Source organism: Oryzias latipes, chromosome 16, assembly GCF_053564925.1.
Source record: "Oryzias latipes strain Hd-rR chromosome 16, Olatipes_Hd-rR_3.1".
In the NCBI taxonomy this organism is placed as follows: Eukaryota; Metazoa; Chordata; class Actinopteri; order Beloniformes; family Adrianichthyidae; genus Oryzias; species Oryzias latipes.
The window spans coordinates 3007874-3079962 of record NC_136252.1 but is presented as its reverse complement, the minus strand read 5'-3'; the positions used below and the strand labels follow the sequence as shown (position 1 = coordinate 3079962).

General features: G+C 44.1%; 2 protein-coding genes across 4 annotated transcripts; one reads left to right on the top strand and one right to left on the bottom strand.

Moving 5' to 3' along the window:
* Positions 1–32429: 32429 nt before the first annotated feature.
* Positions 32430–65968, bottom strand: LOC101159732 (teashirt homolog 1). 3 transcript variants are annotated; one of them, XM_023964707.2, is made up of 3 exons: positions 65562–65968; positions 63268–63841; positions 32430–37264 (listed from the first exon to the last, which is right to left on the bottom strand). In XM_023964707.2, exons 2-3 carry the CDS (start codon positions 63305–63307, stop codon positions 33738–33740), a joined length of 3567 nt encoding a protein of 1188 aa, XP_023820475.1. In that variant the 5' UTR covers positions 63308–63841; positions 65562–65968; the 3' UTR covers positions 32430–33737. The 3 variants fall into 3 exon arrangements, with proteins under 3 accessions (XP_023820475.1, XP_078789518.1, XP_023820474.1); XM_078933392.1 differs by lacking the exon at positions 65562–65968 and adding an exon at positions 64491–64885; XM_023964706.2 differs by lacking the exon at positions 65562–65968 and adding an exon at positions 64057–64881.
* Positions 65169–68555, top strand: LOC101159978 (prostaglandin reductase 3). Its single transcript, XM_023964708.2, has 2 exons — positions 65169–65452; positions 67432–68555. The coding sequence occupies exons 1-2, from the start codon at positions 65169–65171 to the stop codon at positions 68357–68359; spliced, it is 1212 nt and encodes a 403-aa protein (XP_023820476.1). The 3' UTR covers positions 68360–68555.
* Positions 68556–72089: the final 3534 nt, after the last annotated feature.

Genomic DNA, 72089 nt, shown 5'->3' with positions numbered 1-72089 from the left:
GCTCTCGAGCCTCCCCCCCACACGACATCTATACATCCAATGAAATTAAACTACAAATCAACAAACACAACTGATAACAAATGTCTCTAAAAAATGATGTGTATATTTGCAGAACCTTAAAAACACCAAACAAATAACAAATGCTTCCCAAATAAAGCACAAAAAATGGAACACAAAATGTAAAACCCAAGTTAGAAATTGCAATTTGAAAAAGATACTTTTTCAGCAGCTTTTCAAAATCAATCACCAATTCTACTCTTCTGTGGATGAAACAAAGAACTCCAGAACAATGAAGCCATTTCTCTAAGTCTCTCTCACCTTCAGTTTTAAACAAGGTCTGTGAAAATCCACCATACATTGGTCACATGAACTCAGAGACCTGCTAAAAGTGCACAATTGTAAAAGCTCTTTTATATAGACAACTGTTTGTTTGCTTAGAGCTCTAAATATAAAAAAAATGCTTTTCTATCACCTAGACACAGATGGAGAACCATATCAACTGGATTAATAACAGGGTGGCATGTTTAGACAACATGAAGCTGTCCATCACATTTTTGACCTAAACATGTAAACACATCCTTGGCTCTGCGGTTAGGAAATGGTATTTGGGAATCTCTTTATACCAGGAGCCAGCCTGGCCATTGGAACATCGCCACAGTGCCCATCCAGACTGGGACAGCAACGGGGTCCACTTCAGAGCCGTGAGCTGCTGTGTTTAACTCCAGCTGTCCCAGCAAGGGAGACAACTGCAGCAACATCCACTGACCAAGCTGACAAGCCCTGGCAGAAAAGATCCCCACAAGAAAAACACTGGCTCAGGCAGGCTGGTCAAAAAAAAATAGTTTTGCCATTGTCTTGCAGCTCGCAGATCAAGTGGTTTAGTTTTCCAGTAATGTCAGTCAAGAATGCAAGTTCAGATTCACAATGTTCATATTCACCATATTCAACAGACATCTCCTCCAATAGCACCTTAAAAATCCTGTGCTGTTTTGCTTTGCAGCTGAGGTTGTTTACGATTTTCAGAATAAGAGTCATTATATGTCCAGAGCCAATCACTTCTGCACATAAGGCCTGCTGGTGAATGACGCAGCAGTAATGCAGACATTTTGGAAAGTCTGGGTCAGCTTTACAGTGAGTGATGAAACCTGTTTGTCTATTGATCATAGCAGGAGTCCCATCTGCAGTCACTGCTACCAGCTTTTCTAATTGTACCTTTTTCTGCACAAAAACTCCTTCACCGTGTTATACATTTCAACTCCTCTTGTAGTTGTCTGTTAGGGCAGATGTGTCAGGAGTTCTTCTCTTGTGGAAACCAAAAGCTATGCTGTACTGTTGCCGTCCACAGACTCATCACACTGGACGTTAACCACCTGCACTTTGCAAGATCCCGGTCCAGCTAATTGGCCAAGTTATCAGACATAGCTGACACTCATCTAGACATTGTAGTGGAAATTGAATGAGTTCTATTGTTCTCATCCTTAGGGACAGTGATAGCAATTATCATCATTGCTTGAATTTTTTTCATGCTATATGCAAAAGTCTTTGTCCCTTAAGGCAACAGATTACAGCCCCCCCCCCCCAGGCTGCTGTCGTATTAACAATAGCTTGGAGCTCCAGAATGGACAAGAAAAAACGACGAGAATGGCTCGAGCAGGGCGTTGCTCACGGGGCGGTCGCTCGTGCCATGCGGTCGCACGTGCTCGGGCCCGCTAAATGCTACTTGTAGCTTTAATTAATATTTGTGTCTTGATGATGTTTAGATATTATGCACACCTCTGATGAATGATATTGTCAGCCACAGTGTAAAAAAAGTTGAGAAAAGGAAGAAAATGTTTAAGAGTGTTCTTGTTGACCTTTGAGTTGTTAGGCTATGTGGATATTTTCACTCTCACACTTATTTAAAAAACAAAACAAAAATATATATATATATAGTTTTACTTTAAAGGTAGCATTAGTCCATGTTTTTGTCTTCTTTACAATGCAGCTAAACCGTAGCAGATTCTCGACTGGACTGAATGCATTCATAATAGTTATTGTCAAGGCTTTTTCAGGGAGGTGACGGTTTTTGGTTGCCTAAAGTTCACACACCATAAAAAGTGCATGACTAAAAGAACAGAAAAGTCACCACACTCGAAAAGAATGGGGACGTGAGGTGATGTAGAGCAGTTTAAAGCAGATATTGGCTAAACTCTCTTCTTACTAGAATGTCTGGTTTCACATAGAAGTGTCAAACAAGGCTAGAAAAGTTTTAAAACATTCTACAGCAATTACCAGACATGTTTGTCCAATATGAACTTCTGGAGGCAATGTGTGGGTAAATGTCTTGTTCAAAGACACAAAGACCAACCAGTCTGAGATTTGATCTCCTGACCAATCAGTTGGCAGCAATGCTTCCCAGCTCAGTGAGCTACAGCCATGCCACAAATGCACAGCAGATGGTGATGCTAAAGAATCAGATGACGAGCTATTAGTCACATCACACACTGTGTCATAAAGCCTCGCTCTGTTTTGAGGTGATAAAGACGGATAAGTCAACCAAGAAAGGACAAACTGAAAGCACTCTTGGACAGGGCTGATTGGTCAGCACCAGTTTGTTTAGTAATAGTACATTTTCAGTTGGCAGGAATAATTTCTCATTTGTCTAAGCAAATAAAAACAAAAAAATTATTATCAATGGTACATGTCTTACATAATCCTCTTGTCTGAAATGAGGCACACGCATATTTGTAATTTTGCTGAAGGACGTCTCTACATCTGCCCTTAAACACGTGATTCCAGCCCTCAAAAATGACCAAAAAACCTTGCAACATGGGAAATCTTTCCCCTCACTCATTCTGTACATAAGACAGTGAACAAAATATAAACCCAACACTTTTGTTTTTGCTCCCATTTGTCATGAATGGAACACAAAGAACTGAAACATTTTCTACAAACACAAAAAAACAATGTCTCCAAAATATTGTTCACAAATCTGTCTAAGTCCATGATGGTGAGCACTTCTTTACTGAGATAATCCATCCCACCTCACAGGTGTATCATAGCAAGATACTGATTAGACAGCATGAGTATTGCACAGGTGTGCCTTAGACTGGCCAGAATAAAAGGCCACTTTAAAATGCAGCGTTTTGTTTTATTTGGGGGTTCTGGGGACTCAGAAAACCGGTCAGTATCTGGTGTGACCCCCCATTTGCCTCATGCAGTGCAACACATCTCCCTCACATAGGGGTGATCAGGTTGTCGAGTGGCACATGGTGGCAGTGGGATAAGGGTATATAATAGACCTAGAACACATTTTATTAATGGCATTTTGAATGCACAGAGATCTGGTGACAAGATCACGAGGCTCATTGTTGTGCTATAAATCCAAGAAAAAAAATCACCTTAGGTTTTACCATGATAATGCACGGCCCCATGTCATTTTAACAACAATTCCATTCATATCTTAGTTTGTGGTTGACGATACGATACATAGTCGATATTGGTTCATTTTAAATGATTCGAGTCAGATTCTCTGAGCTTAAGTGGATCCAGATCATCTTCATCCAAACTTCCAGCAGTGAGACTCAGACAGAAATTCCTGCTACTGAACAGTTTTCCAGATCCTTGGATTTCTTCCAGATCATCAAGTGGAAATGAAATCTGTGTCCAAACAAACAAGTAAACTAGAATGAATGTCAAATCCATTCACATGTTAGTTTCCTAAAGTTCACCACTGTTGTTTTTCCACATCCAAATAATCTAAAGGGAACATTCTTAGAACATTCTAGACACTGGATGGTCACATGACTTTATTCAAAGTCTGTCCACACATTGATGGACTGATCCGTGTTTGATGACATCACATGTGTGTTGTCCGCTGATGCACTTGGTCGTTTTTACGTTTTTTCCATCCTTTTTCAGGCCATGGATCAGTTTAACCCTTGTGCTATCCTAGCCACTTTAACATTGGGAGTTGGGTCATCTAGACCCACTAGACAGCGCTCTGAACCCTTTTTCTTCAATGATTTGTGATCTTCACTGGTGTCCATGGATTACATGAAATCTTTCCACCTTTATCCACCTTTGTCATGGTAGGGAGAACACGTCAATTTAAGGGGGGGGGGTCATTTAAGATAGCACAAGGGTTAAAGTCAGGCAATACTTTCACAGACTGGTCTTAATGCCGCCAAAGGTTATGTTTAATATTTTTAAGCTTCCTGTTAGTGAAAAACCTATTCTTCAATTTGAAATGCTATTACAATAAATTAAATTTAAAAAAAACAAACTAATATATTAGCAGATTTATTTTACAGATGACAAAGATTTAATGAAATAAAGTTGCTGATTTGTAAAAAAAAAAAAAATCAATAAAATCATAAGAGAAATAATTAAACTTTTATGAAAACATTATTTATTTATTTTTTACACAGAGGAACATTTACTGTCCAAAGGTTTTTTTAACAGATACCTGCCTCATCCACCCTTTCTATAGAAAGTTCTTAAATGTCCCTTACAAGTTTACACAAATCACAAACTTTATTCTATTGAATTTTCATTCTCTGTAAAGTGTTTGCAGCTGGTTTATACTTAAACTTTGTGATGAAGATTTCCCCTTTAACGTCAAAGTGGATGCTAACAACCAGACGCTAACTTCTACTCAAATACTGAACAGAAGTCTCTACCATCGGAAAACTGGTATTTTCTATATATAATAATAAACCTGAATCCACCGTGTCTGCATCTTTATTATCTGCGTTTGTGAAACATTTGAGAATCATTCACCGCGTATCAGGCAGAGCGGCTCCTGGTACTTCAGATTAACCATCTCAATAAATCCCTATGTCGAGGAAAACTCCTGGTTTTGTCTGGAAACAGCAGCTTTAATTGTCTTTGAAGTCGAAGGTTTTTCTCCGGCTTCCTCACAGGCAAAGAAACTTACCAAATACGTTTAATTGTTTGTTTGTTTCTTTGCTTTTTAGCTACTAAGTTGCCCCCCCCCCCCCCCCCCCCCCCCCCCAGCAGCTGGGTAAAGTCACGTGATGCATGGTGAACAGAATCCTGTAGTTTTCCAAAATAAAACTACTGTGACTTTCAGAAAATAAATTACTCACCGGACATACCCCCCCCCCCCCCCCCCCCCCATTAAGCATGTTTGATGTTTCTGGGTCAATGTATTTGACACCCTGTTCCAGTTCCTACCAATGTCCAGCGACGTCTCACAGCCATTGAAGAGAAGTGGACCAACGTTTCACAGGCCATGATTGACAACCTGATCAGCTTCAAGTGAACATTTATTTTCATTGGTTACAAGGTGCGTGCAAATGGTTTTGAGAATGTGGCAAGGGTCACATTTTTACTCAAAGGTGCAGTAAAAAGGAAGACTTGTAAAAACAATCTGGTCCTTGCAGCCCAGGACTGCTGCAGGACAAAATCATTTACACCAAACCTAAACTGTAATATTGGAATATGTGTAAAAAGATCAGTTAATACCACATTAATATGTGATGCATTTGGCAAAAACTACTTCACCAGAAACATATCATAATACATGACAGTATTCACTCTAAAATCTCTAATGAGTATACATACACACGTGTAAATAAGTTTATTATTTGTCAGGGTTGATTTATGTATAGAAATTATTTTATTAACAAACCACATAGAATAATAAAATTAATATACATGAAAAAAGTGATGTATTGTCATGGTTACGGCTGGTACGGCATGGTTACCTGGCCCCCTCAGCTGTTTTCAGTTTCTCATTAGTGTGGTTAGGTGTTAAGTTTCTGTCTTTGTGTTTTTTGTTGTTGCAGTGTCCTGTTTTGTCCTGTCGGTTACCCCACGTTACGTCCCACATACAGTATGTGGTGGATTTTGATTTATTAAATCCTTCGGCTCCGAATCCTTCCTGCTCCTGGGTTCTTTCTGGTTATGAGCCGTAACATGTATACACATTTTATTAACAAACCACATATTCTCATGCAGACTGTAAAACTATGTGCCTACATAGATACACATACCAGGACAGATCTATATGATGAAGGTGACATGATCATTTTCTGAATAGCACAGGCTGGAACATTTTTAAAACATAAACAGGCTGCACAAAACAAGATTATGTATATATTTTTAAAGAAATTTATTTTGGTTGAAATATGCAATGAAGGCCTACAAAAATCATGCACATATAAAATCTAAATGGTATATTTAAAAAAACAAAAACAAGCTTTGACTTGAGCGAGACTACTGGCATGAGACAGAGGCTATAGTGTTCGCTTCACTGACATACAGTAAATTTGAGACCTTTAACTTCTAACACTGCAGCAATTTATGTCCGTTCAAGTGCACTCACCCATCCCTGTTGCTGTTGTCAGTGCATTGTTGTTTACTTGTGTAAAAAGCAGATGGCCTTAACATGGTTGAAATTGAGCGGTGGGTGGGTGGATGGGTGGGGGTTCATGCTAGTTTAGGTCCGTGTGTGTCTCTTGTGCAGGCGTCTGATATGTTATTCGCCCTCGTCCTTTTCTGCCTGTCTCCTCTCCCTTCCTGCTCTCCTCAGCCTCCACCCAGCGCCGCCACAGACAGGAGGTCAGGCCACGCCACTCCGCTCTGCCTGCTGTGAGCGCTGGGTCACCCAGCCACACAACACCACCAACTGTTCCTTATTTCAACAAATCAAGCATTCTGTTTGTTTGAAATCTCACTATTTCTTCACATTTCTTTCCCCTCCCATGATGCATTTTGCACTTTATGCAAAACATCGACCGTCTCAAGGTTAAGGAAAAAAATACTATTGAGTCTTTGTTACTGTTGGTTTGCTCTTTGGTAAACTTTACTTACGTTTTTCAAACCTTTTCTTCTAAATTTAAAACATTCCAAACGGTAGAATTTTATAACATTTAGAGCTGTTTGCTTTATTCTTATATATTTAGTGAAGCAAATGATGGATATGAATATTCCAAACTGTGGTTTGTTCCCTGCACTTCTTCAGCAGATCAGAACTCTGGAGGTGGAAGACGTAAACAGACTCACGTTAACGGTGAGATTTCCGTTTTTAATGCTCGTTGGAAATGCTTCTCCTACACTTAAAAGGTTTTGTTGTCCTCTTGAGGACAACAAGACACTGAGTTAAATGTCATTTGATCATAGCTAATTTTTGTGCACAACAGAAGAAGCAGTCATGCTGAATTAAAAAAATCACAAGATTATTTGTCTGATGAGGCACAGAAATTATAAACATACAAACAAATCTTACAAAATTAACTTTGGTAACTGAGGATTTGTCTTTGATTTCTCTTTAAAACCTATATATTGTACTGAGAAGTGATTTTAATGTATTTGACATGTCAATATTTTCAATAGTTCATTCACAGCCATTTATTTCTGATGGCAGTATATTGCTTAATGCTGATGCACATACAATAAAAATGTAGCACAAATGTTCACATCAACAGTTTGTTCATGATTTATTGATGAAAAGAGGAAAACGCTACACAAAAAGTTTCATCCCCCACTGCCCCCCCCCCAAAAAAAGGTCCTCAAAACGTTCTAAAGTTGTATTTAAGTCTTTATGGTTTCTAAATTGAATCACTTTAATATTTTATTCATTTGTTGTATTTTGACCTTTGAAATGTTATTTGTTGAAATTGTTTTTAGGCAGTTGACGGGAAACTAACACTAAGAGATTACATTTAAATTTATGAAGAAGAACGATCTTTACCTCATCAGGTGTGAGGAGCTGATGTCATGCAGAAATAAAAACACACAAGATGTTCTACAAGCTGCTGAGGTGCAGGAAAAAGCTTTCACTTTGTCTGCTAACCAAAATGTCCCATTGTTTTATGCTTTTAATTCTAAAAATGCACTACAAATGAAAAAAATGCACTTTTTATGTTGATTAAAGCAAAATGAGGAAATATTAAAATCTTTAGATTTCCTTTCCCATCCTTTGTCCTTGAACTGGTTTGTCACATATTTAACATACGTGGTTCACAATTTTCTGATTGTTGACATTTTTGGTTTTAAACAAATTTGTGATGCGCCATGGAATAAATGCCTGGACCTTTGTTCAGTGGCGCTTCGCATGTATTTTTTAGCCTTTTTACATTGTTTTGACCTCACCTTTGCTTAGTTTGTGGATTTAAACATCTATTTTGTTTCCTCTTTTGCAATAAAACATACAAATCTCAGTTTTTGCAGCAAAAAAGGACTAAATGTGACAATTGGAATTGAGGCTTTTAGACCGCTTCAGGTTCATTGTTAAATAATTCTCTATCATAATAAAACACACATCTGTAAAAACAAAACAAAAAAGAAGCTGAAGTTGTATTAAAAAGATGGATATCAAGCATTGCCACAAAAACAGTTTGAAAGATAAATGAACTGGGGTGTAACGATGAATCGATGAATCATCCAACCAGATTGATCTGTCTGAGGCTCGTTGTTAATTTATTGAATCAAATGGTCTTATACCGTTAGAAAAATCACTTTAAAATGAAATAAATCGATATTGAAACATTTGAGGCACAGAAAGTTTATTTTACAGCACAAACGTGATGCAGCTGAAACCTGCTCTGTGAGTCTCACTGGTGGAAGTTTTGGATAAAGATGTCCTGGATCCATTTAGGTCAGTAAATCGGATCAAAATAAACCAATATCGACATTAAATTGGATCGTCAACCACAAATTATGATGTGAATTGAATCATTGTTAACATCAATTCTTAAACCCAGTTAATAAATAACATTGATAAAAAAAGAAATCTCATAAATGTATTAGAATACTAACTAATAATATAGATTATATTTAACATTTCTGCAATGGAAATACACATATATGCTGCCAGATCTTGAGGAGAGGGCTTCAGACAGTTTCTCCTGATTTGTTGGTCAGGAAAGAAGTATTTTTCCCAGAATGCTTAGATGATGGCTTCATAATAAACAAGCAGCCATTCTGTGCTCCATACCCAACATCATGATACTCAGCATGGCGGTGTTTGGTTGTCAGAGCTAAAAACAAACATTCAGTCCATGCAGGACCCAGCATACATTTCTCTGAGCTGTTAACATGCATTTCTATAGGGACGACATTTTTGAGTCATATTCCAAGACAAAATGCAAAGCGGAGTCCCAGCATGTTATTTGACGTGATCAGTCAGAAGGTTTTCCGTTTATGAGTGGGGCCTCCTCCTCACTGTCAGATGATTTCACATCATCCTCCTCTTCGTGTGGCAGCTTTTGTCTCTGCAGGTTAGCTGTGGCCGTCTCACCGACCGACTCTCTTCCCATAATGTCCTCTCCAGACACCAGTACACTTGAAGGGTTTAAGGTAATTGCACTCAGGGCTTCATCTCAGTGCTGCTCTCTCACATGTGGAATCATTATCCCGGCTAACAATTACAGCCTGCTCTAGTAATTGATCAGAAAACTGTCTCAGGGAGGTTAAAAGGTATTAAATATCACCACTTTCTTAATTTACTGTGCCTGTCAAATAAAAAAGAAGGAGAAAGAGGAGTGAAAATGAGAGTCCTCAGCCTTTTCCCTCCCTCAGCTTAAATAATGACCCCCAATTAGAGTTCTTCTCTGTAACTGTGCTCTGCTCTAATGCAGGTCTGTAGGCCCTGTGGCTAATTTTGTGTACACAGGGTCATGAAGATTTTCATTTATTGACTTTGTAGCTTTGTGCGTGTGTGTTTGAGTGGTGGTGGTGGGGGGGGGGCTATTAAGTCTGTATTGTTTGTGGTGCTCAGATTTTCTCATGTGTTTGTGTTTTTATTTTCTCTTCTTTTTTTAAACCTAAAATTCCACCCAAATCACCAATTCTGATGAGTTGCCACCAGCGTTTTAATGCCCACTTCAGAGATGACCCTGCGAGACGGGGGGGTCAGAGCACGCTGCATTTCGCCTTTTGTGTGTCAAAGTAAGGGAGGGTAAATTATGAAAATGTGCAAAAACAAACATGAGACACTGAGTGTGGGGTAAAAAAAAGCCATCATTTGTACAAATGCTTTGTAGAGATAGCAGCCCTTTCTGGAATTTTTGCCCCATATTGTATACAAAAATGATTCTTTTTTACTCTGCATTTAGGTTTTAGTATATACCATTTTTTGCAATAGTACTAAAAAATGCCCATTCCTACTCCAATCATTTTTTCAGCATTTTAAAAGCGTTCCCAGTGGTCTTCTAATCATGGAGATGTCATTTTTAGCCAAAATCAGAACACCTGTGTTGTTTTTTTGGACATAGTTTCTGCAGAGCTGCAGGAGTTCATTAGGAATTTGCCTCTGAGTTGTTGGGTTGGCGCAGTGTAAGCCTGCCCCTTTAAGCCTAAGCTCATCCCTTTGTGGCAGCAATATTGTAGCTATCCAGGTGTACAGTTCTGAGCCAAATGCCAGTTCAGAAGAGGAAAACAAAGACGTATATGGATATATTTTTCTACATGGATCAGAATTAAGTGGAGCAGGGAGCTTGTGGCCCGCCGATTGTGCGATTCTTACGTCACATCTACAGGTTATTTAACAGCATTTTTTTCACCAGCTCCTATGATTCACCGCGATTTGAATTAATAAATATTCAGAAATACAATTTTAGTCCCCTATCATCAGAAGAATTCAAGAATAAAATGCCAGAAACTCCAAACACACAGTTGTAATTGCAGTGGGGCCTTGATTAAGGCCTCTTTCAAGAGTATAAAAAAAACGCTCCCATTAAAGGGTTTTTGTACAATGATGATATTCCATCAGGAACTTTGAATTCAAACCCTCGTAGATTAACAACATTGACTCTTTGAAGTGACCACGTTCATAAGACTGCTAATTCTACTTTAACCTCTATTAAACAAGCAGCCCATCCCCTGCATCTCCCTCTGTGTCCCTCCCTCCCTCTGTAAGGACAGCTGACAATGATGGGCAGACAGGGTGAGGTGAAGGAGGTGATGGGTGGAGGGAGAGGGAGGAATGAAGGGATAGAGGGTAACAGCAGGGGACAGCAGGGCTAGGAGGGTGAGCAACGCTCGGTGCCTCTCAAATCAGGTCCATTTTTTCATTAGCTCATATCCTTGCCAGGCTTTACAGCTGGCTGATCAGCAATCAGCGGCCGTTTGTTTCAATCAGCCAGCGACTCCACTGTTACAGACAGGACCAGATTACTGAGAGGGGAGGGATGCAGTGGGAGGAGGATGTCTTTACTTCACCATCCGCGTGATGAAAGGGGTGAAGCAGGGGACATTCTGATACAAAATGAGCCAAAATGGAGAGCAAGGCACTTTCAGGGTTGAAAACAATGGGAGTGAAGTGTGGAGGGAAATGAGAAATGCTGCCTGTCACTGCATAAACAAAGAAGAGAGGCTAATTTCGTTTTGCCGTCTGTGTGTTGGAAAAGTTCGTAGAGAAGCTGAGTGATCTGTAAACTGTGGAAGGCATCTCTTTCAGCAAGTCCTCTAAGTAATGGTTCTTTTTTTCTAAAACAAGCAAAAAAGAAAAAAAGAGAGTCTGTCATAGATCAAGACAAAGATGAGGATTTCACCTTCTTTTTTTTAATCAAGTACCAAGTAATCTGCATATTTTTCACCTTATTCCAAGAAAATGTGGCATATTTATAGCAAAAATCCGGTGACAGGTGAGACTCCCAGAGTAAGAAAAGGAATTGACTCATTCTTGCTATCCCAATTACCTCCTCATTTGAAGACAAATAGGACTTTGAGATCAGATGTGAGATTAAAAGCTTTACTGAGAGAGACTCTCTTTATTGCAGTGAGGGGAAGTGTGAGGAAATAAAGAGAAATGAGAATAATATCTCTCTCATCCCTCTTCCAGTCAGCCAGCCATCCTCTCAGCCGCACAGTGTCAAAAGGGAGGTGTGAAAAAAGATGAGAATGAGGAATGATTAAGGCGGGGGAGGAGGCAGTATCGTGCCCAGGGAGGCCTTGTGCCTACTGAGCGTGCCCAATGAGTGGCGGAGACTGAGGCGTGTTGGATCTATAAGCAAAGTATTTATCCTGCCAGAGACCCTGAGAGATTAGCCTCCGCAATGGTGATTTATACCAACACCCAGCCATCCTTTACCTTACACCACAGACACCCCCCTCCCTGCCTTCAGTCCCTGTGGATTGTGTCTGTCAATGGGCCCTGATGCCCAGTTAGCCTCCAGCTATGATATTTGATCATAGTAACTACTGACTCTGTCACCTCCATTTCTTTTCTGTTTGGATACATTATATATAAGGCGGCAGAGACATGGACGTATGGAGGAGAGGGCAGGAATCATATGGAGATGGATTAAAACAGCTCTGATAAATACAGCATCGGCGGCGCCTGACAATTCGACAGCTAGTTCGTTTTGCCTCCGGACAAGCCGCTTCTTCTTCCTCTGTGTGCCAGACAGTGTGCTGTTCATGAGAGCAACCAAATAAATTGGAAGCCATTAAAGTCCTGTTAAATAAAGCTAAGAAGGCTGTCTTTGGTGTTGGGCCTGGAGTTTGCCTTTTCTGTTGACATGCCGTTTTAATGTCTGATCTTTGACGTCAAGATTTCTCAATTTTGGACTTTATGAGATTCCTAGAACCACCAACAGATACAGGAAACTCGTTTTTAGACAAAGAGAGCATAAAGTGCCCCTAAAGTTCAAATCCCACCAAAGAATCACTCAATACGAAAACATATTAAAGATCACAACGACAATTAAAAAAGCAAAACTAATTTAGAATTTCCAAATTCCAGAAACTAAAACACAATTCCAAAAACTTGAAAATGAAAAATGAAACAAAAGCAATTTCCAGAAATCAAAATGAGATGTTTATAAATCAAGCACGATAAGAAACAGGAAAAGGTAGTTGGTTTATTTCAATGCATCTTCAATGCCCGCATACTTAGAAAGTTTTATCATTAGTACCAAGCATATCCAGTGTCGCTTCACTCCAAATAACTTTGTTTGTAAAGATGGACAAACGTCATCATCCAATCAGCGATGGCTTATAGTTCTTATGTTTTCTGGTTTCTTCTTTCATTCTATTTTCAAAGCTCATTTCAAAATTTGGCAATTACTTTTTTTTCTAAAAAGTTTTTTTCGTTTTTACAGAAAATATTTTTTTGTTAAACTGCATATACCAAGTTAGATCAAAGCCAGAGGTCCAAATAGCAAACCTAGTCTCCATGACGGCGTTCATAAATGCACACAGTGGACACACAGGGAGGGGCTTCTTTTTCTACTGCTTGCTAGCGCATGTCCACTACCTACGGTTGGAAAATTCTTGGTGCGACATGTCAAGGCGGTGGAAATCTTTTGAATCTTGCTCCAGGCTTTTTTTTTTTCACAGCTCTATTCTGATACAGTATATGAACGACTCTGTTTAATGTAATTCCGTCCGGGGCATAAATTGCTTTTAATAATTTCTCCTCTATTATCAATTTCCAAATGGTTGGCACTTCCATGAACTGAAAAGGACCCCATCCATACTTCACTACCAAATCCAAGTCCCTGATTGGTCAATTCAACCTGGTTTATTTTCAATGTGTGTTCAATGATCGCGCATTTTGTATGTAGAGCCCCAAAATAGTCTTATAAATTAGAATGAATCCTCCTGGATTCATTCTAATAAACACAAAGAAATGTGCACATGACAGCTGACATAATAACACCTTCAAAAACATCCAAATGTATTTAACTATGACGAAACGTTCTGGATGAAAACAGAGGAATGAAAAGTCAAATCTGAGAGGATTGACAGGTGAAACTATGTGAAGATCTAAACTCTCCCCAATTCAGAAGTGGAAGCTGGACTACTACTTATGTTTCATTTTATACTTTGTTAGCTCGGTGATCCACTGTCTTGGTTAATGCTGCACTTCTAATTTTCATAGTATGTGATTGTGGGGCCATAAACAAAGGCCAAGCAGGCAATAAAGAAATAATCAAACTGGATCCAGCTGAGAGAGCTGTTGCTGCAGCTAATGCCGTAGTCACAACTGCCCTTATGCGTGGAAACAGGCTGTCTGTGGGGAGACATGGGCAAATCTGCAGAAAATATCAAGGTCATAGACCGCTGGGTGAGACTGTGGTTCATGCACATATTTTCTATGGCCATGCTGTGGGAAATCAGGAAATTAGACAGTCAGAAGGTAGATTTTGTGGGCATCCTGCAGGCATCTTATGGGCCCTACTGTACTTGTCACCTGCTGACCTGCTTTTACCCAGTCTCAGTAAGGAGCCAGTATGCACACCTTGATAAGGATTAGAGTGCGGCATAAGCATTACCTATACACCATAAGTGTGTGTAACTTCCTTTATCTGTTCAAATACTTCAAGATACACTTACGACACGCATGACAATGGCTAGTTCCATTTTCATGACACCTCTTAAGGTGGCCACACGAGCCAACGACTCTCTACTGGCCCAGACAACCCAAAAACCCACTGCAGCCAAACGGCTGATAAGACGTTGGTGTTGTAGGTGACTTTTGGTTCTCAGCCTGCAAGCTTCAACAACCACATCAGAGAAGGTCATCACTGGACTTTACTTAAGAAAAAAAAAATATTTGCACAAATCCAAATGTCAGAAAAAGATCCATCATGTGCTTACATTTACTTTATATTGACTGAAAATAAATCAATTCCGTGGCACAGAAACAACGTGATATCAGATGTTCAATACAAAACTAATTTCACTAATGGAACTTGAAGTTGACTTCATTTTGAGTGACTACCCGCATCAGTGAATCCTCCCCTGCAGCAGCTTTAGAGAGGTTGGATATTATTAACAGTGAATTACACTCAAATTTAGCCTAACAGTCAGGGAGTGGGTTGCGGCTCATCACGTGAGCCTCTATTTGCCCCATTTGAAGACCCTCACCCACTCATTGTGGCTGTAATTGGCTGAGCTGAAGACAAATACAGTGTGACAGCTAAAAGCAGCAGACAAGTTGGCACATTATGCTAATTATGAGATGTCATTACATCTTTAGGGGAGATGGCTGGTGGGCTCAGTGGAGGATGTCATCAGAAGCCACATCCAGACAAGCTTCATCCATTAGATGTCCAGCTTCTTACCCCCACTGTCTCCCCCTCCCTCTGTGGAATCACACATCAGCATCCTCAAGCAAGCTGTTGTCAGGTTTGACCCACTCATGCAAACAGAAACCAACTGTGACACATTAACCAAAGTAAATCATCACATGGTCATTTATGAATACACAAGCATAATGATTATTCATTTTACCTCAAAGTCCATCTCCCATCATCTTTTCATCTACTTTCAGAGCGTTCCCAGTCGTCTTTTAATGATCATGATCCCGTTTTTAGCCGAAATGAACATAGTTTCTGCAGAGCAGAGCCCTAGAAATCCCCCTCTGAGTTGTGGGCGGGACTGTTTGTGTGTGCAGAGTAAACCTGACACCATTTCCCATCATCCTTTTGTTTACACTCCTGCTAGCTTACAGCCCCTCACACCCCCAACCTAACATTACAGGTGCAACAACAATGGCGAGCAATATTGGAGCCATTCAGCCATCCAGTTCTAATCCAGATTCCAGCTCAGACGAGGAACAAAGACGTTCATGGAGCTGTGTGTCTGACAGTGGATGATCAGAATAGAGCAGAGCAGAGAGACTGTGGCTCACCCAGCGTATTTTCAATGTCACATACCATCTTTCAATCCAAAAACACCATTTTTTTCAGAGAGGGTCTTTATGCGACTAACATTGTTTCACAAATTTCATTTCTCTTGAAGATGATTTATAGTTAAATGATTATGTTATGTATTTAACAATTCGTGCAGTGTCAAAAGCAAACGTGCTTTTGATGAACTGGGATAAATAAAATCTGCTCAGCTTAAAACTATACAATATTCAGGTTTTTAAACCTAAGATTTGAGTGTTGTCTGTGAAGTAAAAGTTGTGTCTGAAATGCACAACGCACTAGATTAAAACACTTTATGCTTTAAACAACTCTCTAACTTTATCCTCTCTTTCATTAAAATAATTTGACACATATTTAAAAAATCTAGTTTGTTTATGTTAGAATTTTTCTTACTGTTTCTACTAAATGTACTCCATTTCCGTTCAATACAACACTCAGCCTAAAAGGTACAATTCAGACAGTTTTCTTCCACTATATTTCAACACATCAAAAGTTAACATCTTTAGCTTTAAAAAGCCATCTTTAGTCGATTCCTGTTACTGAGTTCATGTAAAATGTTGGTTATCAGAATCTACTAAATTTGGATGAGATTTATTTTAATTCAGCTTCATATAAGACCAAGAGGCGTCTGTCCCAGCTGGAGTAGTAAGTATGCAGCTGTTATGGTTATTTTACCCATAGTGCTTTGTGATGACCCCTGCTCCTGCTAGGGGTTGACTTTAAGTTTTGTTTTTGTTTGTTTCCATCTTTGATCGATTGTACTCCAAAGAAAGCAGACTTTTTGGAAATGAACTCCTGTTTGATGGAAACAAGTCGCACAGTGTCAGCATGAATGCATCCGGAATCTTAAAACATATTCAGAAGAAACTCACAGAGAGCTCCTCTGAAGCCTTGAAAACACAATAATTTAGCTTTGTTTGCCAATCCTTAGTTTTTTTATTGCAAAATGTGAAAATTTATGAATACAGAACATAAAGTGAATTGAATTTGAAATCTACATATTTCTATCTTTTATTTTATTACCAGCATATTGAGAAATGTAAAAGTTTCTTTGACCCAACAGAACCTGTTGGGTCAGCTGTGAATGAACGGAGTGTTGATGATGATCCTTGTTGTCTCTCTCTTCACCTGATTGATTAAAACATGTTATTGATAGTTCTGGTGTGGTTTTTGGCTGCACACGGTCCTGACAGTGCTCTATTTGACAGATTTCCTGCCCCTAGTCACATGCACCCGTACAGAGTTGACCTGTATGCGGGTTTTTGACTTGGACCTGTGATGGGTCATGGGCAGGAGCGACTGGATCTTAAGGGGAGGGCAGGTTTGATTTGTTTATCCACCTTAAGGGACGTCATGAAAATGGAATGTATGATTGTCATGCATGTGGTAAGTGTATCATGAAGTATTTGTGGGGAAAATACCCATATACAAAACAATACAATACCGTACTCTCCAAGAAGGGTCTCCAAGGTCCCCAAAATCATCTGATGATGAGCCAATTTCAGACTGCACACCTTCAGCCACCCCCCCCCCCCCCCCCCCCCATGCCCCTATGTTGCCACTGTTTGATTGTTAGCAGCGTGGGCACTCCACGATGGCTGACATGGGCCGGGGGCCTGGGGATGGCGGCCACCGTGGCACATAAATGGTGCATTGATGTTTTGATGCTTTTCATCAGATGAAAACTCCTGCTGTGGTTGGACCGCTTGGATCTGTGCTTTCTTGAGTGCTGAGGCTTATCCCTTGCTGGGTTTCTTGGGAGCCATGTTGTCTAAAAAGTTTGTAAACGTGTAAATGGACACATTATGATTGATGTTATAGAATGTGTGCTCAAAATCTGAGTTGCGACTGACCAGTGGTGCAGAACGGCCCACTTTTTACATACTCCCAGGCAACAGGGCAGCTAGCGGTCAGTGCCATTTGGTAGGGACAACCGCCGTCCGGAGACATTTACACATGGTCCAATCAGAGCTGCTGCTGGCTGGTGATCCGGCTGCCACCGCCCTGTGGCCGCCCAGCTGTCAAAACTTCATAATGGCGTCATCACCCCCTGACTGACTGATGGCTGATGGCCATCATCTACATTCATGACCATGTCATCGATGTTACAAAAAAAAAGATAAATTGGCTTCTAGTTTTGCAATACTGATGGTGTTTCTTGATTAATTTAGTGTGACATGACTGACACTGTTTCTAATAGTAAAACTTTAAATTATTCGTCACATCCAAGCACACATGTCTAATTTAAGTGTAGTCCTGTGTGATTTAGTTCGATTTTTGTGTGCGCGTGGATGATGACACCATACTGTGACTCAAGCTGTATTTGCATGTCCAAATTAGAGGGAAAACCGCAGTGGGTGGTGACTGCATTATTCCAGAGTCTGTGAGGCAAATGAGGCAATATCGGAGACTTTCTTCCACAGTGACAACAGGTGGAGTGGCTAATCAGTAACAGCAAAAGTGAATAGACAGACTCACATGTTCACACACAGGCACGGAGTATTCATCTTTCACTAATCTAACCATGGGGATCTTTCACAGTCATGGCCCCAAGTAGCAGGAGCTGTCAATATGGACAAGGTTAGTGAACTCAGGGTCATAACAAGGCAGACCCCTGCCTCCCACCACAAGCACACTCTACATCCACACAACACAAACACTGCTCTGGCTCCCACCGCATGCCATGAATGCCAATTCTGAATGGGACAACATGTGAACTGAACATGCTAGTGTTATGTTTACACGATGAATGTTTTTAGACTAAAAAAAATGATTCCTTTTTTTGTCAAAGTCCGTTTCTAAGAGGAGTCTAATCAATGAACCCAGTCAGCTCATCTGCAGTAAAAATCAGAATATGCTCTAAAAATACTTGTCTGTCAGCGTTTCCTCTGTCTGTAATTGAGATTAAATTAAAATACAAAAAAAAAGTCATAAGACGAAGAAGAATCATCAAGCTGATAATAAGATTATTGTTGTTTGTTGTGTGTTTGTTATGGATGACGGATTAAAATGAAAACGAGGGTTAAACGCGGGGAAGATTAGCACAGCCAGCGTAGTTATCGCCCTGCCGTTTCATAAAATTAGCAAATGCAACAGACTGAGAGCTCATTTGCATGAGGAGATAACGCTGGCATTGTTGTACGAGTGTTGCTGCTAATTAGAGGTTGTGCGAATACTGTTATGATGAATTAAACCCTTCATCATTAACACTGAAAAAACTCACAAACGATGGGACAGAAGGGGGAATAGCTGCAACGTGAGCTGGAAAGAGTATTTACAGGGTGTCAACTTGACTGACACTCCCCCCCACACTCACACACAAAATGGGAAGGAAAGCATTTAGGGAGGGGGCCGCTTTTCCATTCAGTATGATCAAAGCCCGGACTGCAATATTATGAGGTGTAATAGGACGTGGGGCACGTGACCTTCTGCAGTGTCTGCCTTCTGGATTGGGTTCGTTTGCGTGTGCTCACTTGTGAGCGATGTGTGCGTTTCCACGTCCTGGATGTGTGTTTCCTCTTTTCTAAAGTGGGTAATTAAACAGCAGAGATGAATTGTCATTTAGCTTTAATTATGTGCCATAAATGAGGAGAGCAACCAACTTGCTTCTCTTCTCTGGATGAACTGATCCTTCAAACACATCAGAGAATAAAACCTAATGTACAGTTGGAAGTTATGCAATCTGACGAGAGCTCGTGGAGGTGGGGGGAGTGGAGAGCAGCGGCAGTGGGCGATGGGTGGAGGGGTAAAAAGGGAGATGGTGCTAATTAAAGTCAGCTCTCTGTCAGTTCTGCTGGATAAACACTTCAAGAAGCTTTGCAGATAGACGAGAGATGCCTTTGTGTCAGGGAAATCTCTTACGTGGAGACGTATCCCACAAAGGGTGACAATCCCCAGGGAGGAAAAACATCTCAGAAGAACCTTGTCTTGATTTTTAAAAACCAGAATGGGCCTCATTAAGGACCAAAGTCATACAGATATCCCCTTTGCCCAGTATTGTAGCCAGAAAAAAAAGCAACACAAAACTAGACAATGAAAACACTTCAGCTGTGAATGTTACTGTTTGAAACCAGTTGCTGGATCAAATGTAAAAACTAAAACCTGTTTGCGTAAATCTACTCAGCATGTAAGGAGAAAAAATTAGGAAAAAGCTTTCAGAATAGATTAAACCGAAAATTTATATTATTGGTGGGGCAACTAACTGAATATAATCCAGTCAGATTGATTTGACAAGTCAACCAAGTCCTTCTGCTGACTTTTGTTTTGAAGAACCAGCAGATTTTCTTTAGGTTTCTGTTAAAGAAGTACAGCAGTGAACAATGCTCCTCTAGATCTTTCTGCTTCTCGTCTGATGTGATGCCACTCATGGGCTAGAGCTGAGCAAATGTCACAGCGCTTATAAGTTTGTGCTTACATTTGTTAGTTTCTGAGGTAATACTGTAAATGAGACCTGGACTGGGTGAGTGTCACCCATGGAACACGAAGCTCCAAGAACTTCCAGCTCCAACAAAATGAAGTGCATTCAGTAGCCAGTTTTTTTCCGATATGGACATTGCCATGTTGGAGCCAGATGATGTCAGTAAGAAGAAATTGGTCCCAGTCAGTCTGATTCATTGTTTCCATTCATTATTTCCACCACTCGCACCAATCAGGAGTGAGCTTGTTGGAAGACCACACCCCCTACCACTTGAAAGATGGCTCAGGAGAATCTGTCAGTCCAATGCTTTCAATGTGAGACCACTAACAGTTTTGAGGCATTTGATTGGTCAGTTCATAACTTGAATAACTTCCAATTAAGAAAAAATATTGTGAAAAATATTAGGATTATCAAGAAGGTCTCTAAAAGGTATCACAGCAAAAATGTTCATTCTGACCAATAGAATGACTGAGTATCAGCCTTTTATTTCTCTATAGAAGTCAATGGGATTTTGGCTTCTCGGAGCCAGCAAGTACTTCCTGTTTGAAACGTGAGGGGAATCACTCAGTCCAGTTCTTATATACAGTCGATTGGAAATCCCCATTTTGGCTGATAATGAAGTCACTTAATCTCCAGACTCGTGGAAATACTCTAGGAAAGACTCTCAGTATGGCATTTTTGAAGCATTCTCAACCTCACTTGACATTTGAAAGACAGTCACCTTTTTTTGTGAAGTTTCAAATTCAAATGTAAAATAAAACCCACCACTGAAGAAGGTTTTTGCTGAAAACCACTTAGTGGTTACCTGGCGTGTTTGTTTTGTTCAAGTCTTCTGGACTGTACCAGGGGGCCTTTACCTGATGCCTATTTTCATTAGGCTATAGGCATGGCTGCAAATTGCTCTGACTTTTAAAATCACCATATTGGACTGTTTTTATCACAATAATAGAAAAATAATGAAAAACACTTTTATAAAGATCATTTTTTACATGGTGCTTACAATCGATTCTTAGTAACCCGCCGAAAGTCCCACTCTGAGCATCTTTGGTCGTAATGTGAAACCGTTCCAAAGAGTCTTTTAATTATGATTATGTCAACCCCCCCCCAAAAAATAAAACAAACATAAAAAACAAACAAATTAATTAATTAAAAGGGTTTTCTTTTTGGGGCAGTGATACATTACTAGTTTGCCTCTGAGTTGTGGGTGGGACTATTTTCTAAAAAGTATACTCTTTTGAAACAGCATATTCTCATCTGCTCCTGATTCACAATGATTTGAATAAAGAAATTCAAATACTGAGTTTCTGAGTAAAGATACTCAGAGATGCAATTTGAAGCTTAACTTGCTCTATCTCTGTTCTCCATCATGAGAAAAAGGCCACAAGAACCTGTTAAAAACACCAAAAACACAGTTTTCATCAGAGTGGGTCTTTAATCCCATTTGGGGTCACTGGCCTGCTGGAGCCCTTTAACAGCTACTGTCAGGCGAAGGCAGGGAGCCCCCTGGACTGGTTGCTAGTCTCCTGTAGGGCCTCACGCTCCCATGCACACCTAGGGAAGACAGTTACCTTTAGAGCTAATGTGGATTTGTTCAACCCCCTCACCCCCTCCTCATGTTCCTCATGTTCCGTTAAGATCTTAGGTCTGATTGGTTCTGATCAAAGCCATTCCCCAGCTGTAAAGACTGCATCACAAGCAAATTGCAGCTTTTGTCCACTTTTGCACCCCCCCTCCCCACTCCCAAGACTGAGTGCAGAACACTGGAGTTTACCCAGTGGGTCAGGGGTTTGATTTTAGGGACAGTGACAGTTCTGTTGTGTCAGGAAAGGCCCCCGGTGTGAAGAACTTCCCCCCAGTTTACCGAGCAGATCATGCTGTTGTGATGACCTGTATATTCAAAAAAAGCCGAGTCGGTGCTGCCAACTGATCAAGACAACATCTGGATCCAACACAACTGCTGATGGGAGCCAATGAATGTCTGCACATCCTAAGGATTCATTCACTTTCCACATTTAAGACAACATAGACATGCTGGTCGGCTGTTGAACGTGCTGGAGCACCACCCGCCCACGAAGCTGTGGGGAATGGATCACAAAGAGGCTTTTTTCAATATCTCAATGTCATTTGATCAGACTGGTTTTAGGAATTACAAGGTGAGATGCTCGTGACAAATCTAAAACTTCTCTCGTGAGCACAGTGTCCTGACAGCAGAAGGAAATGGCAACGATCAAAGCTGGTGGAGGTTCTTGGGAAATGGCACAAATGCTCATTACAGTACAAATGCACTGTAACACATTTTTATTACGCATGATCACTGGCAGCATTGTGCAGCAGTTGGTGCACGGCTCCATGCTGAGAAGTGCTTCAACTCAAAGCGCTCAAATGAGCACCACCTCAAGTGTTACCAAATATTTGAGGGGGAATGTTGTCGAAATCGATGCACATGGACTCCAATGCTAATGCCAAAGTAACCTCTTTGGTGGTGCCAGACGCTGACTCCGTCCTCATTTGTTTTCTTTGCTTTATTGATCTTATTGTGTTATTTCCTGGTCAGCAGATGCAGCCAGCTCTCCCTTTTGTCGCGAGTGTTGGCTGGAAGACGAAGCGGCTGTGGCTCCAACGGGCTTTCATGCCTGCAGGCAAAGCTGACCCCATCGTCCTCCTCCGAAAGTCTGTGATGAGGTGCTGATCTTGGCTTCAGGCAACAAACATGCACGGAGGGGGGGTTACATTCATCGAGAAAGAGGGTGGGGGGGTGCAGGGCTACATGGGGTAAAGGCTTAATTTGCCTGTTTTGTCACAAAATGTAAAAAGAGAGATGCTCAGGAGTGCAACATTTTACACTGTGATTAAACCCACTCTGTCATGGTAAACAAGGGGCTAATGGGGGAAAATGGAAAGGGCTAAGAGCAAAGTTTTCCCTGAGGTATGAGGAACCAGTTAGCAAGAGGTTTTCATGGATGCCCGCCTCATCCCCCGAAGCCAACTCAGCCTCCATTTCTAACATTACAAAGAGCATTCAATCAGGAGTAAAACAAAGTACATGCAGTGCACTATACATTCTTCACTGCTGAAAAGTAAAGAGTTGTTTCAGAAAATTGGTTATTCTGAGAAGCAGCTGGATCCTCAGTATGTTTGCCAATTTCCTTTAGACTGAACGAGTTTCTTTTAAAACATATTTGTGTCTAATTTTGAAAGAATTCTGGAGTTAGTATCTCTGCTTTGGCTTATTAAGATAAAGTGAGAGAATTAAGATTAGATTTTGAAGAATTAATTTCCTGCGCTGCCTTAAATTTCCTACAAGGTTAGTCATCAATACCTTGTAATCTAAGAGCAAAAACCAGAACCATCCCATGCCCGGATGAACATTTCTCACACTTTCTTTAGTATTTCATTCTATTTTTTTACAGCCATTGCAATTCTCTATGTCTTCCATGTTTCAGACATCCTGCTGTGAATCCATCAGCTGTCAGATATTGTCACCATCTTTGATCATTTTTTGATATATTTAAAAAGATTTCCCTGAAGTCTTTTAACGGAAACAATAAAAACCTGTGTTGTTTCCTAGGACATAGTGTCTGCAGTTGGTTGGAAATTCTTCTCTTAGTCGTTGGTGGGAGTGTTGGCATGGAGCAACCCCACCCCCACTTCCCGTCACCCATCTGTTCATGCACTCTCTCACTCACTTACAGCCCCTCAAACCCTAACCCTAACACTAGAGGTGCAACAAAAATGGTGAGCAGTATCTAAAAAAATCCATCCGTTCAGTTTAGATCCAGATTCCAGCTCAGACGAGGAAAACTAAGACGTTCATGGATCTATTTGTCCGTAAGTGGATCATCAGAATAGTGCTGGGAGTTTTTGGCTTACCAATTGTAGATTCTACGTCCTGAATAAGCTCATTTTTAAACAGCATTTATGGGTCTGCTCCTTATTTACAAGGATGTGACCCCAAAGACCCCAAAAGGATGTAGTGGGTTTAGAAAATGTATGTGCGGATGGCCTGTGGAGTGTGAGATGTAGCTACATTTGAGTTTTGTTTTCTGCTGACTAAAAAATGTTCTATTTCTAGTTCCATCTTTTCCGCTCTATGAGACCCACATAAAAGCCTTCGTTTTTCTGACAGTGCGCCTTGTAATCCAAATCCTTTATGTTTGCGCTCACTGATGTTGAAGCGGTTTTAAGGTCTGTCAAAATGTCAGACAGTTTTATTTACAAGCTCCAAACAAGTTTGGGTGTTTTTGTCAATCCACCAATGTGGCTAACATGTAGAGGTTTTGGACTGTGTGTTACTAAGAAATGTTGGTTCTGAGTTGTTCTGAGTGTGACTAAAATGACTGCTGTTAGAGCAAAATGGAAGAGAAAGATGAATGCAAAGAATGCTCCGTGTTGGGATTAGATATGTGTGATTATGTTTGCAGGAAGTTTTCTTTATTTCTTACTATTTTTTACTGGAACAGTTTTATTCATTTTGCTGCAGAAGGAAACAATAGCAAATGATGGAAACCAAATGATTGTAGTTTTTTTCCTGGAGAGTCCAGCTCATTCCTCTTTGAGTGACAGCCAGCAGTGTTTTCAAGGCTCTCCTTCCAAGTGAAGTCCAGGCGACAAACTGCGCATCACAAGCCAGCCAAGATGGCATCCGTCTCACAGCCCTGCCACTGATCCCACCGCCATCGGCCGCCAATCAGACTCATCACATAGCTGCCTTCTGCTCGCTGACAGCATCCAAGGCCAGAAAAGCCTTAACTCTTACCCCACCTGCCTGGACACGAAACATCTCTGCATCACTTTCTCCCTCCTTGTCTCCAGTCGGATTTTATTTGCAGGAAGCGAGATTGAAGGCCAGCGAGCGATCACTCTAACGGAGATGCACCTCAGCCTCCTCACTGTCAGTGGGACAGCACTGCAGCTGGGGGTTTATCCTGTCTTTTTCTGCGCAGAGAGACCAGCCTCATCATCTTACTTTCCACACACAACACTCTGCTAAATTTATTGTGTGAATCTGCACGGCGAACATTTCTAACTTAATTGGGAATATTGAATAGCAGATAATTAGATATTTGATGTGACACGTGGCGTCTAATGGGCTTGATGCAGTGGTCTCGTGTTGTTCCCATAGCGAGAGGGATTTTTGATGTGTTGTCAGGCTGCAGTGTAAAAATAACTGAAGTGACAGCAGTGACTTGGTTGTCAGTGTTGTCGAGGATGGTGCGGATTTTCACAGCCGTAGGTCCTGTGCATGTGTGCGCCTGTGTGTATGCACTGTTGTGTGTCTGTGTGCTCGCTTGCACTTGTATGTGTGTGTGTGTTTGTGCGCCGCAATGTTGTGGGTGACAGTGCTGATCGCTGTGTGATGACAGCCTATCATTGTCGCTGTGCTAGAGTGAGAGTGGCAGGGGGGCCTTTTTGGCATGTGTTTTCTCCACGCCTTCATCTGTGTCTGTGGCACTCCGAGCTTGGCTTAACAAAGGAGAAGCAGGGTGGCGAGGTGGAGGGGGGTGGGGCTAGCCGCCGAGAGCGTGATGGCAGCGCAGTCACATGGTGCCAGTTTCCTTTTTTTTCTTGTACAGTTCAGGAACAGGAAGCAGAATTCACAGTTTCTGGGAGCAAAAAGTGGCTGCAGCGTGCAGCTCTCACACTTTTGATAGTCACAACGAGCAGTCGCAACTACCCAGATTTGAGGGCGTGAGGGTAATTCTAGGATCCAAAGACACAATTTGGATCATTCTGGTGAAAAATGGCCCCAAATCCTCTAACTATCAACAAGTGCTATGGGAGCACTCCCCCTTTTTCCCTGGTCGGAGCTTAGGTGTGGGTAAAAGCTTTTATAAAACTAGCCTTAAGCCATAACTCACAAAGCGTTTTTAGCAGACAAATCACATGATTCTCCGACAGAAGAAATCTCTGTGGGCTGCTCTGGAAAGGCGGTAAAAGCCTCTTTCTCCTCACTGTTATTACTGCGCCCGTAGACTATAATGAAAAATAAACTGAAGCAGAGTTCATATCGGGGGGGATTGATCCTCCAAAAACAGCTCTGTGGGAGCAAAAACTCCAAGAGAAGCTGGCCCTGGCATACTTTGGAACCAGTCCAAGTCATTGCACATACGGTGCATGCAATGGAAACAATGAGGAGGGTAAAATTATCTCGGTGAAGTGACAAGAAAGTGACAGGCTGTCCATTAAATCAACACCAAACTGCAGCTTCCTGCCTTAGTACAACTGTGCTGGTCATTAACTGCTCTGTCTGCCAATCGGTGTCCTCCACACCAAAGCCCTCAGTCATCTGCTGAGCCCTCTATGAGGAGAGCACTGGAGGATTCTGGGTATAAACCAAAACCCAATGTCTGGCCCGTTTCTAGGAGTTGTAGATTAAAAAAGGGATTCTAACGTTACCCTCTGTTTATTTTTCTGGCTTGTTAGCTCAACAGCAAAAGTGGATTAAAATAATCTAAAGACATAAAGAGAATGACATTAAAACTAAAGAATTGTGTTACCCATGCTTTGCAAAAAAGGTTCTTGACAGAAAATCCTAAATTGTTAAAATAAAATAAAAAAAGTTCTACACAGGAAATTGAACACCAAGATAAAAAAAACAAGTTCTGTGCTTGGAAAACAGAAACATTGCATTACATTTCAACAAGATTTTGTGGTTGTCAAATAATTTTCCAGAATGGGATCCAGAAAAATTTGATTTTAATTTGTTAAACTTCTTCAGTGTCCATAATTCTTTTAAATCTGAAAAAAGACTAATCATTTGTTGACATATGACTTTATTCTAAGGTTCTCATTGTAAATGTGGATGCAGCTATCCTTAACTTATCTTGACTCCAGCTTCTGCTATGAAACAACAGTAGAGGATTGTGTGTCTGTCTGCTTCGCTTTCCATTCATTTCACTTCAACTTGGAATCTAAATCAATTTAGTTTAGTTTTATGAACCATAACACCTCAGAAACCCTTATTTTTGGGTGTTATTTAATTCAATTAACCATCACTTTTTTCCTGGTCTTGCAGTGAAAGTGGTAAATTATTAAAATGTCTGGAGAAATTTGAGTTTCTTTCCAACCAATCACTGAACGTTTTCACAGCAGAGGTTAACATCTGATGCATACATGCCGGATCAAAAGCAACATGTGTAAAAAGAATGAAGAAACTCTTTTCACAGTCCTTCTTCAACTTCATAGTTCAAGTGACCCCGACGGCGGCAGCTGACTGTGAAGACTTGAATGAACAATGTTGATGCTGGATCACAAGGGAGCAGTGATTGAGCCGGGTGTGAGAAATGTCTGGGAACAGCTTCCAAACAAAAACCTCGCAGTGATTTTATAAAAAGGGGGTTTGAATGTATGAATGATGTCTTCTTGTCCTCCGGGCAATGATGGTTTTATGAAGTTCTCAGTATTTGGTGCTTTCATACAAGACGGAAAAAGGCTTTAAAAAAATCCATTAAAAAATATTACTGCTGCTCTGATAGACCTAGAAATTCCTCTCTACAAACAGAAATAGTGTTTTTTTTAATGCAATCATAGTATATACATAATTATATATGTATATACATTTACAGTTGTAAACATGTGCATTAAAATCAGTGACCTGGGAGTTTGTGGCCAGAATGAGGCCTGTCCGGAAAAAGGCCTCGAGGGCCCATATGCCTCAAAGTACTGTCTAATCTGGTTACCGCGGCACCAGCGGGGATTAGTGGGATGATGAGGGAGGGCCTCTCTAAAGAGTCTAGTCATATGCATTATTCATGCAAATGAAATAATTTGGATGAGGGGACAAAGACAAAGCAGGAAGGATTTTTGTTTTGACATCAACGCTTTGGTCTGTGAATCTGTAAACACACCTGCACGTTCAGCGCACAGTTTTGACGCAAAACCTTAACAAGGACCCCGACCCCACAGCTCACTGAAGCAGCGGAAGCTGATGCTTTAACAACACGCTGCAGCCGAAGCTGGAAAACAGTCACATCCCGTGAAATGACACGGGGTCATTTCCACCAAATCAGTCATTTTCACTCATGAGCAGACGAGATCAAGCCTGTTATTTCATGTTGGTTCAGTGTCACCAAAGCATGGATGTGTGTGTGTGTGTGTGTGTGTGTGTGTGTGTGTGAGAGAGAGATAGAGACAGCCAGGGAGTCTGCATTGCAGGATTTGAATGCACTCGTGTTTGTGTGCTCCACAGTGGACATGACAAATGTGTGGCGTCTTCGGGATGCGCTACACCAAGATGCTGCTTACCACCGTCCCTCGTAAACACACACCCTGCCACCTCTCCGCCCTCGTTCGACTCCTCCAGCCCCCCACCAAACCCACCTGCATAATAACCCCCCTCCCCCCCCCCAACCCCTTCTGTCTTCCCTGCCAGAGCGCCCATGTCCAAACCAAACACAACAGATCAACAACTCGACATGCAGATCGTGTCACGGGATAAATTATGCGCGGCGTGTCAGCTTCATACGTGGGCCCTCGGCTGGCTGTCCGTGACATGTGTCAGGGTGCCCCTGCGTCTCCGCCGCGCCACGCTAATGACGGGATGCTGGGTCGGCCTACGATGCTCTCCACCCCGCCTCTCCGCCTGCCCCCTAACACTACAACCCTTCTACCCCTTTACCCACCTCTCTACCAGCCCCCACCCATCACCCAAAGAAGACAAAGTGTCACCTCCAGAAGGGAAGAAAAACAAAAACCAACCAAAGAAAAATGAGATAATTGAACGGAAAAGTAGAGTCGCACTAAATATCTCACTTTTATTTATTTGTATTTCTCCCAAATTATAGACAATAATGCTCCCCAAACAACACGCACACTATTTAAACAACAACTCTGTTGTTTAAGGAGCCACACAAAAGTAAATGTCAGCAGGCAGGTTTGATGCTGTTTTTCAGCCCAACTCCTTTACACACACCGAATGACTTGCAGGACCCTTTAAACAATTTACGGGTCTTCTCAGCTCCCCCCTACCTGACCCCCTTTTCTTTTAAACCCACACCTTCTCCTCCCATGTTTGGTGCATTTTTTATAAACGCTTTTTTTTTCTGTCTTTGTATGCAAATCCTGTCCGACTTGTCTGAATTATGTGTGTCTGTCCGGGAGCTTGTGTGATTCGGAGTGACTGAGGATTGCACACACGGTGATTGCATCCACTGGGCCCACTCTGAGCCTTGCATAAGTAATTGAGATGTCAGTATGTGTTCTCATATTCCCACAACAAAACTGCAGGAAAACATGCTCCGTTGAAGGTCATTTGAATAATTCCTTAATAGAAGGGAGGCCTTGTTTTTCAGGACGCATGAAAAAGCAAATGTCAATGATCAAAATCAAGCAGCATCATATCTCATGGAGGCAGCGCTGATTCCTGGAGCACTTCACCCTCTATCTGCCGCCCCGTCTTTCTGAAAAGATAGATAAGGGATAAGTGTCTTTGTGCATATCAAACGCAGCACAAGCCACTTTTTCTCAAGGGTCTTTTTCAAACAGAAATTGGTTTTGAGACATTTTCTGTGTTGACCTCTTTGATTTGAAATAGGAAACGACAGGAGCATGGTAGCTGCGCTCATGCTGGAGAAAAGGGGGAAGGAAGCCTGCGAGGTCAATGATTTAATCATACATGTACACATGGCATGAGGGGAAATACACCATTATTCTTTCATGTGGGGATTATTATTGTGGCTATAGCCATGTCCCCAGGTGAGAACAGACACAGAACAGCAGCTTTACGGAAAGATTAAAAGTTCATTGTATCAATGTTGGATCTAGAAAAGAAAAATCCCTGAATAAAAGAGGAGAAGGTGGAGCGGGAAAAAAGAAAAATGAGTGTAAAAATATGAATGGATGTGTTTTCTATCTTAGTTTGTAAAACCACATCCCTCATCCAGCCGGGCAGAGGAAACATTTCATCCCCTTGTGCTTTGTGTTTTGTCCAGACTGGTGATGGATGAAGGGCCCGGCGACACACACCTGCAGATCTCACCCACCAGCACATCATAACTAAAGGCTTGGCAGCCTCTGTAGATCCCTTACATGCATTGGCCGGCTCCTGTCAAGCGCCAGCATTCTCCGTCCCACCCCAGGACCTGCCCACCGCCACGAACGACGGCCGCGTGTCCGTCACTGAAACTACGAGCGCGCTCCAGTCTCTATTCTGAAAGCACAATATAGGCAGGAAATACATTTAAATCTAGTCAATAAAGTTGATTTAGGTGAAAAAAAATTCCAGCTTCATCTCAAGAACAGGTTTTACTTAAAGAGGCATTTTATCAGGATCCAAACAGATTCCTTTGACTTTGGTCTCGTGATCAAAGGTTCACTTTCACCGAAGCTCTGTTTGTCAAGGATTGTTTGTTGTGAGGTATTGCGGCGAGGTATTATACCGAACGCTGGAGTTGCAAGCGAAGGTGGGCTTTTGTACTCGCTGTGATCCTCAGAGTGAACTTTTGCTTTGTTTTCCTGCTTTGACTATCTTGTACAAACCTGGAGCAGCGACCCCAAACACCCAAAGCCCAACAAAAGACCTGTCAGGTGGGTTTCCCTGGAGCGCACTTGCATTTTGAGGTAAGCCACAAGCTGGGGGACCTGTGGGGAGGAGATGCCCTCTGGTTTGTTTGATCTCCCTGTGGGCCTTAGCTGTGAGGTGACACCTCGAAATCAAGGGGGTCATGAAGTCACTGACACATCAACACCAACATAACCCAGACGTGCTGCAATTCTAGGGGTTAACATTTCCTCCTCTGTTCCTACCAGCCCAGGTAATTTTGTTATTCTGTTTGCGCCCTCTGTCTACACCCACCCCTGTCTGCTGTACATAATGGCCCCCGCCCTGGGAGGAAGTAGGCATTTACTTATACAAAACCTTGAGGAAATCCCCACCAATCCTCAGGGCTCACGTTCAGCAGCGCCCGAAACACAAAGACTATGCAAATCTGCCCTGCCTGCGTTTATCTACTCTCCGTTTCCGTTAGCACCACGGGAACCGGCATTGTGCCTTGCGTGGCGATTATCACATGTAATTTACATAGAATACGCACAGGAAACAGTACGCTGATGTCTAACAATGCAGAGAAGAGCCTCTATCGGCTCAGGAGTTATCTGACGGCACTGCAAAATTACAGGTCTAGCTTTGGGGTATTAAACCTGCAAGGTTCTCGTTTTTTTGCGGCGTGCAGGGAACACTATCTTGCAACATATTTATCTGTCTTGTTTGTTTTATAGCAAGAATCTTTTTTTTAAGGAAGTTGCATCTTTAGCTGGTCTAATCAGCTATTGCCAGTGTTTCCATTGTCACTAAATCCATGTATCAACACAGAAAGGTGCAGCCAGATTGAGGTGGGTAATTGCAAAAAAAAAAACCCCACTGCAGTGAGTGTGTGTGTGTGTTTGTGTGTGTGACTAACTCAGCTGACATGAGACATGTTGTGAATGTGAGGGATGGAAGTCATAACACTGCAGCATGGCTGCTTCCACACAAAGGCTGGAACTGTAAGTACTCTGTCAGGAACTTGAGACGTGAGGGTGAGATGAGAGATCAGATTCCTGATGTGGATGCCTCACCTGCAGGGCTGGCCAAGAAGGAAAAACACAGCTCGCCGCACAGCTCGCCGACGTGGTATCATGTAGAGGTCATGGTTTTAAATGAGTCCCTGTAAGCTCTAGTATCTGATGAACACCCAGGTTCTAGATTTTGTCTTGTAAGATTAAAATAAAGCACAAAAAATGTGAAAATACTTTTATAAAAAACAAGCATTTCTACTAAAAAGGTGTATCTGAGGAATTATGTTTATTTAGGGAAAGGTGACAACAAATGAAGGAGATGGTTTGGGCGCGAGCGTCAGTCTGTGAAGACGGCTGCCGTCTGCTACTGCGCCGCAGCCTTCCTCCATGCAAATATGTTATAGCTCGCTTTTAATAAAAGCTCCTCCAGGACGGACTCCTAACCAGAGCAGACACCCATCTGATTTACTTCCAAGAAGCAAGGCAAAAGTGCACTGCCGTCATTAACACAACACTGATTCTTTCAGAGCGGCCCTCCAAAGGCCAGTCACAAGCCGAGCATGGGGTTCTGGCAGCACAATAGGCAGCCTTACAGGCTTATCATCACCATCTTCATCATCACAATCACTGGCGGTATGATGCAGCTCAGTCATCAGTTATGAGGATGACACCAGTGACTCTCCTTCCTTAAAAAAAGGCCTGTTGCAGCACAAAAAAAGAAAAAAAAGAGTCCAAATAGACATTTTGGATCTCACCTCTGCAACGCCGCAGTGTGGAGCGACCATAAAAGGAAATCCTGTTAGACTGGGTTAGGATTTGATATGGGTGTGAATGCTTTAATTTGCCCAACAGCTACAGATTTGGAGTTTGGTGCACTGCCATGACAAAAGAACACACAACCACAAATATACGACTGTTACCAACTGCTTTGGGGTTTATTTTACAATTGAGAAAGAAAAGAAACAAACTAGTTGGTGCTAAAAAGTTGTTTTTCTTCCTTTTTTTTTACAATATGTTCGATAAAACATTGAAAGGTATAGTCATTGTGCATCGCTTTTTATTTATTTTCCACACCATTTCATGCATCAAATTGGATGCAAGGATAATTAAAACCATTTATGTAAACTGAGCCAAAGCTTGTATTTTCTTTAAAAAAGGACATTTTCCGTAGCTCTACGGCATATATCTATGTACACCATCTGTTTTTACTTTTTATCCTTTTTGTATATAAAATGACAGTATAAAAGTTAGAGAATGCACACACCTTAAGATACAAAGAATGCTGAGCTGTTTTTCAAATGTAAGATATGTCACATGGATTACTTGCATTTCACTGGTGGGCATGTACATGGAACGGACGGTTCGCTCTACAGCACACATTTAGAAAGAGAAGGTGGTAACAAACCATACAACTGGAAAATTGCTATAAGTTGATACTTCACAGCAAGGAAAGTATTTTTCTTTTTTTAACAGAAAACTTGCATACTGATGGCCGTCCACTTTCACTGATTGACTCCAAGAAGCAGCTTTTCTTCAAATTATTACTTTTTAATCAAATACACAAATGTTTTATAATTTTTTTAAAGCAGGCCATTGATACTTTAAAACAAGGAAATGCCAGGGAAACAAACAATACATCAAAGCAAAAAAGGAGAGGAATAAAAAAAAAAATACTTGACTTTTTCTTTTCAAATTAGATTTGAACAAATGAATGATATTTTAATACACATTTCTTTACAACGCCATAATTCAAACCATCTAAGGTGCTACTTCAGTCTTTCAGCGTTTTCTCTCATTCGCTTTTTAATGTTCATCTTCTTCATATCAAGTATTGTACAGGTTCTTTCTCCTTCTCCACCCTTTCTGTCCTCTCTCCACCTTCAGCATTGACGCAGTAGTTGCATTTTTGCCATGAAAAGATAAAAATCTCAAATTGAACCTTGTTTCACTAAAATACATGCACAGATCGGACAAATAGCATATAAATATATTACAAAATAAGTGTAAAAAAGCTTGGCGAATGAAAATAAAAGAAACACATTAAAAGACATGGTCCAGTCAGGCAGTTGTCACAACTAAAAATAGTAAGACTGATATTTTTCTGGTGGCTCACTCGGCCCAGTGCAGTAACTGTGAACAATGTCTTTTTAGTGCAATGAAATTCTAGTCAGTTCCACAGCTGTCAGTCTCTCCCCTCAGTGGCTCACATGCTTTCATGATTAAACTTTCTCCATTTTGTCCAGCTTCTCCAGTTTCTCCAGAGCGGTGACAAAAACCAGGTGGTCCTCTGGAGACTTGCCATGGGTCTTGCTGAGGTGCAGTTTGACTGCGTGCTTGCTGACGAATGTCCGGTTGCAGAGTCTGCACTGGTACACCGAGCCTGTGTCGTCCTCCGGCGTGGACAAGGCTGACAGGGGGCTGCCGAATGTCATTTTGTCTGTGATCACCTTTGAGGCAGCCTGCTGCTCCCGTAGGTGCTCAGCTGACAGCTTGGACAGGTCCTTCAAACTGAAGCCCAGGTGAGACTCCAGGTGGCTGATGTAGGAGGAGGGAGTCCTGAACTGGGAGGCACAGTCACTACAGAGGAACACAGGCTGGCACGAGTCCATGTTCTTCAGGAACTTGGTGCCCCCAGTCCGTCTCAGCTGGTATTTGACGTTAGCCAGCCAGTGAGATATGGTGGTCATGGAGAGGCCTGTAAATTTACAGATATGGACCCTCTCCTGAGGGCCCAGATCAGTCATGGCGTAGCGGCCCTCGGGAGTCTCCCTTAAGCTTGAGGCAAACTGAGCCTGCAGGATGAGGAGATGCTGCGGATTCCAGTTGGACTGCCTCCCTTTCCTCTTCTGCACCGGTGAGAGGTCCTCCAAAGCGTCCTCGAACGTGCTGCCATCAGCATCTGACTTCTCCGAAATGGAGGAGGGCGTTGAAGACTTGGGCGTCAGCCTACCTGTGAGGTTCTTCACCATGTCAGAAATATCCATCAGAGCGTTCTCTCGCAGAGGAGAGGAGACAGACTCAGGCGGGGAAACTAGGGGTTTGTTGCCGTTTACACTGCTGTTGCTCACCAGCACGCTGGTGTTGCTTTTACTGCTGCTGTTAGTGTTAGACTTATTTTTACTTAGATCTATAGGCTGATCGTTGTTTTCGTACAGCTGGTAGTGGTTGATGGGCTCAGCTGGTTTGCCCTGAGGAATGGCATTAAAAGCGGGTTTATCCATCATGCTGTTGCTGATTTTATACAGCATAGACAGAGGATCTGCACTTGGGTTTATGGGCTTGGACGCCTTCCCCAGGTGCGTGTTCATGATCGACTGGAGTGCACTGAGAGGGTTGACGAAAGGGCTTTCAGGTGAGTGATCTGTGATGATGCCGAGACTGTTACAGCCATTGGTTACAGGGGATTGGCATGCATCAGAACCATTCTTAGAGTGACTGTTGTGGCCATCTACAGGACTCTCTTTGGGTTCCTTCTTACAGATTAGATCTGAATCCACACTTCCGGGGCTGCTACTTCTCAAACCAGATGGTTTTCCTACAGAAAGATCGTTGGGAGACGGTAGCTGCTCTCTCAGTGCAGGAGAAGGAGACTTGCCTAATGATGGAGGCCTGCATCGTTCCATGCTCACCACCTTCTCCTCTTTTTCCTTCTTGACGGTGGCACCTTTGCCCGTCACTTTCTCCACAAGCTCCTCCATGGCAGTGACATTGCTCCTCAGGGGTGTAGGAGAAGAAGGGCTATGAGGGGACTGGATGACAGAGTTGGGGTCACTCACAAGACCTCGTAGCCCACTGTTGAACATTGGCTGCATCTGAACACTTTGGACGGTTGGGGGCAGAACAGTGGCAGAGCTCTTCATGGCCCCCTGCAATTGGTAGGCGGCATGAATGCTGGGGTAGCCCCCCCATGTGGGTGCGCCTGTCTGGGCCTTGCTGATGGCACTGGATACTGTGTTTTCAAGAGATTTCAGAATGTCCAAACCTTCTTTCGGTGCCTCCTCGAGATCTTCTTCTCTGAGGTATTTATATGACGTGATATCATTCTCCGATTTCTCACTTGCGTCATCCTTTTCCTCTTTGATTTTTTTATCCACTGGCTCACAGCTTTCAACTTTTTCCTCGTCCCCCCCTTCCCTTTTTTCCTCTGATGCAGAGGAGAGGGCCGGGGACACTGGTTGGGACTTAACACTACTAGGAACTGGGAGTCTGGTTGTGGTTGGTGGTAATGGAATAGACTGGATCTTCTCTTCCACCACTGGATCAAAGACTAGCTGTTTGCCCTTCTTAGATGCAGAGTTTGTAACCTTCAAAAAGTGCCCTGTGACCATCATGTGGGCAGTTAGCTGTTGGAGTGTGTCGTGTGAGCTCCCACACTCCATGCATTTGAGTATCTGAGCTTTCCGTGCCTCAAACTGCCATGTATAGCTCGCACCGTTTTGGTAGCCATATCGATTGTTCGGAGTCACGTAGGGATTAGCAGTAGCTTTCGTGTCTTTGCCTGCGTCGCTCAGAGGAATGCTGCCGACACCGCTGCCAACGTGGACAGAGTCTGGGGAGCAGGGCGAAGCTAGAGCGTCTTGAATAGCGCGTTTTTTAGCTGACGTTGGCACCAACTTTGTAGCCAAGGCTGGCACTGGTTCTTTTAGAGGCACTTTCTGGTAATGCTTGGTCTTGATCATATGAACGCTGAGATCTTGCAGGGACTCAAAAGAGTGACCACAGTACATGCACTTCAGCACCTTCTGAGCATCCTCCTTCCCTTCCATCTCCATCAAGGAGCGCTTGCGTGGCTTGGACCAGCGCTTGCCCTGATCCTCGTCTTTGTCCTTGTTGTCATCTCGATAGTGGCCTGTCTCGTTCATGTGGACCGTCAGACCCACCAGTGTGTCGTAGGCAGCGCTGCAGTCTTTGCAGCGAAACTTGCTTGCACCAGTAAAGACAGAGCCATACAGCTTGTTGTTCTGCCGGTAGAGCTGCACCGTGCTGAAGAGGCTGGGCTCAGGTAAAAGGTGGTATGGGGTCTGCTGAAGGGTTTTGGCAAGTGCCGCTTGGTGCCAGTCATAAGTGATTCCGCTACCGTTACTGGCTGCACCACTGCTGCTCCCACTGCTGCTGGAGGCACTGTGGCTGCTAACAGAGCTAGCTGCAGTGCCATTAGTGGCACTCACGTTGCTTGTGTGGTTGACAGTGGAGGAGGAGCTCCTGCCATTGTGGTGACTGTTAGCCACGCTGCCACCACTGCTCTTGTTAATGGTGGTTGTTGTAGAGGCAGAGGCAGTAGAAACAGGCTCTGCAGAGTTTGGGGCACCATTGCCACTGCCAGCTGCAGCAGACTTAGACTTCATGATGTCCATGGTGAGGCTTGACCAAGAGGCCTCTGAAATGAGGTTTGCATAGACAGCGTTCATCCGTGCCAGACTGTCCTGGAAGGACAGGCCGTTACTGGGACGGAAGGGAGAGGGAAGTGCAGCGCCTTCCCTCTCCTGACCATCCCTGTAGGAGGGGCTCTTAAAGTCTGCAAGTCGGTCACTGGCGTCGCTGAGCGGAGATCCATATCCAGCATCAGGGTTAGTGCCGTTACTGAGCGGGGAGTCTCTGTAGCTAGGCGGCTGGCCTCCATCCACATCCTCCTCTTCCTCGTTGCACAGGAACTCGGCGTCCTGACCGTCTAATGATAGGCCGTCATCCTGAAGGTGCTCCTCCTCGTCGTGATCGGCTGCCTTGAGCTCATCCTCGGGCATGTACGCTGGAAACCAAAGAAAGAGATAAAAGAGGTCAGCTCTGTCGAATTAAAGATTTACAACACACTAACAGGACCGCTGTCAAAATACCACGAAGTGAATACTCGGTGATTTGAAATGCAGGCTTTCAGTCTCATCCAAAGTCAGCATGCGTGTGTGCGTGTCTGTACGCATGCATGCATGCATGAGTTTGTGTGTGTTTTGCACACATGTGGCTCTGAAAGCCAGTGGTGAAAAAAGCCTCCAAGGGAAAAATAAATCACTGAGCTTCTGACAGTTGTCCTTTTCCTTCCTAACTATCTATTCTTCCACACATGCCTGATGTTCCCCAGGAAATCACTGGCTGTTTGGCCTTGTTAGCCAGCTGCATGCTTGGCTCTTCAATTCTCCCTTTCCCTTCATTTTTTTTCTTTTGTTCAACCACAGTTTCATGCTGTTATCTCATCGAGTCCATTTAAAATTATTAAGCGTTTTCTCAACCTTTTTTGATGGGATTAAGGTCAATTTTTAACCTGAAATAATAAGCAGTATCAGGCAGAACAGTGGCATTAAGGTTCGAAATGTAACATCTGCCCCCGAAGAAAAGAGTCCAAACTAAACCAGAAGAAAAAGAAAAACCTATTCTGATCAAAAATGCAGAAAAACCCAACAAACAAAGACGTAAAAGGTTTACTTGAGGGATACAGAAAGGCAAAAACAAAGAAGACGAGTGTGTGTGTGGAAGGTGGGGAAGACACTGAAAGCAGCAATAAGTAGGAGAGACGGGAGGTGGCTGGAGGGAGAACAAGTGAGTGAAAAGAAGATGTGCAGGAGAACGAAAAGTAAGCAGGAGGCTGCATTGGAGCGAAGGGGAGGATGGGAAAAAAAGGGGGAGAGAAGACTGGCTGTGAGGGAGGCAGGGAGACAGGAAAGACAACCCCCTAGCTTCTTCCTTTATCTCCTTCCTGCATGGTGAGATGTGTGTCCTAGATGCCAGTATCAGTCTCTCCTGATGAAACAGATGTGCTGTCAACTTCAAACGGCACGCTAACCTGTCACATCATAATCTAAGTGGACATAATACCTGATATATATACACTGGCACCATTTACTGCTGCCTGAGAGGAGATGGGTGGAGGAGGTGGGGGAGGTTAGCAGCTGCACCATCAACTGTGACTGCATGATGATGTGCATGTGTGTGAGCGCCTCCCTAAGTGCCTGCTTCGTTGGAACGCGCTCGCTTTCCCGTTCCTATCTGTTTTCTTACACACTTTGTAGTTCAAACCTGAACCCACCGACCATAATATTGCCTATAAGACTGAGTTTTCTGTGTACCACTGATACACCCCTACCTAAATGAGCAACCCCCCCCTCCAACGCCTGACAGGATTTTTGTGAAATGAGAGCGCTACAGGAGAACCTGGCTGCGCTTCAATCCCACTGACAGACTGAGACCGAGACAGTTTCTAAAAGTCCTGAAAATCCCTGACACAGCAGATTAGCATTATGTGGCGTACTCGCTACCGCACATCTGCAGAGCGTCCTGCGTCCCCCCGCCTTCCCTCTCACTAACCGTCTTCCAGCAGAGGAGGCTATCAATACATATCAGCCGTTTACAGTACAAAAGCATCCTGCAGAATGGCTACACACTCTTGGCAAGCCCAGAGGAACTGTGCAAACATACAGTAGGAATTACCTACGTGAGTCACTCATGTCAACTGGAGCCAGAGGAGGGGAAAAAAAGCTGGCAGTGTTCAACACGCACACCGGAATGAGAGGCAGCACATCAGAAATCTCCCTGGGTGAGTGACAAAACACAGACTGCAGCAGGGAGGGGCTTCCAACCATGTGCAGGTCGCCAGGGAACTCTTTGACGATCCCTGTCAATCAATTCCTGTCCTACTATGTTGTCATGGAAACAACAAAGAGGGAGATATCAAAAGCACACAGACAAAAGCCTGGGAGAGACAGACATCTGTAAAAATCACAGGCAGCAAGTGGACAATTTTGTAAGCCATAAACGCAAAAAATTAGAGGGGAAATGCAGCTAAGTCTGATCTCTTCATCTGTTTTGAAAAGCTGCATCCATCCGGACAGGATGCCAAAACGTGAGGAGATTATTAGGGGCTGCGCATTGACTGAATCACAGCAACTAGAAGATGCGTGTTCCTGACTGGCGAGCAGATTAGGCTTCTTTTTCCGGTCCTGTATGCACATATGCGGAACAACATTAACAGAGAAGGGGCGGGGCCCGAAACGCTCGCCGTCCCCGGCAGTTTGGTTTGCTGAGAGGGTGATCGCTGTGAGCAGGGCCATCTGCACGGGCGCCAAAGCGCCTGTCACTTTTGCTCGGGGACGTGCCGCCATCAAGGAGACAGGCGGCAGCGCGGCCAGGATGGGACCGCAGACTCACTGTCAGAAGCAGCAGCAATCAAGCCCACCACCAGCCACGCCACATCACCAACAATACCCATCGAGCAGCCAAGAATTAGCACTTTAGTGTCACTGATCTCTCCAGATATCTACGCTCAAGGTTAATGCAGGATTCAACACAACGTGCTCCAAAATGGGCTTCCAGCTGCTTCTTTATGAGCACCTCTATAAAAGGTGCATCAATTTGTTCTGCATGTCACCAAAAATTGTGCTGGAAGCTTCAAAGGTCTACCCATGTATTTTGTATTATTGCTTTTCAAATAATAAGTCTTCTAAGTCAGGCATGTCCAAAGTCCGGCCCATGCGCCAAATGCAGCCCGCGTTCAAACGTCTCCCAGCCCACAGGATTTGTCATGAAATCAATAATATGCAGCCCCCAGAACTTTCTAAGAAGTGTGTGTGCGGTTTCTGGATTGGGATTGGAGTGCTGTAAACAATCCTGGACCTTTCTGTCACACTTCCCTGTAGTTGCTAGAAAGAACAAGTGGAGAATTATTTTAGTCAAACACAAAACAAATTGTGTTTGTACTTTAGAATAGGAAAACCATTCATTTCTTGTGCTTTACATTTAGAGGTTTATAGAGACCATTTAATAGTGAATATTATGTAACATTTCATGTGAACTGTACTTTTATGTTGACACAAGCTTTTTTTTTTCAGACATACTTTTTCTTCATTTTATTTCTGGTCTTCAAATATAGAATCCATAGTAATTTGGGGGAAAATGGATTTAGACGTTTTCTGTTCTATGTGAGGAAACCAAAAGCATCCCATTGGACCCCCTTGTTCCATGTTTTGCCACGACAGATGATTTATTATGACTACTTGCTGGTAAATTCTGAGTCTCATACCAGCACAACACTGAGCTTAAAGAACCACTCCAACTAAAACAGTGTTTTTGGTGTTTTAACATGTTTCCAATAATGGAGGACATGTTTAAAGAGAAGTGGCTCAAATTTGCATTTCTGAATATTTCTTTTTCAAATTGAGCTTGAAAAATACGTAGAAAAGACGCTGGAAGGGCAACAAGCCCCCTGCTCCTCTCCATTCTGATGCATCCACTAGTGGACGACTAGATCCATGAACCACTTTTATTTCCTCGTCTGAGCTGGAATCTGGATCCAAACTGCACTGATTTGCTCGCCATTTTGTTACACTGGTAATGTTAGGTTAGGAGGGTGGGGGCTAGATGGATAACAGGAAGTGTGGGAGGGCTTACTCCATGGCAGGGGGAAACCTCTAACAAACTCCTGCCGCTCTGCAGAGACTATGTCCTAGAAAATGATAAGGTTTTTGATTTAGTCAAAAAAATGGCACAATCAGAACCAAAAGGCCAGTGGGAACAAAGGATGATGGGAGTGGGACTTTAAGTCATCTCTAAACATTTCCCTCTAAAGGATGTTAACTACTTTCTCTTCTGACAGGATTTTTGTAAATACTCCAGTCAAACACTTCCAGCAGACATGTCAGCACTTTGGCAAGGAGCGATGCAGAAACTTATCACTCCTTTTTAAAACTTTGCTCTCTCCCCTCTCTTCCCCTCCTCCTCTCCCCTCTTTTCTTTGCTGAGAGTCTGCTGGTTGTTAAATCAATATAACTCTCTGTCAGGCCCGCGGAGCTTCACCATTTGGCCGCTGTCAAAGCCAAACAAACCAGATAAGAAAGGCAGAAAGGCAATGAGACGGGAGGGAGAGAGGAGGGGGAGCAAAAAGACGGCGATGAAACCAGTCAGTTTCCCCTCCACCGCCAGCCCCCCCTCTCCAACACCCCTCCTTCTATTTATTTACACGCATTTCTTTATTTATTTGATGCGAGTTTGGGAAGAGCGGGCAATCACGGCAGTCATTTGCGGCACTAATGTCCAATCGCGCACCCCTTCACTCATGTGATTTAGGCAGTGCGGGTGTGGGTCTGAGGCGGAGAATGGCGGTGGGGGTGGAGGTGAGGGTGGGCAGGGGCCGTTTAGGCCGGCCCCTAATAGGAAACTGGCAGTCTTATTCCTTCCCCAGATTCTGTTTGTCACCCTGCTCTCCATTACGTGCCTCTCAGCTCTGATGGCTTTGGACAGGAGCTGATCAAAAAGCCATCGCTTGACCTACACGCCGTGGCAGAACGAGACTCGCACAGGAACGGGGGGGTGGGGGGGTGGGGGTGATACCTCTCGGACTGGGACAAGAGGGCTGTAAATAAAATGACATTATTATTTCCTCTGTCCCGTCATGTAGAAAAGCCAATTATGGTAATGCTGCTGCCGGCGTGTCAGAGGGAGTGCTGGGATGTGCTTTCCGTGAAGCGGCTAACATGAGAGCAATGCCCTGATCAGGAACACAGGCCTCAGTCTGACAAGAGACTGAGCAGAGAGGAGGAAGAAACAGAAATGCAGGGGGGAAGAAAGGAGACAGAGATGTGAAGCTGCTGCAAAGCTGTGTGTGGGCCGTGTTTTCCAAACGGATAAATATTGAATTGTGTGGAAGAGGAACTCATTTTACCTGCAGCCCTGGTTTGGATTTTCCATTGTCACTCTGCAGTCGTGTGAGCTTATTTCACTTTGCAACAAATCAATTAGCACAGAGTGTTGTCATTAGTCTTTTTAAATCCCGCTTCATTTTGGGAACAAAAATGGTGAGAAGTTCAGGAGTTCATGAAATATACGTGGCTGCACCTCAAATTCTGATGCGATGAATTATGCAGAGACGACGGTGAAAGAGCCGGATATTGAGGGTGATCATTTACTCCAGCGGCTAATTCGCTCTCATCTAAGGCATCCCTTCCTTAACATTCCTCCTGCGTTCGATGGGAGGACTCTCCTTTAAAATAATTCCTCGGGTACCTTTTGCCTGCCCTCCATTACCTCCCTGGTCTCACTTTCCTCCTCCTCCTCCTCTCCCCAGCCTGGCTCACACGCCCACATGGACCCCTCCCAAGCGTAATAATGGGAGCATATGGCCTAGGCAGCACCTACAGAGCCTTAAATAACTGCTGCAGCATTCCAGCTCGCTGTACCAATTTATCCCCGCACCACGTTTCAAAACATTTTGAGTCTGGGTTGAGCCGAGCAGCCAGCGGCGGAGCGGACACGTTGCCTTCAAGTAACGCGGCTACATAATGAAGGGATGTATGAAGTGCTGTGCAAACAGGATTAGCATGAAAAGGCTGTCTTATTGGCAGTTACAAGCAGAGTGAGTCAAAGCAGAGCTTTCCTGGGAACTGCTTCAGGTCAAGCTGAGCTCCAGGAGAATGGCTGCACTGTGAAAAGCTGCAGATGACGGCCTGAAGATCAGCAGAGCGACCAGCGGAGGTAGCCAGGTTCTGACCCGCGGGATCCAAAGCATCAGTCACCTCCATGTGCTTCATGTGCATGTGGGATCAATATTTTGGTGCAACAACGAATCGACTTTATTGATGAATCAAATCTAATCAACCTGAACCATTAAAAATTCATCTCAAAATGAAATCACAATTGGAAAATACCTTTTAGATTGAGACATGGTAGGTTTATTTTACTATAACATAGAAATGACCAAGTGCATCAGCGGACAACATACATGTGATGTCAGCAAAAACTGTTTAACCATCATTCCAGTCCAATGTGTGGACAGACTTTGAATAAAGTCATGTGACCATCCAGTGTCTAGAATGTTCTAAGAATGTTCCCTTTGGATTTTTTGGATGTGGAAAAACAACAGTGGGCTGAACTTTAGGGAACTAACATTTTGGCTAAAAATGTCCTTATAGTAATTCAGATCGCTTAAAATGAACCAACATCGACTAAGAATTGGATCAGAAATTATAATATGAATTGAATTGTTGTTGAATTGAATTGTTACGCCCCCTTAATATTTAGCAAAAATGAGGGTCAGAGTCTGGAGAGGTCAATAGTACAGCTCACGTTCCACATGTGTCACCATGCCCCCGCCTTGGTTCTGAACCAACGTATAGATTAATGGGCAGTTTTTGCCGTAAAAGTTGTGTCTGAGGAAGATCTGTGTGCGAGGAAAGCGTACGTGAGGAAGGTGCTGGTGCTTTATTTATAGAGCAAATGCTATTTAAAGATCAGTTCAGAGAAGCTGCTTGCAGGCCACAGCCAAGATCCCTCTCCATTACAGAGCGGTGATACCACACACACACACACACACACACACACACACACACACACACTGCAGTCTGTGCTTTTAACACCGCCGTGCAGTGACAATGCAGGCAGAATTATGCAGCACATACAGCATAAGCACGTGTTAGTTGGTGAAGGGCCTGCTGGGGGAGTGCGGGGGGGGCACTGACTGACTGTTCTTCATGGAGCAGAGCAGGCTTTAACATGTTCAGAGATCAATACAGCCGACCAGAAATAATCGATTGCAATTCATCTGGCTTTTTTTTTACTTCTCACCTACTCGCACTGAGCTGCAGCTGTCCTGCAACGTAACCCATAAATAAACATACACACATTTGCAAACACAGTCATGCAGTAACACACACACACACACCTGAACAGCTAGAGCTATGGCACCCTCAATGCAAGAAAGCAGGTTCAATAAACCCCCGTATGGAATTTATTTATTTTTATTGAGCATATCACCCCATCCTGGTCCTCTCTGCATAACAAGGCCTGTATAATTAAACCATAAATTTCTGTGCGCTCCTTTAATTACCACAGACAATGTCAGGAGGCGGCAGAGTAAACAAATGGCTTTGAAGTGAGCTCGAAAAGAAAATGCTTCGACACAGCCATGGAGAAGCTGTTCGTTTTGGTGGGGAATGCTGTTGCACTTGAAAAGGATGGGAAGTTCAAAAGGGTGCATGAGCAGTACAGTAGATATATTTATATTTATATATAGATATTTTTTTCCCCTCCTGTTTTATCGAAGAATTGAGGGATGCAGTTGAGCTATTGAAAGGAGAAATAATCAGCGCATTGCTGCAAGCACGACGGTGGGCAAATATGTCGACTTGGATGAGGCGCACACGCATGCAGCTCCTAATAAAGCTGGTATGCGCGTGTTTGTGCACACATACGGTTTTCCTGAAAGTGCGAAGGTGTGTTTGTGAGTAGTTCTCAAAGCTCCCCGCTTGACTGTGACTGCAGACATCCAGTGCAAAGGCTTCGTCTTCTACAGTATATGTGCCGCGTGTGTTTGTGTGTGTGTGTTGTTTGTACATGTGTACGTATTAGGTCAATGTCAACACACAGACCTGCTTCTCAGCAGCTTAGCTAATTACACAAGAGCCCTGAAGGCCACTTAGAACAGGTTAGCTAATTAACAAACAGGCTGATTGCAGATTAATTGAGAGGTGTTCTTAATCTTCACCCCTAAATGCAATGACAAATGCTAACCGGCGTTAATTAGGCTGGTATGGAGAGCTGAAACTATACGCTGTCCTTACAGATGCTGTGGCCGGTATGGATGTGCAGCTTGTATCCAGCAAACAGCAAAAAGAAGGCTGGGCAAAGGACTTACAAGAAATAATTCATTTGTGCCTGTTGAAATATCATTTTCTTCAATGATTTGTGATCTTCACTGGTGTCCATGGATTTCATGAAATCTTTCCGCCTTTATCCACCTTTGTCATGGTAGGGAGAACACGTGAATGGAAGGGGGGGGGGTCATCTGGACCCCATGTGATAGCAAAACTGAAGATGGTTCCGTCATGAAGGCTGTAAAACACAAAACCTTAAAAGGAAATCATCACTTTGGTTATAAATATTTAGAGAAAAGCTTTTCTGTGCTTTTCTAGAACAAATTATTTCTGTGTTCCTCCCAAACGACTCCAACAGGAAAAAACTGACTTACAAGCAAACCTTTAGTTGAAATGACTAAACAAAACATGCAATTTGCATTTTATATTATAGATACTCATAGATATAGATTATAGATATTCATATATTTTCATTTTTTTTATTCTTGTGATACATTAAGGGAACTGTGAGGTGACTATTAAAGAGCATATGACTTATTTTAACAAAAAGTTACGTCTCAACCCAGAGACATTGTTCACCAGATGTCAAAAAATGTATCGGCCGTTTTTATCTTTTCCTAAGCAGGGCTTCGTTTTTGGAAATTTCTGGTTTTGTTTTGTTCTTTAAAGACTTTTCTGATGATGGAGGACATATATGAAGAAAACGAATCTTAAAATGTATTTTGAAAAGCTTATTGCTCTGCATTTTTGTTGAACTGGTAATGTTAGGTTGGAGGTGTGAGGGGCTATAAGCTAGCAGGACAGTGTAAACAGAGAGCTTTCAGCAACTGAAACTATGCCCTAGAAAATGACGAGTTCTTTGTTTTTGGCTAAAAACGGCATAATCATGATAACTTGGAACACTTTTCTAATAGATCCAGAGAAGATCGGAGTGAAACCTAAAGTAGGTTTAAGTATGTTTATATCTTCTTTTATGGTGTTTGTTCTTTTGTTTTGCTGTGCAAACTCCTTGTAGCAAGCATGCTAACTGTGGCGCTAACTGTGTTGTGCCTGTTTCTGATTTAAAAACATCCTGTTTTTAAATATGTAATTTTGTCACACTGATTCAATATTTGGCCCTTTAAATAAGAGTTTTACTGTAAACATAATTGATAACAATAAGTGGTCATTAAAGCTGGAAATAATTCTGTCAGTACCAAAGCCTTAGCAGGGATTTGAGCCAGCAGCCACAGAAACAAGTCCTTTAAAAACTTCTTCTCTGTCCTTCTGCCTGGATACATTCATCATCAAGTTCCCCCTGTCTATCACACACCTGTGCCTTTTAAGCTGGGCACCCTCCCCAAAAACATATCAGACTCCACCTGGCCTCTTTCAACCTCTGACCCCCCCCTCACCAAAATCTGTCTCCGTCCTCTAATCCCTCCCCCCACCCATTGACTCCATTGCTTCTTTCTGTGCTTCCACCACCTGCGCTTTTAAATCCCCACCACCGCCAAGATGGCCCGCTTTACCTGAACACACGGCCGAACAAATACACACAAGAGTCCCCCCTCCCACACATAATCACCCCCAAGCACGCATCTTTGCCCAGATCCCTGGAAACACACACAAACACCGGCATGTCCAAACACACACATGCACTGTCCCTGACGAGACAACAGCCAGCAGCAGCTGCTTCCATCTCCTAGCAACAGCAAGCCTGATAGATGACCCAACGATGGATAATTACCGTAAATCACCGCAGCTCACACACTGAAGGCGAGAGGGGGAGAGGGAGCTGGAGGAGGACTTAAAAGAAGGGGATGGGGGGGGGTGGCTGAAAGGGATCAGAACTGGAGGGCTGGGACTGGTCATGTGTGCACTAATGCACCTTTATGACAGCAAATTCATCCGCCTCGCAAAGGAAAGGCACACGCACTTGGTGATGACCACACAAACTGTCACGACGCCCCCCCCCCTCTGCCAAACACACATATGCACTCGCATCAGCATATATGTAGTGCCAGTCTGAGCCAACGCACTGGAGCCGTCCCCCCTCGCCTCCCTGCAGAGGGGCTTCCATGTCACAAAAATCCTCCACTCAGAGGCCCATCTGAGCCAAGCAGGTGCTGTACCGTGGATCTAAACAGCACTTTCTAGAACCACAGACTGCATGACACACGAACACGTCAGACTTTAGGTTGGCTTTTGTCATGCAACCGTCCTAGAGTCCAGCATTCAGTCGGCTGAGTTAGAAACTGTTGCTGAAGCTTCAGTGGACAACAGTACCTTTTCTCAGAGGAGAATCACCAAGACAGTAACTGATACTACTGTCTTGTATATTTCAAAGGGTTTTCATTGAGTAGAATGACACATATTATTGTATAAATCATGGATATTTCTTTGTTTTTTGTTGATATTATGTTGTAACGAAACAAAATAACAAATCTGTCTAGATGTGAATAAAAGTTAGCAGATCCTTTAACGTGGTCAAAATCTCTCTAGCTCTACAGTTCTGTTCACGACGGACTCAGCAACGCGCGTTCAAGTGACCACTGTCAATTTAAAGTCTATGTAGACCCGTGTACACGCGTGTTCCACGTGTAGCCATGCAATTCTGTTTTCAGACTCTACATACAAAATACAGGTCCATTGAACAGGGTGTTGACAGGTAGTGGGTCTTTAAAGGAAAGAAGCATTCACTTGATTTTAGATAACAAAGTCCCTAAAAAGATAAAGATAAGAAACCCAAAAATCTTTAGGATTTAAAAGCTTTTCCAATCACCACTCTTGGGAAACACTTACAGAAACGTGATCAATGCAGGGGAGCCTCCGAAGTTTTAGACAAAGTTTACTCAGACTTCTTCAAAAATAAAGACACACTGCTGCTTTTTTCCACTCTCCCATCATGCAGTCTGTCCCTCTTGTTCCCTTCTTTCTTCCGCTCCATCCCCCTCTCTTCCTGAGCGAGTCTTGGCTGCAGCAGACATTTGATCTGGCTGCCGTGTGATAGATTGACAGGTAATGAGGAGGTTGAAGGGGCGTTGGAGACAGGAGCAGGTGTTCAGCACAGTCTTTTTGGCCAGCGCTAAGCTGCCATGTCCTTCACTGCTGTACCGCAGCACTCCTCTTCCTCGCTCTCTCACTCCTTCTTTCCTTCCTTCTTTCCACCACTCATCCCTCCCTCCCTCCCTCGCTCCCCCTCTTCTCTTCCGGAGAGAAGAGGACGATGCAATCCATCACGCGATGACACGGTTGGACACAGACTGTCTTTATATGGGGAAACGCATCGGCCGTGGAAATAAATAGAGAAACATGAAGTCCCATGCTGGCAGCAGCAAAGCGGGCCTCAGACCCATCAGTCAAAGCGTGTTGAGCGGCGGTCCAAACGACCTGCCTACAGACGGCTAACGCATAATCACATGTAATCACTGCCCCCTCTATGACATCAACGTATTTCTATATACTATACTTTAAAGGACAAAAACGTTTCAACAAACATAAATTATATCCATCCAGTCTTTTAAAAGTCAAAACATTTCTTAAGTTTTGCAGCACAGTTTAGAACTAATCACCATAAAAATGCATTCTTTTTTGAATAAAAACAGTTAATCCATCAAATTAAAATTGGCCGAGGATTGGGATGACTCAAAGGGATTGAGGTCCGTCCCTAATTTAATCTGTGGAGGACAAAAGTCTAAATATTTGTTACCAAATCAAAGTTTATACAATAGAAAGGATCATGACCTGCTTTTCTGTTCATGATTTTCACTGTTAAAGAAGCACATTTTTCACAATAAAAGATTGAAATCGGACCAAAAGCATTTCTGTCAGAATAAGGAGGGATTGTAATTTGAAAGGCTACAGGAAGTTTCCTGTTTTTGCTCATCTGGTTTATCGACCTTGTGCCGGGCAGTGCGGCCTCGCCGTGAAATCAACACCAAAAGTAAACAGCTGTTAACATGGAGGGAGAGTTAAAGCAGGAGACTCTGTGTCACACACCTGCTGAAGGCTGCACAAATTCTCACAAGCACTCATGGCTGATTTAGCTGCTGTTGCTTCAGTCTACAAGCACACAATTACGCTGATAACAGTTAGACTTCAGCATAAAAGCGTGCCTTGGAAAAAGGCACAGTAACCACAGCTGTTAAAGGCCTTTATTTGGAAAAATTTGGCTGATTTGAAGACGCCGGTCTCACATACTCAACAACAATTTGTCTTTTTGAGCACATTTGGAGCAGTTCAAGTCCTGCTGATAGAGTCAAGTGTTGCTTTGAGCAGCACATCATCAGAAGGAGAAAATATCCAAGAACAGAAATAAGGACAAGATGACGGTTGAGCAAATCATTTAGAATTGGAAGACCCACTCCAACAAAACATGTGTTTTGGGGGTTATTTAGCCTGTTTTTGATGATGAAGGACATATTTAAAGAAAATTATTTCTGTTAATACAGGAGCAGACAAAAAACAGCTGTTTGAAGCGAAGCTTATTTGTGACGTCGAAAATATGTTGGGAGGCCAGAAGCCCCCAGCTCTGCTCCATTCTGATCATCCACTGTCAGACAGACAGATCCATGAACGTACGACTAAACTGTACGACTGGATGGCTCTGATACATTGCTGCCATTTTTGTTGCACCGTTAATGTTAGTTTGGGGGTGTGAAGGGCTGTACACTAGCAGGAGAGAGTGTAAACAGAGAGCTCTCAGCAAAGGAAAGAGGGAAGATTGGTGGGTTTTCTCTGCAGCGATGGTTATGGTTATGCCATTTTTAGCCAAAAAAATGGCATAACCATAATTTCAAAAAACAAACTTGGAGTTTTTCAAGCAAAAAAAAAAAGGAATTTGGAAGATTTTCTTATACATGGATCCCTACATTTGTAGGTGGTTTCCCTCAATATGACCTCATCATATTGTCTGGATCTGATTTGTGTCATAAAAACCTTCCGAATGGTCTATGCTTCATGTTCCAGAGAGCAGAGAGGATCTAAAACTCCTCCTGCCAGCTCTATCCTTAAAAACACCTGACATCCATTGAGGGTGGGGCTATTGCTATAGTTACCAGAGGGGGAAAACAAGGCTTCCAACTATAAATCCACCCCCTCCAGTTTACTGCCCAGCATTAAAGGACATGTCACCCTTGTAAATCAGCTGAGCGAGAAGACAGCGGGCTAAAACAGGCCGCATTTGCATGTTCCCTCAAACATTCCTGAGAGGTGACCACACAGCTTCGTCCACTCCACATCATGAGTTATGACATCTGTGTCTATTTCTTTCTCTTTTTTTAATAACTACTTCAACAACTGAGTTTAAAAAATGATAGATCCAAGCTCCGGTGAAACCAGAAAAGCCGCTTCACCTGGACACTTTTAGAATAATTCTCAATAAGAATTAAGGGGAGAGCTACGAAGCTTTGTCACACAACTAAAAAAAAAACGTTTTTATACGGGGAAAAAAGTCATTGATGTGAAATCAAACACACACTCCTGTCAGGGTACAACTTTCCTGCTAGCACACAGGCAAAAACAGCGTTGGACGCACACGCAGACACCCACACTTTTTAAGCCCTCGCCTGGCATCAGCTGTCACACAACCTGTCTCTGAGAACTAAGCAGAGACAGACGCTGTCAACTTAGAGTGCGTCAAATGCCCACATCCAGCCAGGCAGAGGAGAAATCAAGCCCGTCTCCCGGTATAATTTGCGCTAATCCTTCATAGGAGATAGTGAAGTCTATGGCATATCTGCCTAATAGCATCAGTCACCGGCAGGTTCTAATCTCATAGTCAGACCCATTTCCATCACTGACTGACGACAAAAGTACCAGCACAAAGTGTGATTACTGTCTTTTTTTCTGCATTTCTGCCTGACTTGAGTCCTGATAATGAAGAAGAGAATGAGTAAAAAGGAGTACAGAGAATTTACAGAAGACAGGTGGGCAGAAAAAGTCAGGGCATGAACTCCTCTGAAAGAGAAGAAACTGTGGAAAAGAGAGTGAAAACCTCTCATTCAAGAGTTTACCCGAAGACTCGCACCCTTCCGTGCACGCACAGCCGTGCACGCTTGCATAACTCCTTTTCAAAAGCGCCTACAAGCAGCGGTGTTTGTCCTGCTCTGCTGGCTGCTTCACCACGTGCATTTGAATGCCGACTGGAGTGCATCCCTCTCTTTCAGACAGCGCAATAAAAGACGACTAGCACAATGAGGGCTCTTTTCAGCCAAGTGGGGAAAGCACCAAAAGAGGGGGGGGGACCTGCAAAACCGCAGTAGCACTTCAGCCATAAGGCTACAATGAGATGCTGAGCCAGAAAACCGAAAACAAACTGTAAACATGGCAAGTCCTTGAGCTGCAGTTCTCTCCCAGCCTCTAGGCGTGACCCGGCCAAAGCGGGGACACAAAACCAAGCAGGGTTAGTGCACGGGTCCTAATGAAGCCCTGAATCAGTGTCTGATGAGAGCAGGCTGAAGGAGGTCGCAGAATGCAGACGGCTACACACCCCACCGCCAGGATGCAGCGGGAAAACAGCCACCAGAGTGAGGGGAGCTCACAAAGATACACGCACCAGCATGAGCCGGACCCTTCACCGGCAAACACACACATGACACACACTCATCTAAAACCCATTAACCCCCCACCGCTGCCGCCACCTCAAAAAAACGCTCGCCTTGCCTATGGGCTGAAAGTCCCGCCTCTTTCCTCAATCCTGCTCATCTGAATAATATCTGCGGTGATGAATGGCACCACAGCTCTGATATCCACAATCAATCTCAGCTTTAAAGACACATCCATCTTTCGTAACGCTCAATGGTGGGCGGCGTTGCAGGAGGTGTTCGGGTGCTTGTCTGACCTCCTGAGGGGAGCTGAAGGTGGGGCGAGAGGAGGACGCGATGATGGAGGCCAGGCGGGGTGCGTGGGGTCTGGAGGAACTGAGTGATGGCTGTCCAACTCACATCTGGCAAAAAACGCGGCTGATGAAGACAAATGCCACGACCCCGCCCAGCCACACAAATACAGAGATGGAGATGGAGGCTGGGCCAACAGAGGCTGCGATATGGCAGCGGGACGTGACGGCATACAGTCAGCCACAAGTTACGGCTGTCTGATCTGGAAACAAGCCGCCAAACTCTGATCAAATAAAAAAAAAGCTGCTACTGTACAAGGGAAAGCCCTCAGGCTAGGGCCGGCCCCTGTTACAGTCCACAGAAGTGTGTGTGTGTGTGTGTGTGTGGGGGGGGGGGGGGGGGTTTAGTGAGCTGGAGTGTTTAAAGAGTGAACTATCCATGACCTGTTTGAAAGGTCACCCCTCGGTGACGCTGCCGCTGAATATTCTGCTTAATGATACACCACCTCTTTTAACCCCCGCAGACAAAGCAAGGAAACATTATCCAGCGTCACGAGGGCGACCCCCACATACCCCCCTGCTCTGTTTTTGTCTCATTTCCCACCCCCCTTCACTCTCCACCTCACTTTGCCCCGTTTTCGGTTTTGAATAATTAAAAGGAGAATTCCTCCCTGAGTTTTGTGGCTCTTCTTCCAGCAGCCTGGTTTAGTCCAGGTGAGTCTGAGCAAGGAGTGATGTCATTTACAAAAAAAGAGCAAGTTCCAGTTTTCTTTGCTAATAGTGTAAACATCCAGATCTCACCCACTAACCGTATATGAGAACTGGACTGAGTGAGTGTGACACCACCCATGGAAAATGGTTTACCTTCGGCTCCCATGAAACTATTTCAATTCAGTTGCCATTTTTTGGTGACACCGACGCATCGGTAAGAGTCATCAGTGAGTCTGAATCAACATTTCTATCACAGTGCGTTTGTTGGAAGTCCAAGAATGGTTATTCTGAGTAATGGCTGCTTATTTCTCTATGGAAGTCTATGGGATTTGGCTGCTTGGAACCAGTGGGTACTTCCTGTTTATCATGCCAGGGGGAGGGGTCACTCAGTCCAGTTCTCATATACAGTTAATGATATTTTCACCCAAGCAAAGACATTTCCTTCCTTTGAACTTTGATCACCTGTGAACATGGCGCGCCAAGGTAAGGTCCTATCCAGACACAGCAAAGGACAACGAGGGCAACCAAAGGAGTTCATCACTTCTGGAAGTGACCCGAACCGTCTAACTGCGGCTGATGAAGAGGCCCGATGAAGGTTAGGGTGGAAAAGGTGAGTCGATGATGGATGAATAGAGTGTGGAAATTGAGTACATACAGGAAAGAGCGATAATAAAGCGGTGCATGCATGCATGCTGCAACTGGACCTGCACAGACTGCGGCTTGGTCAACATGCTATGAAACAGGACCAGTCTATGTGACATTCAGCACATCTTCAACACCAGAGATGTTGCCAGAGTAACTTTTGGACATACCATTTCTTTGACCGTTTACACAATGAACATGATTCAGAAAAGTGGCTCTTCACATCGACTATGCACCTGTGTCCACCATTTATGAGGGTAAAGTGTCAGATACCGACCGGCATAAAGAACTGTGACAGAATCAGCTGATCTACAACAATTACGTAAACAGTTTTAGAGTTCCGGTAGTCGAAAGACCGTAAACACTGGGACTGAAGCTCCAGTATTAAAGGGTTAAATACTACTGACAGGCGCCTGATCAACCAGGAAACTGCCCGCTCAGCAGCAGGAATGACTCAAAGCAGTTTTGTGTATCAGGGATCTAAACGTGAGGCTGAACGGCACGAATATAAATGACAGTCTGGCCTGAAAATGTGGATGAATCATATAAGGAGCTAAATAAAACGATAAGGAGAATTTGCAGTCGCCTGAACGGATTCTTTTGAATCTTCTTGAATGTGCAGAACCCAGCGGGGCGACCCTGCAAACACAAACACACAACTGTACACACAGCAGCTGGGAAGACAGCAAACATTGCAGGAACCTTTTCTCCGGCACCAGGCACTGTGAGTAAAAAAAAAGAGGGGGGGGGGGTGCAGAAAGGAGAGAAAATGAGGAGGAGAGTGAACAGTAGGGGCGGGCTGAAGGAGTAGAGATGAGGGAGGGGGGAGGAAGGGAGTGTTGGAATGAACTCTCTCAGGCTTTGTGGTGCACGTTTCCCAAGGCCCCCGCCTGGCCCCTTTGATAAATGACACATGTCATTCTGTCAGCTTGTGACACTGCAGCTGGGAGGCCCGGTGATATATGGCTCTGCTGAAAAAGGAAATCAACTTCACCCCCCACCCCACCCTCCGTTTCTGTCCCCCTCTTTCTTTTTCTCTTCCTCCCTCTTTCCTTCCCCGATCACACGACCTTTTTCTATAAGGATTTAGGTTTCCTCCGGTCCAGTGACCCCCCCCCCTACACACACACACGCCAACACAACCAGGTTGTGGCCGGTTGGCGCTTGCGGAGACGCAGCCATCGTGGTCGAGCTGCAACCCGAGGAAAAAGGGGGCACGGCAGAGGAGGATCGAAGGGGTTCGTGGCAAAAAGCCGAGGAAGTCCACAAAGAGCACACTTTTTAATAGGAAAGGTGTTTTTGAGTGGGTGTGTATGGGGGGGGGGGCACTAGATTCTCGTTGGGCAAGACGGTTGGTGGCTCCCACTGGGTCATCTGTCATCCATGTGTCTGAGAGGAGCAAACACACAACGCTGGAAAAGTGCACACACTCACACACACTCCCACAGGAACTGCCATGAAGTGAGAAAAGTATGCCACACACACACACAAACACAAACACACACACACACACACACACACGAGGACATAGTGTATAAATCCAAATGGATAAATATTCACACTCTTTTTCTCTTTTCAGAGCAATCGCCCACACTATCAGTCTTTAAATCCATATTTTAAAAAAAAGACACAATAAGATTTTATTTCAGAGGGCAAATGAATCCAGCCAATGAGCTGCTCCCGTGAGGCCTGTCCTCACCCTCCCTTCCTGGCAGATTAGCCTATCACGGCGTCCTACTGACCTCTCCGCTCCATTCGCCGCCCACGCAACCAGTGAGCCAGCATAAAGAAGAGCAATATTTCCCTTTTCTTCCCCCCTCTTGCTTACATACTTTCCTTCTCTCTAATCATATCCTGACTCTTTCTCTTCCTCGCTCTCCCCCCGTTGTTCCGTCTATCACCTCCCCCTCCCCACTTCGCTCTTTCTCGTTTTGACTCAATGGCTGACCTGCTATCAGCTGCACAGGAGATTTGGGGATGTTTCCCATCCAGTCTCCATTTTTTTTTCTATTCCCACAATTCCAGAGGAGCAGCGTGGATCAGAAGGTCCCGTTTTAATGGGGGGGGGGATCTCCGCACATGTCAGCGTGGGGTCAGGTGATAAAATAATCACAGTGACGTGAAAGATCTGCTGGTATGAAAATCACCGGAGAAAGGAATCAGGCCGTTCGGCAGGCGCACACACACACACACACACACACACTAATGAGTGAGAGTTCAGTAGGTGTTGCTATGGGGACCAGGGCTACTTTTACTGAAAGAGTGCAAAAGAGCCACAGACACAAAAAGACACGGAGGGAAGCAAAGAAACAGTTGGAAGGATCCAGAGAACATCTCCCGTCTACTGAAGGCCGAGGCGGCCGGCCGGCCCATGAAAGCTGAAAGCTGCATTTGATTTCAGGAAGCTCTTTCATTCAATGCTGAATTCTTTCTGTTGTTTTTGTATTATTAGCAACAATTTTTTTCACATTAAAAAAAGTCCAAGAGTCTGGCGCCAGATCTGAGAAGAATGGAGCGAATTGCAAACCTGCACAGTCCTCGCTGTGGCCACCTGGGGGTCACGACCTGCTTTCGACCCTGTCAGATGAGCCCCCATGAAGGGAGGGGTTTGTGCGAGAGGCGGGGGCTGCTGCCGCCGCTGCAGGGCCAACACATTTATAAATGCCAGAGGGCCATCACAATGCTGTCACCGACACCGGTATAACAACTTTGTGTGTGTGTGTGTGTGTGTGTGTGGAATCGGAGGGGAGAGTTTTGTTAACAGGCTGCCTCTGGAAGCCACAGGATATTGCTGGACTCGTGTAAACAACAAATAAAGTAAAGCGCAAACCCACACAGATCAACAGCTGCTGACCTTTTTCACTAAAGCCATTTTGTTTTTGTTTACCGTATTTTCTGCTACATAACGTCCACTTAGAGACATTCATTTTCTTAATAAAAATATCATTTTTATAGTTTCAGAATTAGTGTGAACGCGGTTAATAAAGTCTGACTGACAGCTAATCTCTGACTCTTGTCTCGCTTCACGCTCTTCATAGTTCGGTGCTCCTTGATGGTGCGACTTATAATCCGTTGGGCCTAATAGTGTGGAAAATACGGTAATCTCCGGTTTGAGCAAAGTCTACTTGGAGGTTTGATTTTCACTTTTAGTCACAGCTGGATGGGAGGAAGAAGGAAGCCTCATCCCAGGAGGGGCAGTGTGGCGCTCCTGCTGCATCCTGGGATGTGCAGCAGCTTTTTCTGACCCCAAGGTCAGCTGATAAACACAGCATTCACAAGTCAAGAGCTGAGATGGTTGGACCCCCCCCCTCCCCATGAATCGTCCAATCAGAGCCAAACGTTGGCCTCAATTAATCACTGGGATTGTTACAGCGTGGTAATACGGAAAACAATCTCCATGATCACACGCACAAACAAAATTTCAAATTGCTATCATCCATCTCACCTGCCCTGCTAAAAGAATCAGAGTGGGTGTTATGGAGGGGGGGGGCTGACTACCCCTCTTTGGTTTGGGTCTGCAGGCCCGGTCAGTGAGACGATGGAGAAAAATGAGCGGCCAAACCACAGAAGGCGCCGGATCATCCGTGGAGGGAGCAGCTATGTAAAACACTCGCCTTAAGTCAGTCGCATCCGGTTAATATTTAATCCCTCCATCCATCTCAACAAAGAGCGTTTCCCTTTTAGCTCCAGCCGCCGTTTACTTTGATTATACGCAACCGTTAGGGGTGGCAGGGGCGGCGAAGCAGGAGTGATAAGGGAGAGCACGGTGGGGTGATTTGCATAGGGATGGAAAATATTCTCAGGTTTGATAACCGCTCAGAGCGGTCCACCGCCACGGCGAGACGGAGCCGAGGCAGGCCGGAGGAAAGGGAGCCAAATGAAAGGAGAAAGAGAGAGAGAAGCTGGGTTTGCTGTGATGAAGAAGAGGGGCGACGAAGACCGAGGAAAACAAACCGAATTTCACTGCAAGGGGCTGCCTTATTTAAAACAAGAGATATGCAAATAACACCAGAGTAGGGAAATAACACTGATATTATCTCCCCCGGTTTATTTTCAGTGGCAAATGATTTCTAGGGAGAAAATCCAAAAGAGTAACTCCCAAGTGAACAAATCCATCTGCGCATTTCGAGGAAGCTCGCTCTTATGTTGCTGTTTTTCCCTCTTTGAAGCGACTGGAGCTGCTCCTGTTTATTCTGCATCAACACTGAAAACAGCAATTATTAAAGTAACCGCGCCGCATCAAGGACGCCACGGCAGAAAAGCCAATTCTGCAAATTCCAGACCAGCCGGACCAAAGGAGGCGTCCCCCTTTAGTCCCTGAATGAAAATGTTCAGCGCTTTGGACGAACCAAAAGGTGTCAAACGGAGAAACTTTAATGTTATTTTTAGTCTTTAAAACCAAAAGGCCTGAAAATGGGTTTTGACCACATCTTTGCTTTTTTCCTGGATTCACACATTAATATTTTGTCTCTATGTGTTTGATCTTTGGTTTTAAAACACAAAAACTGTTTGATCTCAATTTTTGCAGCAAAAAAAGGACAAATTTTTCCACTCTGAATGGAGGTTTTTGAACAGTTAGCGGTTCAAATATAAACAAAAAATAAATCTAAAAATGGAGCTGGAGCGGTACTGAAAGCTGCAGATCAAGCATCGCCTCAAAGATCTGGTTCAAAATTAAACTGATATAGCAAACTGTAAGCCTGAACAAAAAGGCCTGGACTACAAAGGGTTAGAGGTCAACCCTAACTCGCTGTTTTTTGGGTCTGATCACCTGCAACCAGGACGCTCTGACTCTTGGTCACTGCAACTTTCTGTCTGTATCAACTTGGCAACCAGGCAGCAAAGCCCCTGAAACTCTGTTGCTGCTCATGAACAGAGGAGCTGGCGTCTGCGAGCGTCCGGTTATTGACCGGCGGACGCCTGAACCAGAGGGGCAGCAGGGCTGAGACAACACCGACACTGTTATTTCCCTCACAGGCCGACAGCTGGACAAGGAGGCGGGGAGGCGGGAGGGGAGCCAGCGATCTGCACAGATAGAGGGACGGGAGCGAGAGGGTGGGGGCGTTTGGCCGGTCAAGCAGTAATTCTTAATTGACACCTGTCAGGATAATGGCGGCGGTCCCAGCTGTTGCGGGAGAATTTGTCCCGTCCTGTTCATCTGTCAGCTGTAAGGCCTGTTTCTAAAAGCTTAGATGGTCCCATCCATCTACCCAGGAGAACCCGTTCCAACACCAGAACACGTTCACTTTTAAAAAAAGAGGGATTTTTCTCCTCAGTTTGAGCTTCCAGGCTTAGTCGTGTGTTTATCAGGATGAGAAGCAAAGATGCGAAAAATGTTAAAGAAAAGCGTAGCAGAGAGCGATAACAGTACGCAAAGATGCGAGATGAGAGGCAGGGATGGAGGAGGAAGAGATGAGGAGCGAGCAGGGGTCCCTGGACGGGGTTTGAGCTCTCTCGTTTGTCTTGTTTGTTTGTTGGCATCAAAGCGCTGCCTCTCACTCCCCCTGCTAACTGATGTAATGAGCGGGTAAGCTACACGCCGCAGCTTCTTCCTCTTTTTCTTCTTCTTCTTCTTCTTTTGCCCGCGCTGAGGAATTCAAATACTTATTAGACAAAATATTCTGTAATTGCTCATCTTTTATTGATAGCGGTAACATGTTAGATTTGGCTCCGGCTGACTCTCCCGTAGCCTCTGGAGGAGGCTCGCAGCTGATCAAGGGAGCCGATTCACCCTCAGCAAATACTGGAATACTGTACTTAAGAAAATTTCAGATATCCATTTCGCCGCCGTAAATGTTGCATGACCACTTCTCCCGAACGCTTCCCCTCTTATCCTCCTCGTCCCTCGAATGATGAGCTAAAGATTAAAAAAAAAACATTAGAGTTTTTCATTAATGATCTCTTAGGCCTTGCATCTCTGCGGCAGACCCTTAACAAAATGTAATTACTCAGCACAACACTAATATTACATAGTAATTAAGCGCACTTCACAGAGCGCAGATAACGGCGACAGTTCATCAGCGTTCTATCTGGATTGGGCCAAAGTTTCTGCTGCTGCAACAAAGTAAGAGGAGGAATTCTTTCTTTCTTTTTTTTGCGGATAGCAGTCAGGAGTGAGACGGCTTGTCAGCCCCGTCCCAGAGGGCTGCTTTCTATCTGTTTCAGACTTGATTTTCTCAGACTTTTTTTTCTTTTAAGATCCCATGACTGGCTGCTGTTTTTATGTGCTGCAAGGCAGGCAGCAAAGCACATCTGGCAGCTTTAATGATATGATTTCCCATCATGCTAAGCCACCTCCATTATGACCTCCCACAGAGACATACTGGCTGCACTTAAGCATTAGGTGTAGGTGAGCTTGCTGTCTGTCTGTCTGTCTGTGTTTGTGCTGTGTGTGTTTAAAGTGCAGCAAGGGCGAAACACTGGCAGCGATGCCCCCGGGGCGCCTTTTGTCCAGAAACGATTCGAAAAAAAGGGAAAGAAAGAGCCCTGCTGGCGCTTGGGTGTGAAACTCCTGCTTTTTGACGTAAACAGGAAGCTATGGGGCTATTTATCCAGAGACGGGTGTTTGGTGACGTTAAACATTGAAGTGAGGTTTTGGGCGGGATGAGCGTGTTTGACCTCTTGACTGGCGGCAATCCCAAACGTAAAATTGATCACCTCCTCTTTAGGAGGCTGAAACAGGAGTAAAAGGTGGCGATGGACGAGCCGATCGAAGCCACCTGCTAACCACACCGCCGCTCCAATTAGTGGAAGCGCCGTCTGAGTCCGGCTGCCACACGCAGGCGGCGGCGGCGGCGTCACCAACGCAGCGCTGGAGGATCAATGCACGCCCCGACAGATGCTCCTGCTTTTGACTGGGAGTTGTGCGGAGAGCTGGCGGGAGCGAGGCTGCTGCTGCCGCTGCAGGAGGGGGGGTTCTGACGGCAGGCCCGGCTGCAGAGAATGACTAACATGGTTACGCTCGTCTGAGTTATTCATTCCAGGAAAACCAACACCGGTCAGCGCTGAGCAATGCAGGCCGCGGCGCTCAGCTTCTTCCTCTCGTACACAAACACACTACATGGTTTTTTTTTCATGCACCCCAAACATGAACTTCTGACTCACACGTCCGGCAGACTTCTGGTCTCAAACTCAAAACTCAACTCTTCTTCTTCAGAATGCAACGCTAAAAGTGGGAAACACACACACACACCTCCAGGCAGGAGTTTTCCGGACGCCGGGGCAGACAGACCAGTCAACGGGGAGGGCGGGCGGGCAACGGGGTGGGGGGGCGCTACATAAATCTCAGCCTGCTGATTATTTTGAGGAGAGAATATCAAATAACAGCCTCGTCAGGTGAGAGCACAAAGGTCGGCGTGAAATCTGAGCGCCCCCCCCCAACATGCAAAATCATTAATCCCTCGACGCTGTGATTCTCCTCCGGCTCCCAGTCAACTAAAGGGGCACTTGGGACACAGAAAAATGCAGGGAGGGGTGGGGGGCAGTAAAGAGAATAACTGATTTACTGTAAACACAAAGATGGATGATGGTTGCAAAAATAAATAAGATGAACAAATAGTGGAAACTTTCTGAGAAGAATAAAAACGTTTGGACCACCAGTGAAACCTGTGAGCGCCAACAACCTTTTTAAAAAAAGTCTGCAGTGACTTTTGTACCAAAAAAGTGTGGTTGGGGTAGGGGGCAGCGGCGGCTCGCCGAGGTCATTAACAGGTATTGTCTCCTGACGTGATTAGTCAGGTAGCAAAGTCCATTTGTCACCTGCACCGGCAAATTGAGTTGGAGCTGCACTGGGGGCTATGGGGACTGTATAATATCAACTTGATTACATCAAGGCAGCTGCGGACTTGACACCTTACTGAATTTGTCAGCATTAATCGTTAGAGCCTGTCACAAATCCATCAGCGGCACAGATAATTAGGCCGCTCTCTAATGAAGCCAATGGGAAGCAGCCTTAACCCCCACCGCCACCTCCACAGTCACCACAGCCACCCATCCACACACACACACACACACACACACACACACACACACACACTCTCTCTCGCCTTCTTATCATTAACCAGCATGTCGGACAGAAGAAGCAGCGTCTTTCTCCGGTGCTTCTGTCCGCAGATCAAAGGCAGCGGGTCACCTTTGAAAGCAGTCAGGTGAGGCGGCGGGGGGGGGGGTCACAAATCTGCATGCAAACACACACACACCACCATGCTTCACACTTGGGTTGCTGCTTAGGTGGGAATTCCCTCTTAAAAACTACCAAAAAATTATAATTTTATATTAAAAGATGAAAAAAACACTAAAGACCTGAATCTAAATATTTCTATTAGTATTTCTATAAGTGTTTCTATTAGAAGGATTCAAAAAAATAACTGATAAATAATAAATGAAACCAAAAAATGTTTTTCAAAAACATGGCTGAGCAAACAAGAGCAGAATTCACAAGGGAGGCCATGCAACTGACGAGGAATCTTCACGTCTGCAGCTCTGAGATACTGAAATAAAACCCATTAAATAATATCTGCGGAGGGTGGAGATGGACCCCCACAGAGGGAGCTACAGGTTCCCCCCAGCCCCTAGCGGAGGAGCTTCATATCCGTGTGTCTAAACGAGAACACCCCATTTCCCCACTGTGATTGACCATTCCACGCCACGGACTTCACGGCCCTCAGCGGACCGTGTGATGGATCGATGTTAGGGTGGGTGTGTGTGGTACGGGGGTCACGGCAATGTCATGTCAGAAACATAACAGGGGCCACTCAGAAACACACCCGATAAACTCCTAGACGCCGTGCATAAACCTGAATTTTTGCTTCCTAGAAATCCTGTGAACGCGGCCTAAAGCAGACACAGCCAACACCGGTTGAATGTTCTCCTGCTCATCCTCCTCCTCCCCCTCCTCCTCCTCATCATCATCATCACCAGCTCCACGCTGAAAACGATAAAGCCTGCTGAGTTCAAAGTCTTCGCCGGCTGGCCCTCCTGTTCGACCCGCTTTGCACATCATATTTCAAAAATCTCTTTAAAATTCCGCTACTGTCTTTTGTTCACTCTGGTTGTTAATGCCTAACTTCAAAGGCTCGTCCTCATTAGCACAGAGGTAGAAACCCTGTCATTCATTTACATTTGTTTAAAGGCTGAAGGGAGACCAGAGGAGGAAAAGGGGGGGGTCCAGGTCCAAAACACTACAAGTCAACCTTGTCCTCCAAACACCCCCCATATTTTTTTCCTGCCAACACCCGGTTCTATCAGCTGGTCACGCTGCAAATATCCCACTTCTCTCCAGCTATGGATATTGATCTCAACTCTGAATCAGCTGGGAATGTGGGGAGAATTCGGATGGAGAACGTTTTCCCCCTGAGAGCAGAAAGAAAACCTGATTTTAAAAGAAATAATGAAAAATGATAATAATGTTTGGGTGGATTTTTCCAGTCATCGACCCAAACACTCTGCTTTCATCTGATCTAACTGGAGGCCCATCTCAGTAATCAGATGCATTTCCACCTTCCTTCACAGCTTTCCTTTGGATTTTTTTGCCCCGATCCAGCCTGGATCCAGGCTGGAGCAGGAGGCGTGTGTGTCTGCGCCTTCATGGAGGGATTTATTGATGTTTATCAGGGATGAATAGATCAAAGACTGCCACATGACAGGCGATCAATCACACATCAAACCGAGGATGGCAATCCTCTAATAAAACAGAGAGAAAAGAGGAAAAAAAATCTTTCCAATCCCCCCTCCATCACAACCCCCACCCTCCCACTTCAGTCAATTATTCATCATTACTCACTCTTGAACCTCAAAACTCCCTTTTATCCCCCATAACATGCCATTTAGTTTATCTCACTGTTCTTAAAAAGAACTTTCCTGGCAAAAGAGCGGAAATGCAACTCAAAGTCAAATTACGCAAATTGGGTTGTGAGTGAAGTTTGGATAAACCGCAGCATGCAGGGTTGAAATAGTAAAATAATAACTTAGGAGTCTTTGTTGAATGAAGCTGCAATGGAGGGCCGGCTATACCTGCTGATCGCCGCGGCTCTTGCTGCTTTCTCCTCGGCATAGTGACCGTCCCGTTCCACGGTGCTTCTCATGCAGGAAACGCAGACAGATCGGGTCTATCAGTTTGGAAAAATCATCCCGAATTCGGGAAAGCAAGAAGAACACAGGACGGGGGTGATTTTTTTTTTCTCTTTTTATCGGCAGGGGGGAGATGAAAGTGTCGGGTCTTCTTCAGTTCAAACTCTCGCCGCGGATGTGATCTCTGGATCTGCTTCTGGGAGAATAAGCTCACCCTCGTGTCCACTAAAGATCATCTTCCTTCATCTTTTATAGTTGCAGAGTTGAAAAAGGAAAAATCAAACAGATCAAGAAGCACTTTTAACTTCACTTCCTCTGGGAAGAGGAGAAAAAAATCCCCCCGGATCTCCAGTCCTCCGTGGAAGCGAGAGTCACTTCGCTGCGCGCTTTTACGCACACCAAAAAAAAAAAATCTTTCAAAACCAAGATTTCTAACAAATAAGTCCCGCGTGAGCGCAGAGCACAACTCTTGGTGAGAAATAAATCCTTGTGTTTCTTCTCTTGTGCTGCCAGAGACCTGAAAGAGAGGAAAAAGAGGGGGAAGGAGAAAACAGACAGACAGGCATTAGACGGGTTAATGTCAATCCCGTCACCAACCACGCCACCTCAGCCCGGATCCTGCCCCAGCAGTCCGGCGGACACTTTCTTCCCTCCCCTCCTGCCCTCTTCCTTTCCAGTAAAGGAGGAATAAAGACAACTTATGTTAGGAGGTGTCCTCCTCCTTTTACTTACGTTTTAGGAAAACGATTCTGATCGCATCTCTTCCTTTCTTTTGGAGCTGATGCGAGATTTTACTTCAGAGAAAAGCATCCGAGCCTCGCTAAGAACAGATCAGACCCACATGGATGGGAAAATGTTTCTCTTTGAGGAAAAAAAACAAGACAAGAAAACTCTAGGGACAGATCCGGGAAAAACATGGAAAAGCTGTGGATCTACAAGCTGTTTCAGACACTCTCAACTGATAGACAGACGCATCGAGTGGCTTTTCCTGCTACATTTTTACTCCTCCCCTCTCCACAAGCGTCACCCCTGACAGAGGAGCCTACCTGTCAATCTTTTTAATTGTCTTGTTTTCCCCCCTCTTTCTCCCTCTTTCCCTTTAAAAAACCCAAACCTCCGACAAAAAAATAGGAGGCGATCCTTTCGGAACTTGGAAGCAAACTTACACAAACATGTGGCGCACCACCATACTGCCTAACTCACAGTCACACACGAGCGTTCCGCTCCAGACGCAGTGACATGGCACGGGGCTAAGGGAGATCTGGGGGTCCACAATCTGTTTTTCTTTTTCTGAAGCCTTGATTCCTTCAGAAAGATGGAATGAAAACGGTTCAGAATTCGGTTACAGGTGTAGCCCGTGGCTCCAGATACCAGAGGAGGAAAAAGAAGGTTGCACCGCGTGCGTAAAGGATTAGTGGAGGTATTTTTTTTATTATTATTTATCTATAGGATAGAAATAAAAGCAGTTCGACGGTTCGGTGGCTGAAGCAGCCGAGGGCGTGCTAGGAGGCGAAGATTGATTTGCTTCACCTTACTAGGAAGTGAGTGTCCGGGAAGGGAAGGGGAGGGACTCCAACGACAAGTCCCGGGCGCGTCTCTGCTTCCTATTTAGCTGCAGCGGGGCATTTTTTTTCACCCCCCACCCCCCTCAAAAAAAAACGATCCTGCGCAGTTTTAGCCGGCGTTAGTCACGCTGCAAAGCCGCTCAGCTGCTCCGGCGCCGCGCTCGGTCGGTGCAGCTCTGCCCGGCCTGCTGCGCAGAGACGGAGGAGCCCACGGCGAGCGGCGGCTAACGGTGCAGCCACCGAGCCGCTTGCCCGTGAACTTTGGCACATTTCGGAGCCATGTGCAGCCCGCTGTGCGCGCGGAGCAGCGGCAGAGCCGTGTCCGCGGTCTGCTGGGGGCGCAGAGGCGCAGACGCACTTTCAGGAGTTCGCTCGGTTCCGAGGCGCCTCATCATCGACACGTCCTACTCCGCGCACTTCATGGATTTCAAAGGATCCTCCATACCGAGCAGCATGAAAAAGCTGGTCGTAAACAAGCTGAGTCCCAATTTCCGGGAGGCCGTTCGTGCGCGCGCCGTCGCCGTCCCGACCCCCGCAGACACCGAGCTGCTCGTCAGGAATCGGTAAGTTTCTCTGCGCTGGAGGGGAAACGGCGTTCGAGCAGGTCGGTGACCCGGACTTAGCGCCTCCGGACTCTGATCTAGCAGAAGTTGTAGGAAAGGCTCCGCTTACCTCGCTCTCAGCCGCGTCCGGCACCTGCGATCATCATTATCACAAGATGGCAAAAATACGGCAGGAGTAAACGCCGCGCTGTTATTCCAAGTTCCGCCCTCCCTGCATTTGTCTATCAATCCATCTCTCCCCCTCCTCCTCCTCCTCTCTCCCTCTCTCTCTGTCCTCCTGTCTCTCTACGTCATCAGCAGAGAGAGTGTCGTGGGGGGCTCAGACTGCCATCAGGATGGAGAAGATGATGGAGGAGATGCGCTGCTTCTGCAGCATCATGTCTCTGAATTCCTTCTGAGCCTCATAAAAAACAACAACAGGCAAATAAAGCCAATTTGAATTTGAATCTTTACTAAATTCAAAGAAGAAACAGATTCATGATAGCATTTCCTGCAGCCTTCTATTACACTGAGTGTGTCACACATCAGGACTTCGGTAGCTTGTGAACAGGGACCTTTGACCTCTCGGTGACCTGCATCAGCCATGCACCGCCCTGACATGAGCTGAGAGCATGTTGGAGCTTTCGGGATCTGTTTGTGGACGTTTTTATCGCAGCCTGAGACCCTCAGTCAATTTGTTTCTGAGGAAATCTGATAGAAAAGGAGGTGAGATCTTCAAACCATAGGATGGTGGGGGATACACTTCAATTTGTAGGACAGAGACACAGTAACACAGATGTCTAGTTTAGTGACGACTTATTATGGAGGAATAAAAGTGCTTTAAAGGATGGTTCAGTCACTAGTTTCCAAAAAAGTGGACGGCTGCAGGCCACAAAACTGCTTTATAATCTTCTTGACTCGACTTCTAATGTTTAGTTTTATTTCATTTGAAGCAAAATATATTTGCAGAAAAAACAACTTTTAAGTGACTTTTTCCTCCCTTGTGGACATTTTGTGTTTGCTAATTAACTCCAACGAGCTTTTCTTTCTTTTAAACAAAATGTTAGCTTCCCTGCATCCGAATATTTTCCAACACCATGAAACCGAACCGCAGAAGTAAAGCAGGCGAATCAAGGCGTTTTGTTGTGTCACCATTACACATCTCTGAAACACAGGAGCATTATCTAAAAGCACAAAGTACACATGTGACATGCACAGTAATGAGGCGCAGCGTGCGAGCCGCTCTAAAAGACAGTAAATGATTTATTTATGCATTCCTTTCTTACTGATTTGTTTCCAGTGTAAGATGAAAACAGCTGCCTCCACACTGAGGCAGGAGGCAGCTATCTAAGGTTTATACCTCTGAAAACAACCAACCCTGACATCACGCAATGTGTTTTGTGATCTGATCGTTGTCCCATCAGTGCAAGACGACTCTTCTCCAGAGAAAAGATCAAAAGAAACTCTACTGTTGGTCCTTCTGTGTCTGAAGCTACGGACACACCGGGCAAGTGACGCACGTTCAAGAACGCACCGACTATGATGTGAAATGTCCAAGTGGTCAAAATCTGGTGAATCTTGCTCATGTAATCCCAGCCGGGCACAAACCAGAATTATTCATTTCTCCTCCGTGATCAATTTTTGAACTGTTGGCACTTCTGTGACTTTACAACCCTACCACATCCAAGTGCCTGATTGGTCAAAGTTTGACCTGGTTTAACTTGCAACGTGCGTTCATTGGCCATGCATTTTGTACGTCGAGCCCAAAAACAGCTGTAAAAATGTGCGTAGCGAGTTTTGAATGCGGAAGCCTGAAGTACGTGTTCGTTTGAACGTTCCATTGGAAGTGTTGCTTGAACGCACGATGCTGAGGGCGGTGTGAACGTAGCTTTAGAACAGGAGGCTCAAGTCAGGACTTTGGCCCGTCTGATCTTGTGAAGCCCAAAGTGAACACAGTTGATTATTAGTTGTGCGTTTCACCTCTTTTTTCTCTTTTTCAGCTTCGTTGGAATCAATGCCTCTGATATAAATTACACGGCTGGCCGCTATGACCCGTCAGTGAAGCCTCCATTCGATGCCGGGTTTGAAGGTCTTGGAGAAGTGGTCGGCCTCGGCCTCAGTGCCAGCTCTGCCTTCACTGTAGGGGACACTGTTGCCTACTTCGGAAGTGGCGCGTTTGCCGAGTACACATTGGTTCCGGCCAAAGAAAGTGTGCCCGTCCCCTCGGTGAGGCCGGAGTTCCTCACCCTCCTGGTTAGTGGTGCCACAGCTTACATCGCCTTGAAGCGCTTGGGCGACCTCGCCAAAGGCGAGACGGTCCTGGTCACTGCGGCTGCAGGAGGGACGGGACAGTTCGCTGTCCAGTTTGCCAAGCAGGCCGGCTGCCATGTCATCGGGACCTGCTCGTCGGATGAGAAGGCGGGCTTCCTGAAATCAATCGGCTGTGACAGACCAATCAACTACGTCACCGAAGATCTGGCCAAGACACTGAAGAGAGAGTACCCAAAGGGTATAGACGTAGTCTACGAGTCCGTGGGAGGCAGCGTTTTGGAGCTTGCAGTCAACTGTCTGGCCAATAAGGGCCGGCTGATCATCATAGGCTTCATCTCGGGGTACCAGACTCCATCGGGGATCCCACCTTTCGGAGGAGGAACGCTGCCGGTCAAGCTGCTCCAGAAGTCAGCCAGCATTCGGGGCTTCTTCCTCCCCCACTTTCTCGGCGACTACAAGGATGCTCTGAGCAGCATGATGCAGATGTTTGCCAAGGGAAAGCTGGTGTGCGAGGTGGACTGTGGGGATTTGACAACGGAGGGGAGATTTGTAGGCCTGGAGTCCGTTTTTCGGGCTGTGGATTACATGTATGCGGGGAAAAACCTGGGAAAGGTGGTGGTGGAGCTAACACCACCCAATAATAATAGTAAGCTGTGATTTATTTGATTGACAAAGCACCAAAACAATCAAACCAAACTTTAAAAGAAAATTGTCGATGATCTAACACGTGGCTCTTTATTTTTATGTTATGACTGATAAAAATGACGATAAAATCCATAGTAAAATAAACACTTGCTCTGTAGAAGTGTTTTTATTCATATTTTCTTGAATATTAAATCAACTATTTACATCACTTGGTTGAGAATTAATTGTTTTAAGACATGCTTATCTGCACCAAATGGTGAGAGTCCACCTCTGAAATGATTTCAGACTCACTGACACTGCTCGACTTCAGCACTCTCAAGCACTTTATCTACCATAAATGTTTTATGATAGACTTCATTGTTTCTCTAATAGGGCCTTACGTTGGTGTGAGCCTGTCAGAAGTGACTGCAGCTCCAGGTGTGCTTGGCATTTCATCGCCTGTTTGTGGCTGACAGAAACGACATTCACACAATCAATCTTTTCATTTACACACCCTAAAGCTGCACATAATATATAAAAAAAAAGAAAAATTCGTCCTGCTCAGGACCAGAACACGTCCTTATTTTTTCCTTACCTTGGGAGGAGGAAGCAGAACATGATTTAATCGTTTTAAAAATATGTTGACACTTTTTTTTCTGTTCAAGAAAAATATCTGGCATGGATTTGTAAAGAAACAATATAATTTATTCTGAAAAAAATGTAAAATTACTAGAAAATCGTGAGGATGTAATTGTGTAAAAAAGAATAACTTGAAAGCACATATATGCCTCTATAACAGGACAATGTCAAAGCAGGTTGTTCTTTATTAGCGTGCGGACTGTCATCTAAAACAAACACCTGTTCCGTCCTGGCAGGGAGGACCATCCTCTCCATGCACCATGAACACGTTATTTCCTCATCCAGGTGGCTGCTGAAAATAAAACCCAGTGTGAAACACGTTACAGGTGTGACCCCAGCATGCAAAGCTGCTGCCCCCACCATACGGTGCAGGAAGTCACTGCAAGGCTGTAGAAAACCCCAAGTCTCTGTCAAATACTGACAGCTGCCATGTTTGAGTTCAGACAAGAAAAGCATATGTGAATGGAGTTATCACCTGACTGTGACGAGGAATAAGCCCAGCTTCATTTCTCAAAAGAAAGAAACACGGAAAGTTCTACAGGTCTCACAACGTCTGTAAGATTAGGCAAATGTTGGATTAGCAGTGAAAAGGAAAGTATTTGCAAGAAACATGTACATTTAATGATCATTAATGCCTTTAAAGACAGCAGTGAGCTGCAGAAAACCAGTTTAATATTTTACAAATTAAGATGCATTCTGTCCAAAAAAAATCCATTTTGTCCTAAAACTTTTCTCTTTTTATGCTCCGTCTTATTTCTGTAACCTTTTTTAAAACTGGTAAGGCCTTTAGCAATGATCATATTATAAAAAAAGTCAAAGTTTTCTTCTGGCATTATTACCACAGAAAGCTCATTTTTGAACGTCTTATTGACGTGGACCTGAATGTACATTTTAGCAGTTTGAAGGCTACTTTACAACATTCAGACCACTTTGCTTGGAAATTCCCCATAAAGCTGACTGAAAATGTATTTTGTTCAACTATCCTGCTCTTCATCACATTATGAATGTGTGCTGTGAAGATGGCTCCCAAACCTTTCCTGTTATGATGGGAAACTTGTTTCTAATTGATGGCTTTCATTCTCTCCATTGTATCCCATTCAACGTCACATGACAAAAAACAGACAAACATGCTTTCACACTCCTGGTATTTATTTCATGAACTCCACTCAATTCAGCATCATCCTGAACAGAAAAACAATGAAGACCATTTTGATGACAATTGCAAATAAACTCAGGCATAAAGGGGTTAAACATAAAAAAATAACTGTAAAAAAATACCTAAGTGGTCAAATAAATAAAAGGTCTTTTGTTATTTAAGTGAAAAAATCTTTCAAGACTTTTAAAATATTTTTTTCACTGCATTAACAGTTGCTTCACGACGTTTCTGCTGTCTTTTCTAAAACAAAATGCAACCATAAAGCAGGAGTGGACGCTCTGAGAATCACAGAGTTTACCTGTACACAAACCAGCGGCTCCACTGCCTGTCCAGGTGTTAAAATGCTAAAGCAAGCTCCTACACGCCAGCCTGGTGGAAGGCGACAGAGTGATGAAGCACACAGATGTTTGTGTGACGCTCGAGCGGCGGCGCATCCACGCTGGATGGTGAGGAGAAGGCCGCGTTTAGCGTCTCTTCAATTAACGGCAGAGGCTCCGTCTCCGGGTCCTCTGGGGCCTACCTGTACCTCTGCTGATTAGTGAGCAGTCACAGCCCCAATTAGAGAACACAGGAACCTGAAGAGACTAGACTCTTTATTTAATTGGATTGTGTTGCAGTCCTTGGCTGCTAACTGGCATCTCAGCGTGAAACTGCAGAGCATAAACAAGACATTAAAGATGGAGCAGAGCTCCTGAAATGTCCCCTCAGACTGGCAGAACCGATAAGAAACAATCATATTTTAGCTGAAGCTGTTTTATCATTGAGGATAACATTATCTAAGGTTCATTTGTGGAAAACAAATGGGGGAAAAAACTTAAAAACTGCCAAATTAACTCAATCTTTATATGCTTTTAAGGTTTGTTTGGATTCAAGAGAAAACAAAAGATTAGCTTGTTTAGCAAATTAAAAGTAGCTTACCATGATGCTAGCAGCTAGCTTCTGACAGGAAAGAAAGACACATTTTACGGAGTTTAATCAGAAATATCAAAGTTTCTCATCTCATTTTTTTATCTAACTATTTTAAAGTAGTCCTTCAAGTATACTACGCTAAATAAACAGTTTTAAAGACCCACTCCTTTTTAGGTATTTTAACCCCTGAATCATTTCCAGCAATGAAAAGAGAAATCACTTGTGATTTTGCTTTCAAGAAGATGCTAAATCAAGGATTTCTGGAGCAGATGCATATTTGCATCAATAGGCATCAAGGGGATTAAAGTGTTCTTTTAATTATAATTAAAATAATTAAAAGTGGTCTTTTAATTATGATTATGATGTTTTTTGCCTAAATAAAAAAGAACAGTGTTGTTTTCTAGGACATAGTTTCTGCAGAGAGAAAGTAGTTGGAAACAAATGAACTTCTTGATTCTTGCACCGTTGGGGTGTCAGGGCCTCACAGCCTCACATTACCGGCCATCCAGTCTAGATCCAGATTCCAGCTCAGACCAGGAAAACAGTTTCATGGATCTAATGTCCATAAGTGGAGGCATCAGAATGGAGCAGAGCAGGGAGCTTGTGTCTCACCCAGCGTATTTTAGGTGGCAAATACAATCTTTTACAAACTGCATTTTCTCTTCTGCTCCTGATTCACTTTGTATAAAAAAATACTCAGAAATGTACTTTTAAGATTAATTTTCATTTTATATGTCCTCCATTATGAGAAAAATGCGTCAAAACCCCTATTTTCCTGGGAGTGGTCTGGCAGAACCTCAAAATGACTGCTTTTTAAAGTATCAATGGAAAGACGCACAGGACATTTTTCTATAGTGCTCTGACACCTCATATCTTCTTTTACTTTTTGCATTTCCCCCTTTTTTCCTATAATAAGTTCCACATAACAAAGACATCAGCCTCACGGTGTGGCATGGTTTCTATCTCCAGGTGCCTAAGGGACACCGGCTTGCTGCACGGCGCTGCCAACATCCAGACAGTCCACTTTCATTCTCTGCAAGTCAGTCAGACCCTCTCAAC

What these genes read in the sequence shown, in the direction of transcription:
- LOC101159978 (XM_023964708.2), top strand. Translation starts at nt 65,169, where the DNA reads ATGTGCAGCCCGCTGTGCGCGCGGAGCAGCGGCAGAGCCGTGTCCGCG. An exon ending in GAGCTGCTCGTCAGGAATCG is followed by an intron (nt 65,453 to 67,431) that starts GTAAGTTTCTCT and finishes TCTCTTTTTCAG; the next exon opens with CTTCGTTGGAATCAATGCCT.
- LOC101159732 (XM_023964707.2), bottom strand. Translation starts at nt 63,307, where the DNA reads ATGCCGAGGAGAAAGCAGCAAGAGCCGCGGCGATCAGCAG. An exon ending in AGAGCCGCGGCGATCAGCAG is followed by an intron (nt 37,265 to 63,267) that starts GTATAGCCGGCC and finishes TTTGGTTTCCAG; the next exon opens with CGTACATGCCCGAGGATGAG.